This window comes from Bidens hawaiensis, unplaced genomic scaffold, assembly GCF_021521415.1.
Source record: "Bidens hawaiensis isolate Kalapana, Puna unplaced genomic scaffold, B.hawaiensis_p1.1 tig00000055_1, whole genome shotgun sequence".
In the NCBI taxonomy this organism is placed as follows: Eukaryota; Viridiplantae; Streptophyta; class Magnoliopsida; order Asterales; family Asteraceae; genus Bidens; species Bidens hawaiensis.
In genome coordinates this window covers 8,482,679-8,554,192 of record NW_027491016.1, presented here as the reverse complement: position 1 = coordinate 8,554,192, position 71,514 = coordinate 8,482,679, and the positions used below count along the sequence as shown (strand labels likewise).

Here is a 71,514-nt window from a genome sequence, read left to right as displayed (position 1 = left end):
TTACGGGATTCATATATCTCAAGTCCATCCCTGTGGATTAGTGCGCATGACTCATTTTGAGTTCATGTGCAAAGCTCAGCGCGAAGAGCCCACCCCTCGGCGCTTTCAATATTTTTATAAGCCGAAAATCCAAGATTCTTGGTTCTCGTTCACACCGCGCAGTCAGAAGGTTAAGTGCTGCACTGTTACCTTCAAAAGCCTTCATGACTGGGCTGAAAAATTCTTTTATATCAAGGCTGGTGTTATTCCCATTCGTATGACCATGCGCGAGATCACTTCTGCGCCCGCGGATGACAATGTCCTTAAGAACCCAACGGGCACATGGGTTAAGAAGTTATCTGCTGAACCATCCCCCGCCAAGAATATTTGCGAGGAAGCGCTGGTGGGGGTTGGTATGAGCAAGAGGTGGACTGACAGCGAGACTGAGCCTGTCATCCGTGTTGATGGCTCAGGTGGGTTGTTTGTTCATTGCATTAATTCTGCGCGAGTATAATTCGTTTTGCTGATATCACTTGTCTTGTTTTATGAAGACATCAAGGAATACATCCACGCCGCCTATGACGAGCATACGGAGGGTGGATCTGCTGCGCTGAACCCTGGGGAAACCGCCTTTCCTGATCGTTTTGACGATATGTTTATTCCTGTTGACTTAGAGTTTTGCCTTGACAGCGATGTGCCTGGTAAGCCTTTGTATTTGTGCTTAGGCCCTTAGAATACCAAATTTGGTTTTATCATTTCTGTTGCGCGTATTGTAGATGCGCTCGCTAATTATGAGTTAGAGCCTGTGGAAGAGGAAGGGGAGGAGGCAGAAGCTGAAGCGCAAAAACTCAAGCGCAAGGCTAAAGGCAAAACTGGCGCAGGGGCCAGTAAAAAACAGAAAAAAGATGATGCCTCTGTTGCCCAGAATCTTCCTCCTACTCAAGTGAAGGGACTTGAGAAAACCAAGGGTTTTACTTCCAAGTTTTCCTCGTCTTCTTTGCCTCAAGGTGTGGGCAATCCTCCAGTCCACACGAGGTATGGTGCTGCCACCTCAAATGTTTGTAGAGCCGGCAACGTTGGTGGCTCAACCTCAGGTGCAGCAAGGTGCCAAGGCTATGCCGAAGGTTGTTTTGAAGTCCTCTGTTTTGCCCTCAAAAAGGGGGAAAATGGATTTCATGGCGATGCTTAATTCGCGGACTGCGGTGCGCCAAGGTATTTATTGCGCTTTGATTGTCTGATTTTTTCCTTTAGTTCAAGTCATGAATCATTTCTCATTGTTGGTTTTTTCATAGGAATTATAGCTGGCACACAAGCTGCTGGTGGCACTGCTAGCGCTGGCGCCGTTAGTTCTGCTCCTGCTCCAACAAGTACTGAATCTCCCCTCATTGGGATCACTAAGGAGCAGGAGACTATTTTTCGCGCTGCTCTAACAGCGTCAAGACCTCCCTCACCTCCTCCTGCGCGCAGCCCTCCTCGTGAGACTATTTTTTATTCTTCCAAATCGCAGGAGAAGAGACCTGTTATAGAGGATGATGAGGAGGTTAATTTTGAAAATTCTGATGGTGGCCGCGTAAGCCCTATAGCGCCACAAGATTTCGTGGCGCAGCCTTTTTCTCATGGGGCAGGCAGGAGCTCATCAGCTGGCGCTAATCTTTCTGCCGGTTCTCCTCAGGTATAAGTTTATTTTGCTCCGCTGTGCAGACTTCCAAATTAGTGTTTAGATAACTAAAACGTTTCTTTGCGTTGCTTTGTGTTTGTAGGGAGCCGATCACATATACCGCCCGAGCTGGAGTATCACTGAAGAGAGCTCATTCCAATCCTTGGGCGTATGTGAAGACTTTTGGGCTCACTCTGTTCCTCCAGCTGAAAGGAGGTTTCAAGAGGACCGCGCTCGCGTGGATTTGCTTAATGACCACCTTTTTGCTGGGTCTGCGTTTTTTGCTGCCTCCCAAGAGCTTCGCAATGATTATATAAAGGTACGTGATGCCCTTGCGGAGGCCAAGCAAGAGGCTAAGATTTTTGCTTGGAATCTTTCTGATGCCCGAGAGAAAGCTGGGAAACTCCAAGCAGAACTTAGCGAGAACCGGGCAAGTTCCAACGCTGCTTTTGTGAAGCGCGGGCTTGAGCTGCAAGCTGCGCGGGAGAAACTGCAAGTGGCAGAGGCAGATGCGGCCAAGTACGCGCGTCGAGCGCGTGACCTGGAGTTGGCAGTGGAGGCGCATGACCAAACTATTGCGCAGGTTAATACTGAAAAATCTTTATTGGAGAGTGAGGTTGCGCGCCTGAAGAAAGAGCTCGATGCTGCGCGAGCGGAAAAGAATGAAGCCTTGGCGGCAGCAGCGTCTGACAAAGAAGAGCTAAAACAAGCCAAGGAAACTGTTAAGTTGTTAAACTCTCAAATCCCTGCTCTTGAGACGTCTGTTTCTTCCCTCGCGCAGGACCGTCAATGGCTGATTTCACAGGGTGTGACTCGTTGTGCTTATGCCATGAAATACTCAGACGAGTTTCAGACCCTTGTGATGGACTGTAATGCGGCGTCGCGCTTGGTGGGTCGGGCTGAGGGGTTTAAGGATGGTTATGAATATGGCATGCTAAAGAAGAATCCATCCGACTACCCTTATCAGCTCGACGATGTCTGCGCTGACATGGCTGAGGTGGGGGAGAAGTACTTGAATACTCCAATTCCCATCCTTGAGGAAGTATTTTAACCTTAATGAGTTTACTTGACTTATTTTCATAATCTTTTGTACTTATACTGTTCCTTGTGACTTGCAGATAGCCGCGCTTGCTGACCAGCCCGATCTTGGCGCTTTAAATAAATTACTTGATGAATGTGAAGGGACTGGTGGCAATGATGATGGCGCGGGCAACGCTACCTCTGCCAGCGGCTCTGGCGTGGCCAAAGGACCTACTCCTGACGCTATCATGACAGAAGACGACTATATTCAAGACGAACAGCTTGATTATGGTAAGTTTGGAGATGACGAGGAGCGGGCTGCGCCAGATGCTGAGGGAGGAAATAATGATGAGGAAGATGAAGAGGCTGATATTAACATAGAGACTTGAAAAGCCCTTCTTGTTTTTTTTTGTGTTTGTAGTTTTTACCTCATCATTTGTAAATTTGTAAACTTCTGTGTTTCGGAATGAAATTTTGTTTTTCCCTTATTCGCGTCTTGCGCATTCCCTATTCACCTCTTTATATTGCATGTGTGTGCTTGTTGAATATAAGGTATGCTTACACATTGAAACTTGAACAAGGTTGTAAGGAAATTATTTTTACTTAATCCTTAACAGTTGTCATATTTCAAGTTATTTTGCGATATTCTGAATATGCTGACACGTGCCTTGGCATTTCATTATTCCTCTTTTGCGCGACGTTATCGTGCATTTATTATAGGGAATTATGAATGAGTTTTTTAGCCTTTACGTGTCAGTATGTGTTACTCTGCCTATATCCATTATAATCCCATGCGCGGCCCCGACCTGAGACCTTAACAACTATGCTTTGGCATGTGCTTTGCCTTAGTTGTGCTTAGGTATTTTTATGGTCCAGCTGCGCAATACGTAGGATGGATGCTATGAGTAATTTGAGCTAAGGCTCATATTATTGGGCTAAGGCCCTGACGTTTTAGAGTTAAAACTCGTTAACGCGTCTGAGCTTGAAGCTCGCGCATGTATGTTTTACTTCGTTTTATTTTTAGTTTGATGTCAATACAATATTGTCATATTGCTCAAAATTAATAAAGGGAAGTGTGAAACATGTATGCAAAAGGTAATAGAACGCATATTAAGAAAAAATAGAGCGTATCATTATTCATAATGGCTTAAAAAGCCTTTAATACAAACTTGACAACTTTTACATGAAACATTTTCTAAGTTGTGCTGCGTTCCATGTGCGCGGGATCTTCTTTCCATTTAAATCTTTTAAAGCGTATGCGCCTTTTCCCAATTCTTCCGAGACTTGATAAGGTCCCTCCCAGTTGGGAGACATCTTTCCCGGGGGTATTGCGCGACTAGCTTCATTGTTCCGAAGGACAAAATCATTCTTTTTGAAGTGGCATTCTTTCACGCGCTGATTGTAGTATTTTTCTAGCTTTTTCTTGTATTTGGCTTCACTGATGATAGCTGCCTCTCTGCGTCCCTCAAGTAAATTGAGATCCAACCTCCTTTCTTGCTCGTTATCCATCTTACTCATCATAAGCACTCTATAGGATGGGCATCCAATCTCTGCTGGAATCATAGCCTCCGTTCCATATGTTAGGCTGAACGGGGACTCGCCATTGCTGGTTTTGCTTAATGTCCTGTGCGCCCACAGGACATTAGGTAACTCCTCGACCCATGCATGGGACTCTCCCTCCAACCTTTTCTTCAGCCCATTCAGCAAGCTTTGGTTCGCGCGTTCCACTTGGCCATTCCCTTGAGGGTGGTATACTGAAGTGAAGACCTGATTGATGTGCAATTCCTTGAACCAACTGGATATCTTCCTGTCAGTAAATTGTTTGCCATTGTCGCTCACGATTTCCATGGGCAGGCCAAAACGGCATACGATGTGGCTCCAAATAAATTGCTTCATTGACTCGGCTGTGATTTTTGCCAGTGGCTTGGCTTCAACCCATTTTGTGAAATAGTCTACTGCTACTACCAAAAACTTTACTCGCTCTGGCGCTTGTGGTAAGGGACCCACAATATCGATTGCCCACTAATGGAAAGGCCATGCAGAGGTCACCGGAATCAAGTTGTTCTTTGGCCGCATGGTATATGGCGCATAGCTCTGACACACTTTGCATTTTTGGATCTCTTTTAACGCGTCCAAGTACATGCCTGGCCAATAGTAACCTGCGTTCATTGCCTTGGCGATCACCATGCGCGGGCCAGCATGTATTCCACAGATTCCTTCGTGTATCTCTCTAATCACATAGCTTGCTTCCTCAGCGTCTAGGCATTTCATGAGTGGTCCAAGATAAAAGCGTCGATATAACGTACCATCGAGCATTTCGTAGTTCTGCGACTTGTGTCTTATCTTCCTCGCCTGTGCGCGATCGTCTGGTACCTTTCCCTCCTTCAAGAATTACATTATTGGAGTTATCCATGATGAAGGTGTTGTATGAATTACAAGAACAGACTTCGCTCCCACTGACGGGTTGCTCATTACTTCCACCCTGACATCTTTGCCAAAATGATCGAAGCTGGTTGATGCCATCTTGCTTAGCGCGTCGGCAGACTTATTTTCACTGCGCGGAATGTGTATGATTCTGAAAAAGTCAAATTGTTCGGTGAGTTTCTTCGCCTGCTCTAGATACAGAGGCATGGTGTTCTCCTTGGCATCATAAAAGCCATTGACTTGTGCTGCTACCAGGTATGAATCTACATGAGCCTCTAGCTTTTTAACTCCGAACTTGTGCGCGATGCGCAAACCAGCCAGCAGGGCTTCATACTCAGCTTCATTGTTGGTGCTCTTGAAATCCAACCTGATTGCGTAAGTATACTCATGATTTTCTGGATCCACCAGTTTGAGGCCTGCGCCGGACCCTTCGTTGTTTGAAGCTCCATCAGTGAATAATCTCCAAACGTTTTCTTCATTATTGGCTTGCGGAGGGTCTACTTCACGCTGGGCCTCTTCGACTTTTCCTTCAGGGATTTCTGCGATGAAATCAGCTAAGACTTGTCCCTTGATTGCTGGACGAGGCTTATAGGTGATCGTGTGCTCCCCTAATTCCAGCGCCCATTTTGTCAGCCTTCCTGAGAGCGCGGGACGTCGCAAGACTTGCTGGATGTTGTAATCAGTCAGGACTTCAATAGGATGACCATTGAAATATTTGTGAAGCTTGCGCGACGCATGCGTTAGTGATAAAACTAACTTTTCTATGATGGTGTAGCGCGTCTCAGGATCTGTCAGGACCCGACTTACATAATAAATTGGTGTTTGGATTCCCTTGTGATCCAACCAATAATACTGCGCCAATGGCGCGCTCTCCTGCTGACAGGTACAACGTTAAAGTTTCACCAGGTAGTGGAGCTGTGAGCGCAGGCAGATTTATCAGACATTCTTTTATCTCACTAAAAGCTTGCTCGGCCTCAGGCGTCCACTTGAATTGGCTTTTCTTTAAGCAATTTCTCAATGTGTTAATGAATGGGGTAGATTTGCTTGCATGGTTTGCTAGGAACCTGTTAATTGATACCAATCTACCATTCAACTTTTGAACTTCCTTCATGGTGGATGGTGAGGGCATGCCGAGGATAGCCTCCACCTTCTCTGGGTTCACCTTGAAACCATCCTTGGTGACCATTACGCTGAGAAATTTCCCTTCTTCCACGCCGAATGTGCATTTGCTCGGGTTGAGCTTCATGTTTACTTCCTTTAGGCGTCGAAGGGTTTCTTCGATGTCTTTGAGCATTTGTTTTTCCTCCCTGCTTTTAATCACCAAATCATCCACGTAGACTTTTAAGTTTTTTCCAATCTGCTCGTTGAAAATTGCATCCATGAGTCTTTGGTAAGTGGCTCATGCGTTCTTGTTGGTGCATGTCGTGTAACAGATGATCTTTTGTGTTTGTTAGAATTGAGAGCAACGGTCAAAGGGGAGACTGTTGGTGCATTTTGTGACCGTCGCTATGCAATTCTGACCAGCGGAACGCCACAGGCGAAGTTAGCACAACTTCGCCTTAGGCGAAGTTAGAACAACTTCGCCATAGGCGAAGTTAGCACAACTTCGCCTACTGAAGCCCAGGCCCGAGAATTTTTTATATATATATACGTGTGTCTTGTTTAGGTTTAGTAATCCAGAAATTAGTGTGTGTTTTGAGCAGTTTGTTTGTTTAGAGAGAGTAAGAGATAAGGAGAGTCGTGTGAGACGACCCGAGGTAGAGCTCACCTCGGGTCAGTCGTGTTTTCTAGTTTGGTTACGGTATGTAACGTGTTTGTTTGATTATTATATAAGAATCTGCAGATTTGATTATCCTGTTCTTGTATTTGTTCGTGTATTTGTTCGTGTACGTGTTTGTGTTCTTCATCTTTACACCAATAAACGAGTCTAGGAGGATTCCGCACTCCTAGACCTCGTGCGGATCTTGTATCGATCGGCGACGCCCCGGGGGGACCTACATGTTTTTTTTTTAAACAAACACGTTATATTATAACCAAAACACGTGATACAATATCACTATTACAGACACGAACTCTCGTCCTCACGTTACAGCTCTCGTAACTTCGATAATGATCACACCAACTCTTTTTTTAAGCTAAGCCGTAACCTATATAAATACACGACAACTTCGCCTGGCATGTTCAGGCGAAGTTGTCCATAACTTCGCTTGACTAACAAGTTCGCCTAAACAGCGAACTTGTTAGTAACTTCGCTTAAGACATATAAAACATAATTAATCATTACAGACTCGATTACAGACACTAGACTATGAACTACTGACATTATGCACCAACACCTTGCCTTCTTCCTTCAGCTACACAGATTCTTTTGAATTTTTTACTGGCTGAGGCTCCGTCTGATTGTTCGTTCTCTGGTCTTAGATTTTTTACCAGGTGAGCCAACTTGCCTGATTTCACATCTTTTTCGATCGCATCCTTCAAATGATGGCATGCATCGGTGTTGTGTCCTGTGGATTTGTGAAACTCACAATATTTGCCACTGTTCGGTGGTCCCTTATGGAGTAATGGCCTGGGGTTTTTAAACTGGACATTCTCTGTGCTTAACACTTGCGAAGGCGTTTTGGTGAGGGGAGTCCATATTCTTGGTAGAGGTCTGTTAGGCTCTCTGCCGCCTTCCTTCTTGTCACCTTCTCCGCGATTAAGAATGTCCTTTTGGGGTTGGGGTGAACTTTGTTGCGCTTGCTTTTCTGCAGGAGAATAATTGGTTTGTTGCAACCTGGACCATACGGAGTTTTGTTTGCCCCTCCTTTCATTGTTGCGTGGTGCTTCTGTTTGATGCCCTTTATCTCTTGCTCTGTCTTGGGCAATTTGCTTTTCATTTCGCGCGAAGACTCGCGATGCTTCCATAAGCTTAGCCCAAGTGGTTGGCATGCCTTCTCTACTCACGAGAGCTCTGCGGAGTTGATCACTGCGCGCACCTTGTATAAAGGCCACGCGCAAGAGTTGTTCAGTGATGCCTCCAATTGCAAGAGATTCCTGATTGAAACGAGTTATGTAGTCTTCAATGGTTTCATCATTCCTGCGTACGCAATGCATGATGTCATCGGGGTCGTGCGTGTGTCTGCGCTGCTGTACAAAGTGAGCCTGGAACTTTTCCAATAGCTCTTCGAACCCATCGATTTGTCCTGTCGGCAAGCTTTCGAACCAGACACGCGCTGCACCCGTGAGGCAGCGAGCAAACATGTGACACCATGTTGGCATCGTCCAGCTTTCTAAGTTTCCAGTGTTATAAAAACCTTGTAAGAAATCATCTGGATCTGTTGTACCATCGTACTTGCCTAAACCACTTGGCATCTTGGTTTTGTGTTGAATGGGAGCCTTCGCAATGCGCTCAGCGAATTTCGAATGTTTTACCAAGATGGCTGGCCTATATGGTGTGGTTACGTCCACTTGCCCTTTCGCTTGTGGGTTGTATGGTGTGCATAAATCCATATCAGCTTTGGCTCCAGGTGCTATGTGCATGTGTGCGCGAAGCTGTGAACCTCCTGCATGAGTATCTCGCGTCTTATTCATGTTGTGCACCTCTTCCTCATCACTAATATCAGCTTGTTCGGTGTGAACAGAATGACCGTCTTCCAGCGCGCGCGTCTTTTTTGTTGTTCCCTGAATGGTTTGTTTATCAAATGCGAGCTTTTGTGTTAAATCGGCTAACTTTTTGTGTTTTACCAACTCATTGTATTTGTCCATTAAACGCCGTTGTTCGTTTATGAGCCATTCTTTAGGGTCATTGGTTTCAACTTCCGGGCCCATTGGTCCTTTTTGTTTTATACCAGTCAGATTTTGGAACGTGAGATCGTCTGGGGGAGTTTCAGTTTGACTATGAGGTGTTGTGTTGAAGGGATGGTTACTGGTGGTGCGCGCAGTGTCACGCGGCGCCCTCAGAACCTGATGTCCCTCATTAACATCCTCAAGCTCATTATCCTCCAGAACTTGATCGTTATTTCGAACACCGGAAACCATGGTGAAGATTTTCAGAGAGAAAATTGATGAAATAGTGGTTTTGTTGCCGTTGTAACAGGTGATGGCGCCAATGAAGAAGCGTGTATCGACTTACTTGTATATGATCAACGTTCCTCGGGTACGAGTGTGCTATATCACCGATGGTTTTCCGAGATACGAGTTCTTCCACCAACAAAACGAACAGTACCGTGAGCTTACCCCTCAGAAAGGGACAGAGGGGTCCTCTTTGGGGTAACCCTCCGGTGTGAGAATCAGATATTGTAGGAGAGGATAATCAGGATGTGAAAATGAGTAAAGGACTTAGAATATATTTTCTTGCCTGCCTCCAACTGTGGAGGCGGCCTAGTATTTATAGTGCTAGGGTTTCCAATGATTTGGCTCAGACCCAATTAGGGCCTTTTTGGCCTCCTCCTATTGCTTCGCGCCACGTGTACTTAGGACACCTGATGCTTTTTCATTGATTATTCTCTGACCAAGGTATTTCACCTGACCCATGTGCCATCACGTGGTGGCACATGGGCTTTGCTGAGTTGTCCACCCTTCATTGGCAGCTCAACATCAGCACATTCTTTATTCCTTAAAAGATACATTCTGGAAGGTTGTCTGATGAGTACAATCATGGTTGTCCTTATCCTGATTTGGATTAGACTATTGTCTCATTTGTTGTGTGTCACTTACGTGCGGCCTTTATGCGCCTATCCCGGGGATGCGCAGGGTCTTCTCTTTATTCTCACACTAAATGTGTGTGTTGTGTGCATATGTGATATGCGCCACGCGCAGATGTTTCATGCGCTTGCGCATAGGTTTTGGCTTTGTGTCTTCATGACATCCTGATTTCAAGCCTCTTGTCTATATCTTGTGGGTTGACCCGCCCCGCTCGATGTTAAGGCGGGTGCATACCCCTTCAGTTATAATTCCCTTTCCTTCCTCTCCCCTCGTTAAATGAGACTCGGGAACACAGCGTTCTTGTCGCCGGCCACATCCATCGCCGCCGCCGCCACCAGTCACAACCACTACGTGCAGCCTCTGTGTACCGCCGCCCCGCACCATCGCTATTGTTTCTTACCATCTGACGTTTCGCTGTTGCTTCTTACTGTCCGACCGTCACGCATCCGTGTTCGCTTTAGATACGTTCGGTCTCGCGACTATTGAGGTAACAGCCTACTCTTTGATAAATCGTTCGTTTGGTTGAATATGGTTCTTAAAATTTTGATCGATTAGTTTCCGGCGACTAAGATGTTAAATTGGAATTCGATTTTGTTGAAGAAAATGTTTTTTGTCATTCAAGAGTTTTGTCAGTTTCCGTGCTTCACGGCATGCTTGCTTATAAGAATATACAAAATATGTTAAGTGTTTAAAAGTCAAGCTCTTGACGTAGGACTAAATGCTTCATAAATAAAATATAATATTTAAATATAAAAAGTATGAGGAAACTCTATGTTCATGATCAATTTGATAGTCTTTGTATAACCATAAAAGTTTATTATTTAATAACTATAATAAATAAACAAAAAGGAAAGAAAGTCCATGTTGTCGGAAACCTAATAGTCACCCAATCATACAACTGAATTTAGTTATGTATGGTTTATGTGAACCGTAATTAAATTGTAGGTTCTCTTTGCTGTTAAAGACAAATTGAGTTGTTTAGTCTTGCTAAATAAGGTACGGTTTCTGTTTTTGTTTTCTCTTAGTATTAATTATATTCCGTTACTTTATGGTACGGTTTCTGTTTTCGTTTACTCGTAGTATAAATTATATCCCATTTTATATTCGGTGTTCGTCACTTTGTAGTGCGGACTTTTCAGTTTGAGTTCGGTTTACTTATTTGGTATGTTTTATATTTATTTTTGTAGCATGCAATAGATTATATATTTTGTACTCGTTATTGCATGTTCCGTTAGTAGCATTTTTGTTGCATATTTATATGAAATTAGCTTTTGTACTCTGTCACCCGAGCATGTCTGAAATGTCGTATGGGCGTCAACGGCATGCACTTATCGTGACAGTGCGTAATAAAATTTCACGGCGTCTCTAACTTGGCCCCTAGAGGCGGATAGATCGATCTTAGCTCTGAGTTTGCGTTTGTTGTGTGGAGATGAAATAATGGGTGTACGCCACGCTCACCGTCTCATAGGTGCATGGACTAGCTAGCTGTGTACCAGTCTGTTCTGTTTAGGCTCATGGGTGCTTCTGTTTCACGTGACTTGAGTTCTTGATATGTGTAGTCACGTGGTTTGATGTGTGTATATATTTTGATATGTTTCTGTATGTGTTTGATTTTGTTACGACCAAGTGTCGGATTATGCGTCAGTTTATGTTTAGTATTTTTGTCAGTAAAAAGTTGGTTTCGAGTTTGAATCAAAGTTCTTAAACTTACTTTTCCTTCGTATGTCCTTACCTATATTATTGTTCTTTCTGTTACTGGGCAATTTTTGGCTCAGCCGTATTTTCTTTGTTGTGTTTTTCCTGTTTGTTTACAGGTAATCCGAGAAATCAGGGAAGTTAGTGACGAGAGAAATAAAGTTCAAGATTTTATAAGACTATTCATTTTCGGTTATTTGATGAAATTTAATTTAACTTAGGCTTTTATGATTTATGTTTTGATATCTGTAAATGTGACACGTCAGCCTGTTCCGGTTCCGGGTTAGGGTGTTACAAAAGTTCTAAACTATTACACCTGACTGTCCTTCCAAAATTATGCCATGTAGTTTTACGTAGATGTAGGAGCGCGAATACAAAAGAAAACAAAAGAAAAACTGAAACAACAAAGAAACATCCTCCGTAGTCCATATCATGCTCCTATTGGCAATTAAGGATAGCATCTTGATAAGATTACTTTCATTCTCTACGCTTTTGAATGCACTTATTATCTCTATACTACTATTTTTATTTTATACCATAAACTTCTATTTATTTAATATTATTTTGAGCTGGTGGTTGCTGGAAGTAACCTCTACATTCCATTTTTTTCATACCTTATTAATAGCTTTTAACTATTTGTGGGATTTACTAACTATTTGTGGACATGCTTCTAGTTTCTTTTCTTTTTTCTTTTCATACTAATTTTCTAATAATTTTTAATGATTAAGTTTTAAAAAAAATTAAAAAACATAGTCCTGTTCAACTTTTTTTTAAACACACTGGTATAAACTTTATAAAAAACTGGGTTTGTTTAAAAATATACTTTTTAATATAAAATAAATATTAATCATTACCGAACTTTTTTATTTTTTTAAATAATTTCAAATTAAATATATATTGTTTATTTTACATAAATAAATTATTTTTAATATTTATAATCACTTTTAATAAAAAAACAACAATTATAAATTTTATTTATTTAATAAAATGTAGTGAAGGTTGGATTGCTAACGAGTGGAAAAAATTGGCTTCGTTGGGTTAGGGTGATGGAAGAGAGAAAAATTAGTTTTATAATAAAGATTGGTTTGGGTTGATTTGTGAATGATGATGGTCTAAGACCGTTCAACTTTATTAGTGTGGGTCCGTAATGACTAATGTTTTGTCTTCATCATTTTTTCAAGCTTAAAAATGGCAACCTCCATGTTTATCAAATAGAAAAATTTTTAGAAATTGAAAAAATGAAAGTGGTGAAATGGTTTCTAGGATAGAGAATTTTTTATTTTTTTGTTTTCTAGGTGATCCGTCATTTGAAATTGTGAATCCTAGAATTATTGCAGAGTCTGTCTGGGATTGTCTGGTGAGCTGAAGGATTTTCTGGTGTTCTGTCATTTGAAATGGCAGAACCCAACTTTACCTTGGACTGGCGCATCCCTAGCCTACCCATATTTCACTTCCGCCATTTGAAATGACGGAAGTGAACAATAACTGACATTGACACATATGATAAGACTTTTCACCTTTTTTATCATATTGTTCACTCTTGTCATTTCAAATGTAAGACTGAAGTTGGGATTTTTTTTTCAGTTTTACTTTACTATAAATTTTAATAAAATCCTACTATCTTTTATTTGAAAAATACATGTTTTATATTAATCTTTCACATAACTTGAACCCAAGACTCCACATTAAACCTTCGATCTTTGGCGCACTTTATTTTTAACTTTTTTGTTTTAATAAATCATTTTTATTTCATATGTAGTTAAAAAATTATAATTTAAATTGAGTTCCATCAGTTCAAATGACATGACTGAACAGTGTTCTCGTTAGACCAATTTGACTTGATGACGCAGCTTTCACGTAACCACACTATTCACTCTTGCCATTTCAAATGTCTAAGAGTTAGAAATAATTTTGAAGCTGTTGAGTCATAAGCACACCAACTATAAAGTAAACTATTAGTAAAGAAATTGAAAAATTAAAATTATTTCTAACTCATTGTCATTTGAAATGACAAGAGTGTATATTGAGGTCACGCGAAAGATGCATCATCAAGTCAAATTGTTCTGACGAGAACACTATTCAATCATGTCATTTGAGAAGCCGAAACTCAATTTAAATTATAATTTTTTAGTTACCTATGAAATAAAAATTAAGAAAACCTTGGTTTAATTGTTCTCAGAAAAATTAAAATAATACTAGGCTAGGATTTATTAAAACAAAAAATAGTTAAAAATGAAGTGTCAAACTCCAAAGACCGAAGGTTTAACATAGGGTCTTAGCCCTTAAGTTCAAGTCATGTGAAAGATTAATATAAAACATGTATTTTTTAAAATAAAAGTTGGTATGATTTTATTAAAATTTAAAGTAAAATAAAACTAAAAAAAATTCCTAACTCCACTTTTGCCATTTGAAATGCCAATAGCGAACAGTGTGGTCAAAAATGTGAAAAGTCTTGTCAAATGTGTCATTGTCGGTTACTTTTCACTTTCGTCGTTTCAAATGGTAAAAGTGAACAGTTTGGTCAAAAATGTTCTCGTTAGACGTGTCAGGTAGGTTACTGTTCACTAATGTCATTTGAAACGGCGGAAGTGAAACAAATATATAGGGGCAGGCTAGGGATGCACCAGTCCAAGGTAAAGCTGGGTTCCAACATTTCAAATGACGGAATACCTGGTAATTAGGCCACTTTCGCCATCTCAAATGGCAGAACACCAAAAAATCCTCCAGCTCACCAAACAATCGCTGACAGACTCCGCAATAATTCTAGGACCCGCCATTTCAAATGACGGATGACCTAGAACCCCAAAAAAATTTTCTTTCACATATAAACAACTTCACCCTTTCATTTTTCCAATTTCCAAAAAATTTTCTTATGGAACATGACTCATCATTGTTTGGCAGGGGCGGACCCACATAGTGTGGATCGTGGTCCCGGGACACCAATGTTTTTTAAAAATTTATTAGAAGCGGTATATTAAATTTTTTGAGGACCCCATAAGATTTAATACTTGGAACCCATACTATTAATGTTGATGTGGTCTGGTGGAAAGTCCCTTGTTTTATCTTTGAAAGGTCATGGGTTCAAGTCTTACAAAGCTCAGTTTTTGGTTTTTTGTGTTAATTTTTAGTGTTAATCAATCATTTGATTGCTAATGTTGCAATGATAACTTTGAAAACATTCAAACACCTCTAAAATACATATCATTGTTTTCAACTTTATGCATGGTTTTCTTTAGAAACATTCAAACACTTTAAAATATCAGTTTTATTTTTCACTAGTTTAAGTTAATGGTTTTCAACACATGCTTATGAAAGGGTGGATCTAGGTTCTATTTCAAAAATGTTTAAGAAAGGGAAAACAAAGTGTTTATGTGTCAACCCGACCCATTTTGACCCGTTCAGGTAGTGATGATTGAAAAGAAAGTTTTATTATGATATTGTTTTTTATTATGTTCTTCGCCTCGACCCGACCTGAACAACGACCGACCCGAAAAATTTGAACACCGAAAATATGGGACCCCATTGGCAAAAAATCCTGGGTCCGCCACTGTTGTTTGGGTGTGTGGTTTATGGAAAGAGTTGATACGATATTAGGAAGTTTGTTGGAATTAGTTTACACGAGTTGTGCATATCCTGCCGTAGGTGTAGCACATTGATGTGAAAATCTAATTTAAAGGCAACCCGTACTTGGAGTTGGTTTCCACATTCTTGAAGAAGGGAGAAATGGCTAGAGATTTTTTAATTGTTTAGAATAAATTGTATTTGTAGTTATAAAATAAGAGGGTAATTAAATCATTTTGTTAAAGATTAACATAATTTTTAATATTTGTTTACGTTAAGGATAAAATTGTTAAGTTCAAGTGAAAAAAAATATAGAATTTCTCATACCCATAAAACAAAGAATTGCAATTCTTTCTACAACTCTTTACATATTTGACACTTCTTAAAAGGAAATCTGAAAATGACCGTTTAAAATCTTTGGTGGTGCTTGCAATACAAACAAGCTACAACTCTACAACCTTAACATTGACTTCAAGACATGTTCCTTGAAACTTCAAGCTACTCTATTCTCTACTATAAATACCAATCTACAAAATCTCTTTTTTCACATCAAACCAATATCATAATCCTAAAAGACTTGGATCAAACATCAAAGAGTTCAATAATGACCACCATATTCATTGTTTTCATCTCGTTCGGATGTGTATTTGGCCTTGGACTCGTGGCATTTGCTTTGTGTTGCTTGATCAAGAAATGGAAATGCAGCAAAACAACTGAAAAAAATGAAATGGTGCATGTCGACGAGCATTTGAAGGTGCAGAAGAATATCGTGCAAGGTCCAAATGGCACGAAAGCGGTGGCCATTACCATTGATGATGATTTGCATGTTCATGATGAAGAAGAGTGCGTGAAGAATGAGAATCTTGGGGAAGCTTCAACCTCTCAAGCTTGAAATGATGTTGAAACATGTAATATGTTGTACTTTTATAACAATTATCAAATAAATAAGATCCCAATTTTATAATGTTTCATTCAAAATACAAGTACTAATAGCACATTTCAATTGAGAATGGGATTAATCAAGTCCTAAACATAAGTGTCACGTAACACACGAGTATATATAACTTTTGTATGTATTATATAGTAATCTAGTATCTAATATGGTTTATTCACGTATGGTATCACACTAACCTACTGAATATTTTACAAAGTTCTCATTCTATAAAAAAATATTTTGGACATGCTCTCTACTACCTACCCGGGAAGTTTTGTGATTGTAAGTTGTAACTAGCGGTCGAAAAAGCCTCCGTCGCTAATCCATTTTTGCGACTGAAGTCATATAGCCATTGATTTTAGCAACTAAACACCATTTATTTGCAACTGATTTGTGACTTCATATTTGGGACCGCATAGGACCGGAAAGTCACATTTTTACTTTTACTTTTGCCTAGGACCGGAAAGTCCCATTTTTCCTATTGACTTGCGACCGACTTAAATGTGGTCACAACTTTTGTGACAATTTCGAGTTTAGTCGCTAAATACACAACCCGGATAGACGACTATCATGAATGGTGACATAACATAACATAACATAACGCATCATAAAAAAAACTAATCTTTTTTATACTAATACAAGGCCTTACAACGTAAGATGATCTTCTATATTAATAGCTAACATTCCTTGTCAATTTGGAGAGAAGAAACGCCCCTAAAATACATACCAATCTATCATCAAATCAAGCTGTAATCGTAATCACTTTTTCTAGCATGTTCTTAGATCGATATCCCACCCGTTATTTAATCTACTGATTTGGGCTGCTGCTGCTCTATTTGGTGGTTATAACCCACCTGTTGTGGAGGGTAGTTTGCATATCCCGGTGGTGCTGCAGTGGGTGGATTGTACCAGCCAACGCCGGTACCGTATTGAGGGTAGTTTGCATATCCCGGGGACTGATGGTACGCCGGAACCATCCCTTGTTGGTATGTAGTCGCCGGAGGATGAGAACTGGCAGTGGCCGGACAAACTTTATCTCTGAATTGGTGCGAAAATGTGAATGTACCAACGGATTTTCCTCTCAAGGATTGCACCTGTATTATGCATGCCATTCAAAAGATTAAAATCTGCTATTTCATGAAAAACTAGTGTTTAAACCCTGCACGTTGTGGCAAGAATTTGAACAAAACAACTAGACATAAAGACATTGAATCCATGCGAGCGTTAACTCTCAAAAAGCAAACACGTCGTGCGCGTTATAGTGGTAGAACACGAATTAATATATAGAAAGGAAGTACATTAGACAAAAGTACTTATATAAATTATGAATAGTAATAATGTGTGTATAGATAAAGTTGCTATTTAATATATATATATATATATATGTATATAGGGTAAGGATCCTAAGAGAACCATTGGTAAATTGAGAACTTTGAGAATCATTTTGGACCACTAAAAAATTTCTTTAAAAAAATTATAAAACAAACAAAACCGAAAATTTTTAAAAAGTAAAAAAACCAAAATTCTTATATTTCATTCCGGTTTCATTAAAAAAAAACCGATTTTTTTTTTCTTTTAATTCGTATTATACCTATGCACATATGTATACTTTCATTTAATCTCTAGTTACGTAATATACACATATGTATATTATCATTTACCTTAAATTATACATATGTGTATAAGAAAAAACATGTATGTACATATTATACATATATGTATAATAAAAAAAACCGATTTTTTTTTTCTTTTTAATTCGTATTATACCTATACACATATGTATACTTTCATTTAATCTCTAGTTATGTAATGTACACATATGTACATTATCATTTACCTTAAATTATACATATGTGTATAGGAAAAAAAACATATGTGTACATATATGTACATATTATACATATATGTATATGTATAATTTAGCTAAACCGAGAATTTTTTTTTTACGTTTTTTTTAGAAACCGGGATGATAAATAAGAACTTCGGTTTTTTTTACTTTTTTTATTTTTGTGTTTTTTTTTGTTTTATGATTTTTTTTATTTTTGGGTGTTTTTGTGATCCAAAATGGTTCTCATAGTTCTCAATTCTCAAAAAGTTCTCACATGATCCTGATCCTATATATATATATATATATATATATATATATATATATATATATATAATATTAGAATTAACTAGTTTTAGATCCCGTGTAACACACGAGATGATCCAAATAATAAAGTTATAAATAAAGCAAATAAGTACATACTGTATATGAAAAAATGATTACATCTATACTTATATCTATATTATGTGTTCAAAAATTGATTTTATTTATATCAGAAAATGATTTTTTTAAATGAACTTCATAAATAATAATAATAAAGCAGGTGCAAAAACATACCTGAGAATGGTCCATCTATTGGAAATTTGATTCTCAATATCATATATATATAATTGAGAGAATTTTGATTATGAACTAATTTCAAAAAAGACTTTTCATACAATAATAGTTCTAAGCTATACCATGAAAATGATTTTTATAATTTTGAGAGGGCTTCTTGACTTTGCCATAATGACAACACATAAAAATAACACGTTAACCTGTTCAATTTTGTGAATGTTTTGTTTCACTTGAGCATAATTTTGTATAACATGTTTCACATACCACATTTTAATCACCATTAAAGGAAAAGTCAATGCTGATGCAAATGTTTCAAATTTGATAACAGTTAGAAGCATTGATAGGTCTGGAGGTAGCATGTCGCAAGTGTTCACCGTCTTTTCTTAAATTTTAATAGTTGTGGGAAAAATAGTCAATTAGCCAAATCCCAAAATTTTTCATTATTTCAAAAAATGTCATTAAAAACAAATTCGAAACCTAAATCACGTTTAAAAATTCTAACTTTCATTTTTTTGACATTTTCAAGTCAAAACTTTGAGCCCGTAACAAATTTGATGATAAATCTACTTGCATTCTCGACTTTTCAAAATACTCATATAACCCATTTTTGACCTGCAACAAATTTTAAGTTAAATGTAATTAACTTGTACCACACAATCTGTTTACCAACTTTTGACCCTTAAAAATCAAATTTAAGTCCCACAAAAAACCTGAACAATCATTGATAAAAAAGACCGAGAATCTGACTATGATAAACTTTATTATATATGAAAGTGAATGATATATATTGTTACATTTTAACATATATATAGTTTAGTAAAATTAACTAAAAAATAAACAGATAGATTTAAAACATATATTTATAAATTATAAGAATATTTATTTTTATAAAAATGTATATTATATATAATAAAATAGAGTCAAAGTAAAGTAAATAATTTAATAATGTTATATATATATATATATATATATATATATAATATAAATGGAGTGTAAAAATAATTATTGATTCATGACATAATTATTAGTTTGGAGGGAAAAAAATTATGATGCTTAACCACAAACTGACACTTGTCCACAGTTATTTTACTTTATTAGAATAGGTAGATTAGGGCTGAGCACGGGTCGGTTCGGTTTGGTTATTAGGCCAAACCCAAATTGAAACCGAAGTACACGGTTATTTGAATATGCAAACCGTTCGGTTTTCGATTTTCCGGTTAATTTCGGTTTCGGTTCGGTTATGTTCGTTTTTTTTTCAATTATGTGTTGACATTGCAAAAAAAAATGAAAATGCATATTTTAAACTTGTATAAGAACGTGTTAGAGTACCACGTTCCACATATATATTGAATTTAAAAAACAAAAATAGGCATGTGTTATTTGGAACTATACGAATATAAAATTGCTAAATAGAGTTTAAAAATTAAAAAGTATTAAAAGTTTAGTCTCTATCTTCATTCATCATCTTATTCATTTATCTTAAAAATTTAGTCCATTCCTAATCATCTTGATAATCTTTATCATCATCAATCGGTTCGGTTCGGGATTTTTTCGGTTATTTAAAAATGGATAACCGAATCGAAACCAAAATTTCGGTTTTTCTAAAAAACAAAAAATTAACCGTCGGTTAATCCTTTGGTTTAGATTTTTCGGTTAATTCGGTTTTGATTCGGTTAATTCGGTTTTCTGCTCACCCCTAGAATTGATATATGATTAGTTTTTATCTAATAATATTTAATATTTTAAAGTAACCTAAGTATATTATTTGGTTTACTTTGGTCTTACTAACCTAAGTTGATTATTTTTCACTTTGGAGCTATATTTCGATATAATTTTTTTTAAACGAGTGCTAGCTTAGAAAAATAAAAAAGTTTTTAATGTTAGAATGCCAAAAAAATATTTTATTTTTGAAATAAATCTATTTTATATAATAAATATATCATAGATAATAAAAAAAAGAATTTGGTATATATTTAGTTTTTTTTAATATTAAATATTGAGAAAACGAGTTGTATCTGAGGTTAGTTAGTAGAACAAAAAAATACTTTATTTTAACTAAACTGGCTTTTAATGAAAAAAAATATATCTTGAAACAAAAAAAATATTAAATTATCATATAGATATTCTTTTAAAGTTATATATATATATATATATATATATATATCATGTTATTAGAAAGACTAAATAATATGTTAAATAAAAACTAAAAAATAAACTAATTATAACTCACATTATAGGCAGCTCAGCTATTCTTATTTCATAAAAAAAAGACTAATAATAATAATAACAATAACCTGGTAGTCGACCACATGTTCGGAACCACTAGAGTTTGTCTCAAGAAGTTCAGAGACCGGAATAGACACCTCACCAATGTCTTTATCACCACACATGCGTTGTTGCCGGAGAACAAAGAGGAGGGTGGTGGTATGAATAGCTGACTCCTCAATCGGGAACTTGATCCGGTGGTTCCATTTAGGGTTCTGCCCTTGCGATGAATGCGTCCTTTTTTCAACCACCGAGTTACCATTTAACAACGAAACGACCACGTACACTCTCATCCTGAACGAAAACAAGAAATTGTCTAGACCACTGGCGGAGATCACCGTGATATCCAATGGCCGGTAATTATCCATGGTTTTGTGGTGTTGTTTTCTTGATCTTTTTCATACAACCCGAACCTTACGATCAAATGTAGGTTCCGAGGCATGAAAAAAATCAAGAAAGATAGGGTGTGTGTGTGGGGGGGGGGGGGGGGGATGAGGGGATAATTAAGTTAATTTCAAGAAATAATTAATATGGTTATTAGATATGGCAGAAGTGGCGGTGGCAGGGTGGATAACTGCAACGGAGTTGGTGACCCTACGGTGGCTAGGATTAAGGAGGACTTGTAACATATTACCGGAAAAAGGATATGGAGTTATAGGAGAGATGATATGAAGGATGGAGGAGAGAGATTGGTGGGTTGCCATTGTTTTTCTAATTTGCATGCATGCATGCAAATTCATGAAAATATTAGAATTTATAGAAGCTTCAAGTTTTAGTATATGATTTTCAAAATCATTTTATAGTAAACCTTATAACTTATAAGTCCCTTACAAAAGGTACACATAGTATTTATAATATTTTGTTCACTTTTGTAGGCGTAAACGAGTCGAGTTGGTATGAGCCAACTGCAAGTCATTTGGTGATATAAAACAAGCCATAGAAGTTGAATTTTATTCGCCTAGAAAATTAGTCAGTGGCAAACCCTAAAGTAAATAACATTGGTGCATGTGTAAACGAGGTGCTCTACAACCTGAGATACAACCCTTAGTGGTTGTAATACATATTTTATTACGTAATGTAGATAATTTCTTGTCAAGATAGATATTCTTAAGACGACTATTCCATGATCGAAGATCATGTTGATCGGTATTACTTATAAGTAATATGAAATTTAATTATAATCCATCAATAGGAAGAGTTCCTTTTAGTTTTTCTGTATGAGAATAAGTGACCTACTTAACTCAACAGTTCAAGTATTGCTTTCATACAACAATACTCATTGGTTCAAATCTAATAGCGATAGAACTTATTATATACTAGAATCAATGCTATAATAAGTTTTACTCATTGACAAACCTTGAGGCTATGGCAACTTGGACCTTTAACGTCCACACTTAGGTGACCACAAAAAATTCTTTGGAAATTCTTGTGCCACATCACGTGCACTATCATTTTGGAATTTAGGACTTCATATCTGGACCAGGCTCAAACATCGGCGGTCGTTTGAAACCTTTGATTTTGGAAATTCTGGACGAGCTCCACGTAAGAGCATTGTGAAAGCTTTTAGAGGAAAGTTCTCTAGTTTTTTCAACCACCCCATTTAAAAAAATAACTCAAAAAAAGTAAATGCTTTTTCTGGTTTAGTGTTGCAGCTATCTATACAAAGTATATGTAGGAAATAAACTCACATTTTAATTAATAATTAAATAATAACGATACTCTCATTATCTACATTGGAAAATAAATAGTAATGAATACCGTAATACAAAATAAAACAAATATGTAAACTATGAAATAAATGTTACATATATGGATTGATTCAAATAAAAATCCTCAAAGGGAGAGTCTTCAACTTTGATCTTTAACAATGCCTCCTTGCTTGAGTGTAGATTGATTCAGTCCGTTGTCTTCTTAAAGTGGAGTCAATTGGTTTGGTTCTTCGCTGCAACAATATATGAACTAACTAAATTCGGTTAACGTTGGTTGAGGATTTATGTTCAACACGGATCTCTTGATACAGATTTCGCGCCTCCTTAGACGAATGCATCTGTCTCCCTGTGTACAATACCCGAAACCGTAGGTGTACTGTCGGAGATAGCTCTCGCACCCGTGAAAGCACCAAGCTTCTTGGTGTTCTTGATTCATGGAAAAAAATGCCACTTCCCAACTTATGGCATAGGAGTGTGGCCAATAGTTATTACATTCTTTGTAAATATATTAGAGTTTAAGGTTGTACAGCGGAAGTCTTAGATTAAAATATTGTTGTATTCAAAAGTCGGGAATTAAACATCCGATGATTAGTACAAAGTGTTTTACTTATAAAACCATAGTTTACATCATACTAAAAATTAAAACTATCTGAGCCATCAGATCGTCCAATGGCTAATCATCATCTTCCATCATCTATTCCTGATTACCTGTAAAATAGCTTTATAAAATGCGTTAACAACACATGCTGGTGAGCATGCTGACTCTAAAACATTTATGAAAATTTTTAGCTCATACAAGAAACAATTAGCGACACTCTAGACGGAAGTACCAATTATATCACATTAGTCCAGCTATCACAGCCCTGTAGACTGGCTTAATGAGACGGGAACCTAGTACCACACGTGGTGGATATGCCTACCCTCTGCCCACATATAAGGATCCAAACACAAGTATGACTAGGCTGAATGCCACCAGATACTAAAGTTTTAGGGATATATTATCCCATGTAAACTTTAGTTTCTGGGTAAATTACTCGATTAAAGAGTTTTATAGATATGAGCGTATTCACCTTTGTTTTGAATAAGCGGTTTCACTTATTTATGTGTTGGAGTTACCTCGGACCTATAGTACGAAAATAACATTGTATAAATATTTAGATCAAAATATCTAACTTCAGACCTTTAGTCTGTTTTGCAATCTTTACCTGGATAAATCATTTGTTTATATAAAGCATTTGGACCTTTAGTTCTTTTTATTTTATCATTTAAGTGCTATGTTTCTTTTTCATGAAAATATGTATATGCTAGTTTTCTTCTTCAAGAAGAAACATTAATTTAACTATATCTTTTGCATATAAAACTTTGTGTTTCTAAATTATAAAGAAACAATATTTTAACTATACCCTTGGCTTATAAAAATCTATTTTTAACTTATGTTAGATCAAAGTATGGGCTATACTCTCGACTAGGATCTAAGCCAATAAAATAAAATACTTAAGTAGAACCCCTACCTTATACTAGTATTTTAAATTAAATGCCAAAGCTTAATGCAGGCATCACTTCTAGATAAGTTTACACGTCCATTAAGGTTTCCTTTTAGGTCACACCCGGATAATTATCAGGGATCCACTAAGTTATCTAAGGGTGTCGTATTTTAAGATCACTATTCCATCATAGATTCCATAGCCGAGAGAGATTCAAGATTCACAGGTAGGATTATAAACCTAAGTATTGCTTCTCCCATCTTTGAGTTCGTCTAGGTCATAGTGTTGAAGTCTGTTAGTGCCGGTTTTAGTTTAATTAGTCAATTGTTTAATCAGTAAAATCATTAAGTTCTTAGTCAGAATCTAGTCTAGGTTTCGCTAGTGTCCTTTGGGTTTGATATCCAAATTTCATTAGGCTTTACTACAGTCCATAGGTACATTTGCCTATCTAGTGGTCTAGCATTAAGAGAGTCTAGGCTTATAAATTTAAAACTAGAGTTTCTGGGTTAGGTTGTTTTTATAGACCGCTTTCAGCACGTCAGGGAACAACTCCAGTATAAGGCGGAAAATCGATTGGTGTCGGAACATCACTGTCTTGAGAACTGTCATGTAAAGGCATATGGAATGATGGTCCATGTGGGCTAAAATCTCCATAACATCAACATTCCATATTATTTATCACATATGGACATTCATCATCATTATCATCACTTTATTCTTCAAGTGTTTTCATGTGGGAATATCCAGATGGATCTACTGAAATTCCTTCTGATGATTCTTCTTCTGGATCTTCCTTCGAAGTTGTTTCTACGTCATCTATGTTTACTTCCATCTAGAAAGTAAATCTTTCCTGAGGTTGCATCACTCTCATTTTTGGTCTTATTGATGGAATTGCTATTGAGTCCGTGTTGGATACGGTGGGGTTATATGTTGGTGTTTCAACACGTAATCTGATTTAATCTTAATGGCATTGCATCCAACTAGATATATCTGGTTCTGGCTTGATCGGGTTGTCAACTTCCATTTCATTGGATGGATGATAATATGGAATTTCTGAAGGATGATATTAGGGAGTTGATGGATCACTTGGTATAATGATCAGCATCTGCTTTTTGCCCGGAAATGAACTGGTTGGCTTCCGTATGGTATCACTGGCTCACTTGTCGATCTTGACTAAAGAAGTCGGTGTAGTACCTGTCGCTACCTTTTCTATTAACTTCTGGAATGGCTGGTTCTGAGTGACTTGTCATTCCACGCTCTTGGCTAAAGGCGTCGAGATATTTATTGAACGACATCTTTCAGGATTAGAATGGCAAGGGAAAGGAAACAGTACCAACCCATTTTATCCCTATAATATAATATAATATTAAAGCTTATTCCTCATCAAAGCTTAGGTACATTTAAATACCTAATTCGCTAAGATCGATGGCTCTCATACCAACATGTCACACCCCAACTTAGGCCCAGGGGAGTGACCAATATTTGATGCATGTTTTGTGTATATAGTTTAAGGTTTTAAAACAAAAGTTTTTTATTAAAATATTTGTATATTCAAAATTCGGGAATTAAACATCCGATGATTAGTATGAAACTGCTTAACTTATAAAACTATAATTTACATCATTTTAAAAATAAAAACTTCATCTGAGCCATCCAGATCGTTTAATGGCTAATCATCATCTCCCATCACCTATTCTTGATTACTTGTTAAATAGTTTGATAAAATACGCCAACAACATATGCTGGTGAACATGGTAACTCTAAAACATTTATGAAAACCTTTAGTTCATACTCAAAACAATCAGGAGCCCTCTATACTGAGGTACCAATTATATCACATTAGTCAAGACCTATAAACAGGCTCATTGAGACGGGGACCTGGTACCATACGTGGTGGGTATGCCTACCCTCTGCCCACATATGTAAGGATCCAAACACAAGTATAACTAGCATGAATGCCACCAGATACTAAAGTTTTAGGGATATATTATCCTACGTAAACTTTGGTTTCTGGGTAAAATACTCGATTAAAGAGTTTTATAGATATGAGCGTATTCAACTTTGTTTTGAATCAACGCTTTCACTGATTTATTTCCTGGAGTTACCTCGGACCTATAGTACGAGAATAGCCTTGTATAAACATCTAGATCAAAAGATCTAGTTTCAGACCTTTAGTCTGTTTTGCATAACCTTTACATGGATAAATCATTTGTTTATATAAAGCATTTGGACCCTTAGTCCTATCTGATTCTTTACCATTTATTTGCTATGTTTCTTCTTCATGAAGAAATATATATGCTATGTTTCTTCTTTAAGAAGAAACGTTAATTTAACTATGTCTTTAACATATAAAACTTTATGTTTCTAAAACTATAAAGAAACAATATTTTAACTATACCATTGGCTTATGAAAAGCTATTTTTAACTTATGTTTGATCAATGTATAGGCTATACCCCTTACTAGGGTCTAAGCCAATATAATAAAATACTTAGGCAGAACCCTACCTTATACGTGTACTTTGAATGAAATGCATAAGCTTACTGCGGGCAGTACTCCTACTTATCGTCGGGTATTTAAGAGAAACAACGCCAACATTTGCACGTACTTCGAGAAAACGAACACGTTAGAAAGTCAGGATCAGGCACGCACTTCGAGACTAACTATGTGACTATAAGGGCATTATCTGGGATACATAATGCAGAGTCCGATCTACCTATTTATAGGATAATTTTTTGGGTTTAATCGTGTATCGCGATGGAGTTTGAGAAGCTCCGTCACATAGCGCTAGGGGTGTTCAAAAGAATCTGAATCCGAATTCTTATCTGAACTATCCGAAATTTTTTATTCGGATAGTACTTTTGGGATTTTTCGGATAGTTCGGATATCCGAACTATCCGAAATATTAAAATTAATATTTTTTTTAATTTTATTTTATATACCATAATAAGAGCTGAAACCCTAGCTTTGTAAACATCTGCACGCCTCTTCCTGCTGGTCTACATCTACTGCATTCTCCAACTCTCCATCTTTGCTCTCTCTTTCAATCTTTCTAGACTCCCACCGGCCACTACGAGACACCGCCGCTGAGACGCAACCACCGCAAGACACCATCGTCCTTACCACATCCATTGTCTAATAAGACAGCGTCGTTCGTGCCATCACCACGACCATCGTCTGTCAATCCTTCACCATAAGTTGTTTTAAATTCTCAATATGTTTGTTTAAGAAGATTGTTTAGTTTAAAACAATAGGTTGTGTTTATTTTGAACAATTTTTGTTAGTTTGTTGTATTGAAAAACTTGGATTCTTGAAATGTTATAAGTTAAAAAGAGGTTTTGTTTTGTTTTGTTTTTTTTGTTTGGATATCCGATTTACTATCTGTCGGATATCCGAAACTTTGGATTCGGATAGCGAAATCTACTATCCGAAAGGTCCGGATATCCAAAACTTCGAATATCTGGTTTTGAACACCCATACATAGCGCGATGAGATCATTAGTCGCTTCTGAATATTTTAATCTATCGCGTATCGCGACGGATGAAATTGTGGGTTGTCGCATATCGCGACGCCCTCCACTATGGTTGCATCGTCTACACTAGACCAGCCGCGATTCGCCACTTGGATTGTCACGTGATGCCATGTGTCCACATGTGGTTTGACACGTGTAACGATTAGTTAACCTAGTCATCGCGTATCGCGAAGACTTAAGGGTTTAGGGTGGTCGCGTAGTGTGACACCACCCTTTCTGGGATTTTGTGAGATCCCCATCACGTATCGCGATGGGTTGATTCCTAATCTATCTCGTAGCGCAATGGGTCTTAAATTTCAGAATTTTCATTTTTGATCCTTTAACTTTTGTATTTGTCAATTTTTGCCCGAACGTTTTGGAATGTTACAACAAAGAAGAAGATGATAATAGACATTGAGAGTTCTCGTCTCTTAGGTTGTAGAAGAGTAGTAATTCACACACCTTGTGACCTTTTTTATATACATCAAAGGAAACCTAAACATCTTATTGAGTAGAATAATTAATCTTGTATTAAACAAGATTAAATTTCATTAATAATGGTTTGTGTCAACCATGCATGGCTTCGCCAACTAAGACCGACATGCATACCACGCAAGCATCGAGATGCCCGCGTCATGCAGCTTGCGCTTTGGTTGACGTGCACCATGTGTTTGCAACACATGAACCCATGACACCCATGTATTGGACCACGCGAACGAGGTTAAAATACAAAGGCGGGTTACCTTTAAGTTGTCCACTTGTATAAGGAGTACTCATCATTTGTTGTTTAACAACATATCTTCAAGCATCGATATTCATTCATCATAGCTCCGTTTTAGATTTGGTTTGGTTCGTTGTGATGCTCTCATCAGGTTGAACACAAATTATTTATATAACGCATATGTAAATGTATTTATTAATATCAAAAAATAGTGAAACTCATTTTCATTATAAATGTTTCCAACAGTATATGCCTCTGTTCCACCATTCATGATTGGTAAGTGTTAGGCTTGATCTACATAGGAAATTATATGCTAAATGGTACTCAGATCATATTTATTTGAACATTCGATAATATTTATAAAAAGTGAAAAATTAAAACTATTAATATGATCACATGATTCAACTCCATGTTAAGCTTGAGACGCTGAAGCATTCCCAATCTTTTCATTTTTGACGCACTCTTCTTCATCATGAACATGCAAATCATCATCAATGGTGATGGCCACGGCTTTCATGCCATTTGGACCCTGCACGATGTTCTTGTGCACCTTCAAATGCTCGTCAACATGAACCATTTCATTTTTTTCAGTCGCTTTTCTGCATTTCCATTTCTTCATGAAGCAACATAAAGCAATTGTTGCAAGTCCAAGAACAAATACACTTCCAAACGAGATAAAAACAATGAATATGGTGGTCATAATTAGCGAATTTTCTTGTTGTGAATGATCAAATATTGTGGGACTTAATTTGAGATATGGGTTTGAAGTGAAATAAGAAATTTAGTAGATTAGAATTTATAGTACAGAATAGAGTGGCACCATGTCTTTTAAGTTTCAAGAAACTTGTCTTGAAGTCAATGTTAAACTTGTAGAGTTGTAGATTGTGTTGTTGTAAAGCATCTAAAGATTTTTAAAGGTCATTTCCAGCTGTTTTTAATAAGGTTTGTAAATCTAACAAAAATCATCCTCCAAATAATATATAAAAGATTTGTAAAGAAGCTCTTATGATCAAGAGTGATTTGTGTGTGCACCACTAATATGTGGGTGAGTAGAAAAACTTATTGTAACCAAGAAAACCAGTTTGAAAATAACATAAGTAGATGCAAAACGATGGCTCGGTTTTAATGTTTCTGAAATTTTGATAGCTGACTGTATATTGTTTTAGTTTCAATAACATAAATTTGCAAAACAAATTGAATGAACTTCAAATGCATGTAGCGTAAATCATATCCAAGGTCCTGCTAATAGATTACACATAACTAAGACCTTTAAAACATATGCTGTATACTATAAACATGCCCTTATAGTCATGTTAGTGGTGTTTACAAATTATACTCCTAATTATTGGCCTGTATACTACATTTATTTCATCACTTTATTTCAAATTTAGTGTAATACTATTCATTACCTCAAATTTTGATCACAAGTAACATATATTTACTAAATATCCAAGATATAAGTTAATATATTATATGTACAGCAACATCATATGGATACCTTTCATATAACCACCATCTTGAATAAAGTTCTGTTATTATTTTATTAAGTAATTAAATTATTGTAAAATCAAAGTTTGTCCAATATACTAATTCAGACATTCTCCATTTTTCACTAATAGAGTAACACCATATGTTGAGAATTAAAAACAAAAATAAGATAAAATATAATTGCCCCTTTCATAAAAAAAATTATAAAATAATTAGGGGTGTGAAATTTTGAGAAGTGTTTTACAATACAATCAAACTTGCTAGCTTAATATGAGAGTCAAGTCAAGACAAGTTTCTTGAAGCTTATAAGTCATGCATTATCCTCTATACTATAAATAATCATACTTCAAACTACTTTTTGCACATCAAACTCATCTAAAAAGCCACAAAGTTTAATCAAATTCATCAGATAAATCAAGAAAATTCAACAATGATTACCATATATGTTGTTTTTGTCTCATTTGGCGGCGTTTTGTGTCTCGCGCTTGGTCTATTTGCTTTGTGGTTCTTTGCTAATAAGTTGAAATGCAGCAAGACAGCTCAGAAACAAGAGATGGCTCATGTTGATGAGCATAGAAAAGTGAGAGAGAATATTGTGCAAGCCCCAAATGGCATGAAAGCTGTTTCAATTACAGTTGATGATGATTTACTTGTTGATGTAGAAGCAGAGTGCAAGAAGAATGAGAGGATTGGAAAGAACTTGCATCATGATGACATTCATGCAACTTCTCAAGCTTGAATTATGTATTTGGTGCTGCAAATAAAGTTGTGCATGTTAATTTATGATGCAATATGACTGCATATTATTTTATTGACTAAATTATCGTTTCAATATCATTGTGCTTATTCAATATTTTTAAATTCACAATATAGCACTTTTAACCTTTATGTTCATCGTGTATGGGTGTTCATGGTCCGGTTAGCTTGGTTGATACTAAGTTATGAGTCAAACACTCAAACCGCTAACTATGGTATTAAAAAATGGCAAACCAAACCGTCCAGGTTGGTTGGATTGGCCAGACCAACCTAAATGGTTACCAAAAGGCTTTTACTTTAGTTGTATCAAGATGATAGATTGTGAAAGAATAATTATTTTCCCTTGAATCATCTGAAGGATTCTCTTTCCTTTTTATAGGTGTAATTTACAAGTATATCAATTATATACTAACACAAATTTCTAATCATAAACCAATTACAAATATGATATATATAGAAAACTATATCCGATCTATTACACCCCCGCAGTCGAAGCGAGAGGAGGCCGTATGCTGAGACTGGAGCGGAAATCATCAAACAAAATCTTTGGAAGGCCTTTAGTGAAGATGTCTGCAATTTGGTACCGGGATGGGACATGAAGAATCCGAACATTACCACGTTGAACGTGTTCGCGAACAAAATGAATATCTAATTCAATATGTTTAGTGCGTTGGTGTTGAACAGGATTACCTGAGAGATAAATAGCACTAACATTGTCACAGTAGATCAACGTGGCGTGGGATAATGGTTTGCGAAGCTCTAACAGCAAGTTACGCAACCAGCAAATTTCGGCCACAACATTAGCAACACCTCTGTATTCAGCCTCAGTACTGGAACGAGATACAGTAGACTGGCGTTTCGAGGACCAAGAGATAAGGTTATCCCCAAGATAAACACAATAACCTGATGTTGAACTCCTCGTATCGGGGCACCCAGCCCAGTTGGCATCCGTGTAGGCACACAGGGATATAGTGTTAAGCGGCCCAAGTGTAATGCCATATGATGATGTCCCATGGAGATATCGGAGTATACGTTGTAAAGCATGCCAATGTGTCATCTTTGGGGAGTGCATGTGTATACAAATCTGCTGAACCGAATAAGAGATATCCGGACGTGTAAACGTAAGATATTGTAACGCTCCTACTAAAATGCGGAAAAGAGTTGGATCCTCAAAAACAATGCCATCCGATTTGCTTAATTTAGACTTCGTATCGACCGGAGTAGATACAGATTTGCAAGATTCCATCCCGGCCCGTTTAATAATATCAAGTGCATACGCTTTTTGAGATAAAAAAACATCTCATTGCCTTGGCGAGAGACTGTGAGCTCGAGAAAATAACTTAGAGGACCAAGATCCTTCATAGCGAATTCATCTGAGAGGCTTTCCATGAGTGCAACTCGTAAGGTATCAGAAGACGTGGTGAGGATGATGTCATCCACATAAATGAGCAGATAAGCAACGTTATGACCATGATGATACACAAATAAGGAGTTATAACATGTACTTTGAGTAAAACCCAGTGTTGTCACAAAATCGGTGAACCTTTGGTACCATACCCTCAGGGCTTGCTTAAGTCCATAAAGCGAGTTTTTGAGAAGACACACGTGGTTCGGGTAATTTTGATGTCGAAACCCCATGGGTTGATACATGTACACCGTTTCGTTGAGTGTGCCATGTAAGAAAGCATTAGTGACATCCAGTTGATGTATTTGCCATGATTGAGCCAAAGCAAGTGATAAAACTGTTCGTATGGTAGCCGGTTTAACAACCGGGTTGAATGTTTCACCGCAATCCACGCCAAATTGCTGGTTTCGACCATCGTATACCAACCGAGCGTTGTAGCGTTCCAATGTACCGTCTGATTTGAACTTGTGATGAAACAGCCACATGCTACGTATAACATGCATATGTGGTTGGCGTGGAACTAACTCCCACGTCTGATTTTTACTAAGGGCATTAAACTCAACCGTCATGGCATCGTGCCATTCCGGAGAAGACAGGGCAACCGTAGGGTTTTTAGGAATGGGAACGATGGTGGAGGTAGAAAGATTAAATGGTTGGCGAAGTTTAGTGATGTCATCCATTGAACGAGTGCGAATAGTACGAGTAGAATGGGTCGTATTAGATGTTGGAGCAGGCTTAGGAGGGAAAGTATGGGGTTGTGCCGTTGAGCTCGGTTGTAGTGGAGGAGGAATGTTGTGGGACGGGTTTGGTTGGGTCGATGTAGCGGAAGATGTAGGCCCAATGAAGGAGGGAATATCATTTGGCTGGCCTGTAGGCTTTGGTCTACGTGTGTAGACCTGACGAAAAGATTGTTGGGGTGGGCGAGCTTGGGTTCGGGTCGAGGGTTGAGTTTGGGCTGGTGTAGTTGTGGTAGCAGGTGGTATGGGTGTGGAAGATGAGTCGTGAAGACTGTCTACGTGAGGCCAATGGAGTGGGTGAAGATTGTTTGTTAGGAAGTCATAGGAGGTAGGAGAGGGTTTGTGTAGATTTGCAAACGGGAAGATGGTTTCATCAAACTTTACGCGACGACAAATAATGATCTTATGAGTAGATAGATCAAGACATTTATATCCTCGATGTTGATTTGGATAGCCGAGGAAGACACAAGGTTTGGAACGGGGTTGCAATTTGTGAATGGTGGTGTGAGGGAGAAGCGGGTAGCACAAGCAACCGAACACACGAAGCGGGTATTGTTCCTTCCTGTCAATGTGAGTGTTCCGAGTCCCATAGTGGACATGGAAATAGATTTAGGAGTAGAATTAGTGGGTCTATTAGTTAGTCATTCTAAAAAGAACCCGAAATAGTTTTGTTTGTTAGTATGAACACTTTTTTTATTATTTTTTTGAATCATTGTTTTGTATTATTAAACATTATAAAGATGGCTCTTGATCAAATTATAATACACATTCCGAAAATCGGAAAAGAATTTAAATACTAAAGGTAAACATTAGTTCGGTTTACGCGACTAGTCCCATGTTCCAAACCGTGAACCGAATCGTTAAGTCTGGTTTTTCAAACCGTAAACCGTATAAAACCTAAAATCGAACAATTTTCTTCTACTTGAGCAGGTTGGTCAGTGACCGGAAAAAGAAAAAGAGAAAAGGGATAAACATTCTCTCATTTGCACAAAAATAGAACTTGTATTACATCATATTCATGAATGTTACCCAACAAAAACAACTCATCTATGTAAATTTGTTACAACAATTATATTGTATACAAAACTTGTACAACAACAATTTAATTGAATTTGTATCGGATTATAACCCTGACCCGGACCTGTTATCTCCATCTCTCTTGCACTCAACCAAAATAATCCAAAGCCTGCAAAAAAACACCGGAATTTCAGAGTAAACAACCAAATTTCAGATTCGAAATTGATGCAAATTTTAAATTACAAAGATATAAAACAATTTAAAACTAACATCAAGCTATTGTATTCCATAAAGAAAGTTCATAAATTTATAAAATACCATATCTAATATGGATTTTAAATCAACTAAGTTTGACCTCACAGAGAGTCAACTTACCATTTCACAAATAAGAAAACAGGATTTCATTCCATGCATCAGGGACTCCGGGTAAGCACCAATGACTGCAATCAGGAACCGTTGGATTATCACTCCAAATACCAACATGAGCATCACTACGATATGAACCCATAGGGGTCACATGCATTGTCGTTACAGGAACCGACATACTATTCACCACTTTTTTTATAGCATCTGAAAATTGACTTCTATATTCTCTCTTACTTCTAACCAAGGGCTTTTTTGTAACTTTGCAAGTGTGACCATTTGAACCGCTGATACACATAAATAAGTGTTACTGGTAACATTTACGTTCAAGATAAAAAGTAATGGTTTGACTTTTGAGGTCAGAGTCAAACCAATCGATTCAACTTCAATATTATAAGTTAACATGATTTTTAGAAAATGATTTTGATAAGCAGATCAACGTTTATAGCAAGTAGTAAGAAAAAATGTTATTGGCAAGATTTACTACTTAGATTAAAAAAAAGCAATGGTTTGACTTTTGAGGTCAAAGACAAACCAATCTATTCAACTTTCAGTATTGATAAGAGTTAACAAGACTCCTAAAACTGATTTCGGTAAGTAGATGAATGTTTATAGCTAGTAGGAAAATAAGCTTTTAGTTGATGAGTTACAATGGAATTTATATAAAATTCAATTTTTGAAAAGTAGTCGGTTTGACCTTAAAAGTCAAAATGTACCATCCGTTTGATAACCACAGGAAAACCAAGAACGACCTTAAAAGTCAACATGTACGCTTTTCTTAGTAGTCAACATGTACCTCCAATGACTGCCCTCAAAGGTCCTAAAAAACACGCGGGTCCGATTTGTATTAACCGTATTTTCAACCCAAGAAGCCCAAGTGTTTAAAGCGGTTGTATAAGCAGCCATGGTTGACATTCCAAGTTTTAGCCTTCCACTGACCTTAAAATAACAACCACTGTCCAAAAACTGATTTAGACATAGCTCGTAATAAAATTTACAAAACAAAAAAACATCATGTTAGTTAGAGGTGGCAGATGAGCGGGTCAAGTAACAGCAAACAACGGTCGGTCAGGCCAACATGTGTAGATTTTTGCTTGGGCCGAATTGGGTTGGTCCCAAACAATCTTTTCCCAGAACTTTTTAAAAACACAGTTAGTGTCTCTATTTTACTAGAATGATTTAAAAGTTTTTATGTTTTTAAGATGCGGTTTTGGTGAGCTTTTGATCTGTTTAATTTATTTTCTTTTTTGGCTAAATTTTGTTAAAAAAATATGTTTGACCCTTCAGAAATAAAACATAATCCACACGGAACAGTTCAAAAGTAAAATAGGTTACAACTGCCACCTCTGGTGTTAATCAAAAAATAACTTTTAAATGTTCTTTCACTTATTTATCACTTAAATCACACTTCACACATGAAAGTACACACAAGCTATTTTAAATAACACGAATAAATAAACGCAATTTTAAATGCATAAAAACTCCTAAATCATTTTATAGAATAATTAGATTATTAAGGACATAATTTGAATTAAGTATATACATCCTTAAAGCTTGTCAAAAGACGCAAATAAGAATATCATAGAAGAGATGGTTTAAGTAAGAAACTGACAAATTCATACATTTTGTCCTATTAACATTCTGAACCAACCAAAAAACAATATAAATCAAAGATAAGAGAGTAAAATTCATCAATAAAACAACAAAAAAATCACACTAAAACAAATAAAAACTTACATCTCAAAAAGCTTTGCGTGATTCCACCAATGGCCCGTATTAAACACAAGAATATCCGAATCAACCCACTTCGAGCTAATATTATCCAACTCATCAAGCTTAATCGTCGACTTAACCCTCTTCGGTGCACGTTTAGGAACCGAGCCAATTTGCACCAAAAACACCGACCGGTAAAACTCAACCGTAAAATTATGCGAACTAAACCGAACACCCAAATACCTAATCTTTTTACTAATCTTATTCCCATTAACCTCATAAACACTTGCCTTATCCTCGACACCGTTCATAAGCAAACATATCATGCTCTCCCACTGCGTCCGACCCAACGAGTCACCAACAAACACAACCCGTTTCCCACGAAGCCTTTCCAAAATCCCACCAACACTAAACCTGAAAACATCACAATTCTTCGGTTTCCATCGCCATTTAAGATACCCGTTATCTTTCCTCCCGTTAGCTAAACAATTAAAGCCTTTTTCGGCAAATGGGCATTGAGACGCATTGTATAACGGGTAGGTTTCGGTTTCATCAAGAACCCAAGCTCCATCATAATAATCGCACACTCTGGTTCCATTTGAATTGTTGGAATTGATAATTGGGGTTTGTTCAGCAATTGCAGGTGGAAGTGGAACAGCTTTGTGTAAGTATATATACCCGAAAACTAAAGATAGTGTGATGAAGAAACAAGATGTGATGAAATTGAATCTGGTGATTGATTTAAAAGGGTATCTTTTAAGATACACCCAGTTGGAAATTGAAGTCAAATCTATTGGGTTAATAATTAGATTACCCACAAATTTCATAAACCTGAATCTTGGAGCAGGCATTGAATGAAGAAAGTTGGCGTGTTTGTGAACTGGGGTTGTGGTTGTGGTTGTGGTTGTGGTGAATGATTGTTTGAGTGGAAATGAAGTTTAGAATGAAAGAGTTGGATTGTTTGATCGATGATGGTGATGTGTAAACTAAAGTTTGGTGAAGCTAAGGCTGAGGGGTGTGGGGGGCGCGAGAGGGGGCGTGAGTGGGGGCGCCATCCAATAATATTGTGACGTGTGGCAGAGAGAGAAACTTGATTAGATGGGTATTGGTAGTGGTGATAGCGCCCCGGGGCATGGTGTGGAGGGGCGCGAGAGGGGGCGCGAGAGGGGGCGCGAGCGGTTTATTTTTTAATTTTTTTATAAATGTATTAAAAAAACGTATTATTAAAAAAACTAGTAATTATTTAAACAAACACACATTAATTAAAAAAACACATTAATATATAAAAAAAAATTGTATGTTGGATGGTTGAAAGCCGGATGATTGTTGCGACCCCGAATAAAATATCGGTTGGTCCGGTGCCGACCATAAATCGTCGTAACTGTAATCTGAATCTAGGTTTCGAATATAGGGTGATTTTGGGTTTTGGGTGTGGTGTGTGAGAATGGTTTTGGGTGTGCTATGTATTAGTGAGTATATATTTTTGATATATGTAAGTGATATATATAGAGATTGATAATTGGTGAAAATTTTTTCTTCATCATCTTTCTTATTATTATTCTCCATAATAACTGGACCACCAGCATTACCAGTTCCATGATCTTCACCTCTTTCTTGTAAAATGGGTTCACTCTCATTACTATTATTATTATTATTATTTGACTCCGGTCCAATTTCAGACTCATTTGCAACCCTCGGCTGCACTGAACCACCACCACCGTGAACGGAGCTTGAAGAGCCAACTTCACCGGAAAAGATGGAAACAAAGCCGGTTCGTTTAGCCCAGAAAACTTCACCGGAAAATATGATTACAATAACAAACAACAATATGTTATATGCCCAGAAGAAAATTTTTTTTTTTTTTATTTATCCAAGAGCCCAACGGCTCAATTCACTCTTCCCAAAGCCGGTCACGAGCGCTACCTCCCTTGCGCCTGCCTCGTTTTCCGCTCTCGCGCCCCTCTCGCGCCCCTCTCGCGCCCCGGTGGTGTGGCTCTCGCGCCCCGGGGCGCTATCGAACGCCTTCTCGCGCCCCTCCTAGCGCTCCGCACCCCTCGGCCTAATAAGTTATGTGTCGGTGGGGAGACTTGAAACAACCAAAATATAATAAGCATTTCTTTCTATATAACAAAATGTATAAGGGTGATGGACCCTATAGATCTAGCAATATTTAGAGTGTGAGTGTGAGTGTGAGTGTGAGTGTGAGTGTGAGTGTGAGTGTGAGTGTGGTGGAGTATCGTCTTTGATTTAAGTGAGTTTAGGCATAAAATTGAGAGTCTTCCTTTTCATCTTTTTGAACAATCTGATAGTTAGTAGTACCTAGCCAGTTAAGTTCTGTGTACTGATTTTCCTTGATACTGGGTCTCCACCTCCTGGAGCCCAAGCATCATAGGAAGGGGGTGAGGTTGTCAAATTTCAAAAGGGCTCTTGCTAAGACTGCTTTTCTCTCTACCGTATGTGAAATTGAGTGTCAGCAAGTTGAATAAGCTATGACCCTCTTTAGTTCGTCATTTAGTAGACAACGAGCGAGCAGCAACCAGCTACTCCTATCAAAATGCATTTATCCGTTATATTTCGCGTTTCCTTTTGGCCAAATGTGCAGGTCATTGGTACCCCTAAGCTATCTTAGGTTAGTCGATTTCTTCAGAAAAGAAACGAGAGATGAGGTGAAATTACGGGATTGGTGGGTATTGGGATAGTTTAGTGGAGCACCATTCTCCCCCTTATAACCTATAACTTACACGAGTCGTACAGGATTATGTCCATCTTTTTACAACACGAGTTTAACCAGAATAATATAGGAGTCGTATAACCTATACGACTTGATATTTATTTATACAAGTAGCAAGGCTATATACGAGAGTTCGTGAAGTAGCCCGTGCAAGTAAAAGAAAAAAAACAGGCCTCTAGTATAAACTTTTATCTACATGTATATCAGTGATAAAAGGAAAAGTACGATAACATTAAATCAAAAAAATATTATTGTAGCAAATTAATTTACTTTAAATAGTTGCACGAATTGTGAGGCTCTTTTAGCCTTTCTTTCAGCAATCAACTCTTCATATTTATACTCTTTAATATCTTGTTTTCAATAGTTATCAATGTCAATCAATTAAGTTTTTCTTCATATTTTATACTCTTTTAGTTAGATTCTTTTTAAATAATAGTATGGTTAATAGCCTTTTAACTTTTCGCTTTAAAGCAGTTTTTGTTGGACTTTTGTTAAAAAACAATTTATTTATAAAATACATATATATTCTTTTGAAAATTATGGCCCCTCATATTAGTGGGCCTTGTGCTGCTACACACCTGACGAGTAGTATAGAGTCATACGGCTCTATAATACTCAGACATCTTTTATACGACTCGTTTAGGTATTCCATATAGCAAGAGCATACCGGCTTTTTAGAACACGTGTTTGACCATACTCATATACGAGTTATGGTTATACGAGCAGTATAGAGTCATACGGCTCGTATAAACAGGGTAGGTGATTGTTTGATCTGTACCGAGATTCTCACGTGTTAGCTTGATGGACATATTTGAAAGCAAAATATATAAAACCGGCCAATTAGACAAATTTTGATGACGATTTTGAAATAGATCTCGATAAAGGCTACAACTATGGCTTACGCATATAGTGGCATTGTAAAGAACATTGACATACAACAGTGAAAAGAGTCGACGAGACACAAAAGGTTTGGCGATTAGGATAGTGGGAATGGTTTTACCATCCGGGGTGGTGTTCCCACTCCTCCCATCCCAAAATTCATCATCCATCCCAAAAGTCCACCTGACACCCACTCCATTTCTTCTTTGATCTTCATAGATATCGGAGTGGGTGCAGGGTGGTTAAAAGTAACCATCGGGATTGTCAGGAACACCACCCCAACCTCTTCAGTACCGACTCAAAAGCATCCCACTTGGGATAGCCACCCTGATATCTATGAGAAAAAAAAAGAGAAATGGACATATTCGGGAATGATTTTCGGAATGGAGATAAATTTTGGGATGGGAACGCCACCCCACCCTCCACTGAGTTCGAAGCAAGACCAAGACGGTGGCACCACTCCCACAACCCTAAGGAAAAGCTCGATAGAGATCTCCAACTATGCGATCCGATCCTTTAATTGCATCAAATCAAGGTATTTGATTTCTTTGGCATAGTTGGAATGTATACAATTTCATAGAAATTCAAGAGTTTTGACAATCACATTAACAAGTTAAGGACCTCGCGCATTACAGCGGCTCAAACTTGACTTGCTGTCAAAAGCTACATAAGTGAGGTTGTATGGTATTCTATTAAAAAGAAAAAACAAAATAAAACAATTTAAGAGATTATACAATTTAAAAATCTGCATGAATTCTTACTATAAGCAAAGAGTCGAACGGAGTGGTTATTCGCCACTCCCTTTGCTTTTTGCTGAGGGGTCTTCCTTTACCCGCCTTCTCTCTATTAACCTTAACATCTGCTAAACCCCAAGTACAACATTTCGTATCCAAGTCAAATGATTCGAGTCTCAAAACACCGTCATTCTCACATGATGACTTGGCATCCTCATCGCTTGTTGTGTATTTTACATACATGGGGCGATCTTTGAATCTTCCAAGATCTTGTGGGACCCTAACTACCCTTTCGAGCCCGGGTGAAGATACCTATCAAAAGAACAAAGAAAGTGTTAAAAAGACTTTTATTTGTTAAAAATGATCTTGTGGATCCTTTCTTTATTCGTATTCAAGTTGGGTAAATGAGATCCACATTCACCAAAAATTAGGGGTGTTCATCGAATAGAATAACGAATTTTCAAGTTAAATCGAATCGAATAATCCGAATAATTGTTCTTTTTGCCGGTATTAGTATTCGGTTAAAAGTTGAACTATTCGATTCGTATTCGTATTATATGCCCAATTCGAAATTCGATTCGAATTCGTATTTGAAATTCAAATTCGAATCGAATTCAAATAAATTCGATTTTAATTCGAATAAATACAATCTAACTCAAGTTTACCTATGCCAAAAATTTGAAAACAATAATCATAATTGCAAAAGAAACATATAAATTTAAAGTAGCTACAATACCATATGATAATAAATTCAAAACTAAACTACAAATAGTATAAATTCAAAATATTCAAAACGAGAAGTAACACCCATATTAGTATAGGCTAGGAAACAATAATATGGCATATTGGGTTTAATAATTTGTGATGGACATTTATTATTTATGGATTTGACACAAATAAAAAAACTACTATATATGTATATATAATTTGAATTCGAATTTCGAATCGAATAATAAATCATAAATTCGTATTCGATTAATATACTCGAATACGAATCGAATCGAATTCTAATTTTTTAAAACCGAATTCGAATCTTAATAATCGAATTCGAATCGAATTTCGAATGTTTCGAATGCGAATCTGAACACCCCTACCAAAAATGTGGACAAGCAAAATGGGTTGGTTAAAATGTTAAACCCACCGGTTAGTGGGAAACAATATGATAAAAAGTTTGAATAAGCAAAATCCCATACAGCCTCAAACAAGCTTAAAGTTTGTATTGAAAAAAAGAAATAAAAAGTAAATCTTTTAGCACAACCAGTTTAACACTTTAACCCATTAGAGACATAACATGACGTAAATCAACCTATTTATAAATAAACGACAGGGCAATTCCAATCATATATGTAAAAACGATTCAACCGATGAAACATGTAAAGTTTCACCCTTAGCCAAAAAAGTAGATGATACTTCTCTTTCATTTAATCGCCTATCAAAAGCCTTGCATGCTCTCGGATTCATAGGGTCTAAGACAGATACTTCTCTTTTCATTTACTCACCAAGGTGCACACTATTACGCACACACGCATTAAATTTATTAAAATTCAGGACACAATAGAACTAAAAGCATTGGCTGGTCAACCCATCCCATTTAGATGTGACTCGATAATATACCCGTTGTTACCTCGAGTGATACAACAGGAATAGATCCAGCAGCCTCAGCCTGGTCTAACCGCTCTCTATACGCATTTGAGAAAGCCTCAATATCCTCCATTGTGGGAGAACCTGACCTGCAAAACATATTTTTTTACTAATATTCTGAAAAACTCATGTTTTACTAACATTTGCAATCATTTCTAGTGATAAATATGATATTTTGTGTTTTGAAACAATAAATTTGATATCATGAATCACACATCCAAATGATACAAACACTTACTTGTTAGAAAGCCTCTCAATACGCACTCGAATTGCAGCATTCAGTAACGTCTTAAACGCATATATTCCCAACTCTCCGTTAAAAGATAAAGAAACATCTTCAGCAATCGTTAAAACTTCTTTGTCCCACGTGGTCCCTGCCAAAAAAATCCCACCTCCTCCGCCTCCATCCCCAAACTAAAAATAATAATTTAAGAAGCGTATAATTAGTCAATCACCACTTGATAACCATCTTCGTCCATATTATTAACTTGCTAATAAGTTGTGAATATAAATCTAGACCAATACTATTGGTCAACTTACTCTAGGTTCGGCATCTTCGTCCATATAATCATCTTGGAAGTCGTCAACTTCATCAAATCCCTCTATAAAAACATCCAATTTGTCACAAAGTCAATAACACACAAATAAATAACAGAGTGTAAAGTACAATTTAAGTTATCTCATATCAAAGAACAGTACAGTATAATATCAAAACTCAAAAGACTCCATATTTAGGAAACAACTAATGTTAATACACTTTGTAACTCACTGGTTTATTTTCATATATATATATATATGATAGTAATTCAGGTAGGAGAATGGCTGGGAAAATTGAAATCGAATGAAACGGATACTAACGGATCAATCGAGATACAGAAAACACCACTCAATCAAATCCGTCGGCCAAACCTAATCAGAGATAGGATACAGAGACACCACCTGGCTTTGATTAGGGTCCAAAGAACACCACCCAAGTGGCCAAACTTGGATTAGCAATGGAAATCTGGTTACTCTCGAACATAGAGAAACAGAGAGAAAATTAATTAAATACCAAAAAAGACCACCTTTCAGAAAATCAATACATAAAATCAATACATAAAAAGACCACCTTTCATTCATCCAGAAAATCAATACATAAAGACCTAGTTAGTAGTTACTCACGTTCCTAAACTTCAACCAACTGTTAAGACTACTTACTATCTAATAAGTTAAGAGTACAAGTAAACAAAGCTCGAAGTAAATTGCAACAAAATTAAATAAAACATGATAAATAAAAGAAACTGCTTGGTGGTAAAAAAACGTGGGGTAATGCTTGACCAGTTAGCTTAACCAGTTAACCGTTTCCATACTTTGCGGACCACCAACGGATTACGCCCGACCCGTTTCTTACGGCTAGTGTTCGTTGGCTGGACCGGGGTCTATCAATATATTAGATAGATAGATAGATAGATAGATAGAATACAATAATCCTTTATCGTACATCACGTATGCGACACTTCTAACCGTTGATTTTCAGAAACCCGAAATCACAATTACATGAATCTGTCCGTCCCTCTCCCTCAATCCGTCTCCACCACCCCTCACCGACATCAGCACACCTCCTTCACCTCAGCTCGCCGGCGCCATCAACACTCTTCGTCACCATCAACACCGTCGACAACAAACTCATCGGAAAAACGCAAAACTCGTCACAGGTTTGTTTAGTTGAATTGAAATTGAAATTGAAGCCAATTGACCGGTTAATCTTTAAAATCGATTCAATTAATCATCAATTTGAAGCTTCAATCGATCAATTTTGAGTTCTAAATGACGGGTTTTAAAGTTGTCTGATAAAAGAACGTATTAGCAAAGCGGAACGTATAATAGGAACGTATAAGAGTGTTGATGAATTTTGACATTTTTAAACTGAACGTATAATAGGAACGTATAAGTGGAATGTATTAGAAGAAATCAAATTTGGAGTGTTGAAGAATTTCAACTAATACATTCAACTAATACTTTCAACTAATACTTTCAACTAATACGTTCAAGTAATACGTTCAAGTAATACGTTTTATAGCTTCTGGATGGTCTTCTTCGTCGGCGGTGTCTTCGTAATCGGAATTGTCGTCGGTGAAGTTGTGGTTGGAACCGAGGGGGTGGAGCATGCAGGAGCCGGACTGTTGATTGACCTCCATTTGTAAGCAATTGGTGGTTTGATTGCCGTTTGGAATGCGGTTAACGGATTTCGGGGAATTTTGAAGAACAGGGATTTGGGGAAATTGAAGAATAGAATTGGGGAGTATAGTTGGACGGAAAATCTTTGGACGAAAATACCCTTCTGATAACTGGCGTATAGCGGGGTAGTTGTATTTAAAAAATTTAATCGTGTATAATCAGAAGTTCAGGATACTCGCGTACGTAATGTAAGATAATGTATTAGTGTACGTTAACCGCCCCCTATATATGTGTGTGTGTGTGTGTGTGTGTGTGTGTGTTTAAGTGGAAACATCATAACTGTGTGTGTATTTATAAGAGTATCACCTTCCTGTAGATAAATTTTGAGTTTAAAAGTCAAGCAGTTATGATATTAATAATATTTAGAGTATGCAATTGTGGTAATATCATCTGTAATAAATGAAAATGAATTGACATTTGACTATCTTATTATCTCCATTTCTTCTTCGTTTAACCCTAATTCCCAACCACCAACACGAGCAATTATTCTATTGCAAACAGCATAAACAAGTTCAATTTGAATTAGTACCATCATTGAACTCATCGTCGTCAAATTCTTGGAATTCGTCATCCTCTGATACATCGTCAACGATGGAAGGACTGAGAACCGGTTCGGGTGAACGGTTCTTCTTTCTGGCGAGTACGAGACATCGATGGGATGTTGCAGACGCTGAATTACACAATGGGATTTGGGGGAAACTGATAGTGATGAATTGAGGGTTTATGGGATTGGATTGTGTATATGATGGTAGTATTGTGAGATGATGGTAACAGATTGAACTCATTTCAATGGTTTGGTTTGGTTTGGTTGTGAGCCTGTCTGTTCATCACTCGTCCGGGTTTTAAACAGTCAGTGGTGCACCAACCGAACTGGTTTGGAAACTGGTTTAAATTATGATTTCGGCTCCTTTCAACCATTGTTGTAAAATTCGTTAGTCGAGCGGTGGGGTAGGTCTAGCAATTAATTACTTGAATCGAACTTTAATGTATATAGACAAACATTTTCATATGTTTTATTTTTATATATACACATATAGATTTTGGCCGAAAATTGGCCGGAATCTCATTGAATATTTGCTAAATTTGGCCGGAATACCATCAGAAACAGTCGATTTTGGCCGGAACCTCCCTAGAAAATGCTGACTAAGTCCGATTAATCACGATTTTGGCCGGATTTGACCATTGACTGATTAATTTGCCGACTAGCCCAAAATTAATCAGTATGGCGAGGACTAGCAATTAATCGGGCATTAATTGGTGCATAGTCGGGATTTTTGCAGCACTTATTCAACTACTCTTTTTCTAAAGCTCAGGTTCGGTTTGTGAGATGTTTTTTCAAGCTCAGGCTCTGTTCGTTTATTATTTATTAATTGATTTATTATGTTTTTGATTATTTTTATATATATTAATAAAAAACTTAAATGAACCTAAGCTCAGCTCGAGCTCAGCTGTGCAATGTAAAATTAATACACAAGATTCGTTAAAGCTTGGGCTCGGCTCATTTCATGCTTTTTATTGATCAAAGCTTGAGTAACTCGCGAACAACTTAGCTCGTTTCACTGATGAGAATATTGCAAGAGCATGGTTGGTTTTCTTGGTTTATTTGTTAGAATGATGCAGAAACCTCTTTTGAGGTTTTCTTGTCATACGCTATCAAAATGTAACATTATGGTCACGGAACACGCTCTATGAGGTCTTTTCCTTGTATATTTTGGTTGTCGTTTGATTATTTATTTGTTACATGTAGACAAGGTTTTTTCTTATTAACAAATAACAATGCTTCATTTGTTGGAAACTTGGAATGACGCAGAAACCTATTTGGTTATTTGGTTTGGGCCAAGGGTGTTAATACAAGCAAATGGTCTTTTAAATTAATGCAAATACAAGACATTACAATTAACAATAACAATAGCAAACAAACAAACAAACTGACTCTTCTCTTGCATCAAGACACCAACTATAATAAAACTACTAGCTCAACCTTAGTAATTAATCATAATACCACATCATAACCACATGTTAACCCTTCGCAAGCCTTCCAACATATGCCTGCACCAACAAACACGTTTTTACTATTATCATCCGCTAAAAACATAACCAATTTACAATAAGTAAAAACTGACCTCAACAAGCTTAGTAATTTTGGATTTAGAAAACGCCAAATACAGATCCGTTTTCTCTTGCGTTCGGGGGATATTAACTCCTTCAATTGTACCCATAACTTTCTCAACCACTTTCTTCACAATCGTTTTATAAACGTCTCGACTCATCTTACCTTCTTTCCATGTCGGCTTTAAAATCTCTTTAACAAACTCCACAAGCGAGACCTTGAAAGCCCGCGTCGCCTTTTCATCGTTTCCCATATTGCTCTCATCTACCTCACTTTTTCCAACATTCATCTTGGATTTTTCAGCTACTTTGTTCTCACTGGCTTCCACTTTTCCAACTGGTTCCGGTTCCTTTGACTTTTGACTCTCCATTGGTGCACTAGCTTTGACCGGCTCGTTGACCACTGTAGAGTAAAGCAACCCGAGGGCGGCGAAATCTAGGTTTTGTGATACCTGAGGGAGACTACTTGCTTGTGGGATATCGTTTCTGGAAGCTGCTAGATGTTTTCCTTTTTCATCAACCGAACCATTTAACTTGTGATTAGTTCCATTCCCGTTCATATTAATATTGCCACTATTGTTGTCGGGAATAAATCGGGTTTCTTGATAATCATCATGATCCTGTGACCTACCGTCATAGACCTCTGATTTTGAAACATCGTGCGAAAACCTGCAATCATCATCGCGGTTGCATCTACCCATAATAAAGAACTTGCATGGTCGCTTGATATCTTGGTTTGATTGCCGCCTGTTATCTTGATCATTATAACCACCTTTATTGGTTCTATTGTGCTGGGACCCACCTGAGTAATCAGGTCTATTATTGAATCGGTTAGAACCGCCTCTAGATGGGCTTGTAGCCCTACCCTGTTCCCTGCCTCTACTCCTACTCCGGCTCCGGCTCCTGCTCCTGGCTAGCCCCGTAGTCCTGCCACGGTCCCGGTCTCGATCCTGGTCCCAAGGCTGGGTTCGATCCTGATCCTGGTCCCAGACTTGGTCTCGGTTCCTGGTTCGGTGTGGGCTCCCACTACGGGCTCTCTCTCTGCCACCTACTGCTCGACTTCCGCCCCTACATGTAGCATCAAACAGCAGGAAAAACATAAAAAAAAATATATAATAAAAATTACCACTGTGATAACAAGTCAATTTATTAGGAGGCGATCTATTTGGACTGTGTTTTATTGATAACTAAAATCCACATGTAGCATCAACAGAAGGCACAAAAAAATGAAAATAGAAAAACTCCATGTCTAGCAACTGATTTGGGTTAATGTTGTATTGGTATTTGCTAACGGGTCAAAATTAGCTAAAACCGATGTTGAAAGCTAATAATAATAATAATAATAATAATAATAATAATAATAATAATAATAATAATAATAATAATAAATAATAATAATAATAATAAAAAGAAGTTAAAATAAAAATACCTGTTATATTGTATTGGTCAAATGTAGATAGTTGGCTAGAAACTAACATGGAAAACTAAAGTTTAAAAAAAACCATGTCTGGTAACTGATTTGGGTTATATTGTATTGGTAACAGGTCAAACGGGTCAAATGTAGATAGTTAGATTGCATTAACAAAAGGCAAAAGATTAAGAAAAAGTAAAAATAGAAAAAACACGTCTGGCAACTGATTTGGGTTATATTGTATTGGTAGCGGGTCAAAGTTAGCTAAAAACCCACATGGAAGGCTAAAGATTAAAAAAGTTAAAATAGAAAAACTCATACTGTATTGATAACGGGTCAAATGTAGATAGTTAGCTAGAAACTAACATGGAAGACAAAAGATTAAAAAAGAAGTAAAAAATAGAAAAATTCCATGTCTGGTAACTGATTTGGGTTATATTGTATTGGTAGCAGGTCAAATGCAGATTGTTAGCTAAAGACACATGTGTAGCACTAACATAAGGCAAAAGATTAAGAAAAAGTAAAAATAGAAAACATCCATGTCTGCAACCGATTTGGGTTATATTGTATTGGCAATGGTCAAACGGGCCAAATGTAGAAAGTTGGCTAAAAACCCACATGTAGCACTAACAGAACGCAAAAGTTAAGAAAAGGTATAAATAGAAAAATCCCATGTCTGGAAATCGACTTGGGTTGTATTGTATTGGTAACGGGTCAAATGTAGATAGTAAAAGATTCATGTGTAGCATCAACAAAAGGAAATAGATTTAAAAAATTGAAAATAGAAAAAACCCATGTCCTGGCAACTGATTTGGGTTGTATTGTAGTGGTAAAGGGTCCAATTTGGACAGTTGGCCGAGAAGTAAACAGTTTGTATGCCTTAAAACTGCTTTATTGAAGAAAGTAGGATAATAATAATGGTAGCAAAAAATAGTTTTAACTAATCATACGTAATATGTTGATAATTGTGAAATTACAAAGATATGGATAATAGAAGTGTTGACGAGACAAAATTATCTTTATAGCTTTTAATTGATTTTTAATGAGAAAAAGAAACGCAAACCTATTGGGTTGACCGTATTGACCTTCCCAGTCATCAAAAGCACGATCTGCCATCATTCTATGCTTGTCATTGATGTTATCATTATCCATTAACATGTTTTCATTTCCTTGAGTAGAGAAATCATCAGACATTAAAACATCATTGATGTCTGAATTTGACCGTTTCGGTGAATTATCGTTTGAGTTAAACTCTTTGGTCTCATTTTGAGATTCTTTACTATCCCATAAAGATTCGGATTTTCTACGTCTACCACTCATAATCCCGGCTGTTAAACAATGATACTGCAGGTTTTATACCTTCTCTAATCAAAATACAGCATAATCTGCAGATGCAAAAAAAATATATTAATACTTAAATGATAAAAGGATAAATCACTACAGTATTGATGCAAATTGAACGCCGAATTATCCACCATTTTGGTGTTTTAGTGCATTTTGATACAGTGACTAATTATATAGCTGGTGTTAATAATCAGAAACTGATATGTTCAATTGTTCATAAGCATATACTTTTAAAGCTACTTGATAAGACGTAGGAACATAAACCAAACATTCGGAAAGCTAAATTTTGACAATAAATATGACGAATAAACAAATAAATCAACATCAAAGAATAACCTTTTAACTTCAATAACTATTACAACTATATGAGCAAAAATAGAAGATATACGAACCCGAAGCAAAGTGTGGCCTGTCGCTACCTTGTTTCAAGATAACTATTAAGAAAATATGTGTGTGTGTGTGCACGTGCACTAAAAGCAAAGGAAGCCCCTAGATAATTAGCATCAAAGAATCCATTTGGTATCACATTCTTTTCACCAAAATAAAACGTTAAAACTGACATGCCTTCAAGAGGCTCGTCAGCCCTTTGATAACTTCCCAATGTACATCCAAGCAAGGTTTTAAAAAGCGAAAAGCACGCCGAGGTGACAAGGTCTACAACCAAAGCGCAAAAGCACACACTTTTCGCACGTGCGGTGCTTGTGCAATTTTTTTATATATCTCAAAGGTCTTTATTATTACCCTAAATTTAGCTATAAATAAGCTTTATATACGATTTAATATACTAATCAGATAGATACATATACGACCTAAAAAGCCTGCAGTACAACATCGTGATGCTCAAAAACTACAAATGTACAAGAGGAGCGTGCCTCTGAATGTGGATCGACGTCTAAAGCTGCACCTCGCCCGCCTCTTAAAACCAAGCATTCAACTTGGACATGAGCATGCACACAATTCGCGTGGTGTACTATGAAGATTGGTTTGGTGGATGGAGCGGTATGATTATAAATTGGTTTCAACTTTCAAGTCAAAATAAACTCCACATCCAACAAATTCAAGCTTCAACATATACTAGATCTGTATATGGTTTCATACCCTCGTTCTTCATAGACTTGTTAGCCCTCTTTATGCAATGAAATAGTTCAAAACCATTCATTTTCTAAATCTATTCAATTGTTATTCTACCTTGAAGGAGAGAGCAAAGAGATTATGTAATCACTCAAGACTTTAGACTTCAAAGAAAGGTGGCGGCTATATGAACCGAGGGTTTCACTAGGAGCAGCTTCTCTATCTCTTGGGATAGAGGTAAGCTTTGCCCTCATCCCACCCTCCCAATAGCATACTTTTTGAATGGGATTTTTTACTAGGTGCATTTGTTTGTTTTGTTTATTCAATCCTTTGACCTAGGAAAGATGACTATGGGGCTGTTTGGGATTCCTTATTTTCACCTCCTTATAACTTATAAGGAGAAGTCATAAGTTACAAATGTGTAACTTATCAACATTTCCTCTCACATAATAAGGAAACCCAAACACTTTTTTTTTAACTTATCATAAGTCATAAGTTATAAGGAGGTAAAAATAAGGAATCCCAAACACCCCCTATGCCTTGAGAGTTGAGATTTGGAAGTTAATGGAACAATCCCCTTCTAGACTTGTTGCATCTATCAAGTATCAACTTCAACCTTTGACTTCAATGACTTGATCACCCAATATGAGATCTTATATAAGGGTTCGTCAACACATCTCCAACTATTGATTATTGAATGCTCATTGCAAGCCATTGAATCTCCAACTGATGTTCTTTATACCAATGGACACGCATTAATGCGCCCCACCCATAATAACGAATCAATTCCAAGGTGTATGCATTTTTCTCTTTAGTAAAACACTTGTTTACATGCTGATGATGTGTTAATGTGTTGAACTTATCACCGCTCATCTATCAACCTATGGCATTCATCAACCTATTGAAGCAAACTTATGTTGTGTCATTTACGTAGTGCCATGTGAAAAAAAATTCCTTAGATTGTAAAGCTTTGAGCTTTAGTTACGCATCATAGCTTATATGAAATTTATAGCTTTTGCGGTATCAAAATATGACGGTTAAAACCTTATATGAAATTCATTGCTAGCCTCTGTATATTTTTCAGAATATGCTCATCATTATCCTTTTATTTTTCACTATTTTCGCATCATTAGCTTCATATTTTTTTCACAACGTAGCACATGGAGAAGGCGTATGGCCATGTATGTTTTCAAAGACTGTTGCAAGCAATTTGACGACAATTCCAAAACAATCGACGACTAAACAATGTCATGTAAAAGAGCTCTTTAAAACCGTTACGTGCTAAAAAACGATAGCTTGAAAATGTTGAAATGTGGTTTCTTATTATATAGATGGACTAGATGAACATGCTTGGTTGAGTAAACATATTGCCTATGTGTTGCCCATGATCAAGAAAGGTTGTCAATAAAGAGCAACGTGGAATTCCACAATTTGAATATGTGGAACCACAAGACGAGGATATGACTTTTGAAGATAATATCACGTGGACGAGAAAATACACAGCCATCTACACATGTAAAGATCACAAAAAAACAAAGGAATCAAGAACATATCCCATGCCAGCGATATACAAGGCGCCTAGATTTACACATAAAGCTAAAACGAACAAGTAAGAGTAACCTTTTGGATATACTATTTGTTGCATTATTGTAGATTATTGTAGAATTAATCACTATCTATAACCAGCATAAGATATAATTTGATCAAGTGCACTGTGCACAAAAAAATAAACAAACTAACACAAAAATAAAAATACACTTATACCAAAATTCCAATAATTTAAACAAGTTAAGGCATTTATGTGCTATGAAAGCTGCAAATTAGGTGAGGTCTAGTGATCCACCAACTATATAAAGACTTGCTTTATGTAGTTTGCACATTATTAGCATCTGTCTGTCCACTGATCTTAACGGTTAAGCAAGATTCTTTGTTAAAATCCCTATACCTAAGAAATCTGAAATCAGAGACCTCGAGGACACGCCAAAATCATATCAATTTTCTAAAAGTTTCTTAAGGTGTCTACACAACCTATTTGCTTATAATAGAACAACTTCATTGGCTTCTATTGCAAGTTGCTTAACCTATAAAGCTATCCTAATACTACATGTTTACCCTGATATTCGCCTACTGCTGTTACATAAAGTAAGCTAAAATAAGAAACTGAAGAGACAAAAGGTAAAACACATAATATACATACACACATATAAGCACTTGCGTACTACACTGAAAACTGGATTAGCATCGATCATTTCCTAATTTGAATTAACAGACACAATAAACACTAATCACTTCAGTCTACGAACAGTTTGACGGATAAAAGCAAAACCTAATCACAAGATCTAACGTCTAATTAATCCTCTAGGGTTAACGATGACACTGAATTATAATAAGCTGTGTAATTGATAAAGGAATCTATAAACCCTAAATGAACAGTGCGAGAGAATGAAGAATACCTGTAATTGAAGAAAGAACCCTAGAATTCGTTGTGATTGCGTTTCCATGATATCATTGTTGAAAGAAAGGATCTTCGTTTCGGTGAGTGGATTTTGGGTGGGTGATTTAATTGTACGAGTCAACCGGTGATTTGGAGATATATGGAATTGGGGGTTGGAACTGAACACCTTGAAATTACAGGGACCCTGCTGCAAATAAATGGTTTTCAAATTAGTCCTTATGGTTAGAAAATGCTGCTTTTCTTGGACAATAAGTTTGTAGTAAGTAGCACAAAATGTCAAAATCTCACTTTTAGGGTATGTTTGGTCGGAGGTAATGAAATGAAGAGGGGAATAAAATGAGAGAAGGAATGGAATAAACAAAGAAATGAAATGGATAATTACATTCCTTTGTCTTGTTTGGTTAACCTATATGAATAAAATAAATTATTACTTTATGCTGTTTGGTATCTGAAAAAACTGTAGGAATGAAATAGAAATAATAAAAACATTCCTGTCTCAAAATATTTTTTTTTACCAAAATAAAAAAAAAACTACATTAGCGACGGTGGTTGTGGTAGCTCTGGTGACGAAACTGGTGGTGGCGGTGGCAATGGTGGTGGTGGCGGTCAGACAACACGGGCGATGGTTGTGGTGGTAGCGGTGGTGGGGGGTGGCGGTGGTCAAGCGGTGGTAACATTAATAGTGATGGCGATGGTAGGGTGGCGGCAACGGTGATGGTAGGCAGGTGGTAGTCAGGCAGCGACAGGGTGGTGGTGGTGATAACCAAGCGGAGACGATGACAATTGTTGCGGGATGACAATGATGTGGTGATTACCGCAACGACGATGACGGCGGTGGTAACGTTGATTGTAAGGTGGCGGTGGTGGCGATGGTGGCGGCAGCGGCGATAGTAGTGCTGGTGGTGGTGGTGGCGGCGACGGCCAGGTGATGGTAGTGGCAGTGGTAGTGGTGGTTATTATTGTTGTTAAATGGTGGTGTATGTTGTTGAAAAAGTAGGGTGAAAGATGAATGAAATGAAAAAAAAAGACAGGGGTGAGAATGAATAGTTTTGATGGAATATGATTCTATGTGTAATGGATTAGTCAATTCCATTGAACAATCAAACATCACTTTTTCCATTCCCAGGCGATGAATCATTTCATTCTCCCGGTCACTGCTTTACATCCCAAACGTTACCTTAGTGTTTACTTTTCAAAAATTACAAAATAGTTAAATACGTTACTCATCATAGTTTCTTGTGCGATACAGCAAAAAAACATATACAAGATGATACATATGTATAAAGTGAAAACAAAAACTCATAAAATGCTAAAATACTGCTAAAGGTCTCACCCAAATCATTTTTTTAATTTTTCAAAACAATGAAAACGAGTAAACATAAATTAATATTGTACCGATTACAACGATACGGTACTAATTTGACACCGATGATGCAAAAACACCAAAACAACTCATACCGAAACCAAAACCGAAACCATATAAAACTGAATGCCGGTAACAGTATCAATTTTCGAATACCACTTAGTTTTCATTACTCATTGTTTAAAAAAAAAATAAATACAAATTATGTAAACAATTGAAAACAATTACCAAACAAAAACTATTTAAATACAAAAAGATTAAGTATTCAGTTTTTATCATCGTCTACTAGTTGAAGTACGTAATTATATTCCGTCGGTTCAAAAATATATTGTATACAACTTCGAGATCTATATCATATCATAATACCGTAAAAACACAAACCAAAAACAATATGGTTCAAAAGAGTACCAATATGGAGAAGGGATCCTTATCCGTTGTATTAACATTTGATTCAGTTCCGTTAGTTGCTTTACCCCCTAATCGCATCATCCGTAAGTTAGTTGAAATATCCACGTCACCGTACGAATACGATCACCCCAATAACGCTACACATATCCCCAAGCCTCACACTTTTCACCCAACCGCCAACGCTTGCGATCATACTCAAAACTCTATAAAAACTTTCACTCAATTCTATACATTTATATATTTCTGCAATAATTTGCAGCTTGTCATATTGTACAGGAGTCTTCAACTATCTGCACACAGTTACATTGGGAGTCGCAAAAGCGATCAGTTCATATTGTAAGTTAACCTTCTCTAGGGTTTAACGATAGTGAATTTGTGTAATGTGTTTCTGTTGTGGATTGATTTTCTGTGCATGCTTTCAATTACGTGTTGAATCGTCTCTGGTGCTTTTAGGCTGGTCGACAGGGTTTATCAGAGGATGTCATTTTTTTATTTTATTTTGGTTCGGGTTTGTAGAAAGAATTTGTGTTAATCTGATCCTCATTGTTTGCATATTACTGGACTTGAATTTATGAAGAATGAAATTTAGAAGATAGCATTGGTTGCCTAGAATACCTAGCCCTAAGTACTCTGAGCATCTACATAGCAGATTTATAGCAGTTTATTATCTAACCACAGCTAATGTGGAAAAATTTCGACTGATATTTGAGATATCCGTTATTACGGTGGGATATCGGTAATTTTAATATCATGCAAAATTCATATATATAGCAATTTTACACTAACAATTCAGTATACTCTGCTACCATTAACAAATTATCATTTTGCAACTTGCAAAACACCAACAATTGTAGCAAGTAGGAACTGATTAAGACTTAAAACACGAGCAATTGACATTTAAGACTTAAAACACTGATAGGTATCGATATTCTGACAGATATTTGGATTGATATTTCACTTGAGGACCGATAACTGATATCCCACCAATATTGACTGCATAGTTTATATCTAGTTCTTATGCATTTGATTATCATTGCATATGTAAACAACTGTTTATGATCTATGCATAAGATTATGCATATGCAAGTCAATCAAAACTATGAAATTACAAGTGATCCTATAGATACACCAGACACCAAGTGACGTCATCATTCGTATCGTATGACATGACAAAAATTGTCACACAGGCCGTATGACTTTTTCAATGACTTTGTCACGTACCGCATTATGGTGCGTATCATGTACCAGTTTAACACGTTATATTACCCCGTATGACATGTCAATGGTGTCTGTATAGTGTGTTAGTGGTGTTCTTTTAGACAGCCAATTACAACATATTATAAAGTTGTTTTACTAATCCATTTTATGTCATTGTAGTGGAAGTGTTATTGGCGTATGTTTCATTGTTTCTAATGGGATGGAGAGAAGTGTTACATTCTCTATCTTTCACTCTCACTCTGGCAGAATCTTCTAGCAGATCATTATCAATGTGGTCAACAAAACTTGATGACAGTCATTCTTTTCTCTACAACTGGACAATCTTCAGTTCAAGCTTTTGTGCACTCGTTGTGCTGATCCTCTCAATGTATCTAATCTTTGAGCACTTATCTTCTTACAATCAAGCTGAGGTATTTCATTTTCTGTTATGTAACATTAGATTTTGCCTTTATTTAACATCAACTGGGTCAAGCCTTGATCGCAGTTGGCGATAATTGGATCTTAGCTAGCTATTTGTATTATCTTAAACTGATGGAAGTGATAATTAATTTAATTTCAGGAGCAGAAGTTTCTAATTGGGCTCATTTTGATGGTTCCTGTTTATGCACTGGAATCGGTATGAAAAATCCATTTTGTAATTTTCTTTTTTCATCCCTACTTGTTTCTAATTTTGACTTTTTGGAATGTGGACAGTTTTTGTCACTGTTGGATTCAGATGCTGCATTTAATTATGAAAGAATCAGGGATTGTTATGAAGCATTTGCTTTGTATTGCTTTGAGAGATATCTGATAGCCTGTTTAGGTATGTTCTTGTTGATAATAACCTTCTCATTGATAATTTATTTCAATAAACTTAGATTATTATTGTATCAACATTTTACCTTTTTACCTAATCATATATAAATAGAGTAAGTTACACCATATGAGTGACTTTTAGAAGAACAAATAAACTGTGAGTGACTTTGGTGGAACACTTGGGAAACTTGATTACGATTGATACTTTTTAAAATGACCAGTTTTGACCCACTCAGTTTTGCCAGCCTTACTATGTATTATACTTTGCTTTGATATTGTGTTCTATGTGTCTGTATATGCACTAATGCAATACTTTGGCATATTCTGGTACTCAAATATTCTGTTAATTAATATATTTGACAAATTTTGTTATCTTATTGAAGGTGGAGAGGATAATACTATTAAATTCATGGAAAGTAAAAGCCTAATCACCTCTAGCATTCCTCTTATAGAAGAATCATATACTTATGGAGTTGTGGAACATCCGTTCCCATTGAATTTAGTGCTGCGGGAATGGTATCTTGGTCCTAATTTTTACCAAGCTGTAAAAATTGGGATTGTGCAATATGTATGTACACTCTTTTATTTATTTATTTATTTATCATTGTGCCAATTAAATGTTTTAAAATTTCCACCTCATCATGAAAAGTTTTTGTTTGCAGATGATACTGAAGCTCATATGCGGGCTGTTGGCAATGTTGTTTCAGTTTCTTGGTGTTTATGGTGAAGGACAGTTTGAATGGGGATGCGCGTAAGATGCTTTTGAAATATCATGTAGTGGTTGTTAGGGGTGTGCATAAAACCAAATTAATTGACCCATAACCGAATTAATCGATATAACCGAACTGAACCGAACCAAAAACCGGTGGGCCGGTTTAGAGTTTTCTGAAAACTGAAATTGGTGGGCCAGTTATGGGTTACTCATATTTCCATCCCTGACAAACCCGAACTGACCTAAGATACCATGGCTAACTGAACCAACCTACTATGTAATATATACAAATGCCAAATGATAAAGCTCAAGATATTTAAGCCCAAATCTCTAACCGTAAATTATTAAGTGCTTATTTTAAGCCTAAACTTTTAGTCATGGCCAAATCTAGTTCACGGTTAACCAGCCTATAACCGAACCGAATCAACATGTAAAGCCGATTAACCATAGCTGACTTCAACATAGCCGATCGATTATCATTCTCCGGTTAAGTTATTGTTACGGTTTTGTACCAAATCCGACCCATGCACACCCGTAGTGGTCGTAAAATGGGTTGGTGCCAAAATTGGTTATTTATTGTTTGGCTTTAAACGGGTTCGGTGGCGTTGGCCCGGAACACTTTTTGTCAGAAAATATTGTAACTTTTCAATAAATTGGTTTGTAAATATGACTAAACAAATTTATCAAATGATATGATTTACGTATTAATGTTTGACAATTGACTGTATCAATATAATTTTTTTTAATAAAGCGATTTCTAAAATACATTTTACCTGTTTGATTTTGTGACACAGGTTTTTTCTTTTCTTTCTTTCTTTGTTTTTTTTTTGCAGCTATCCGTACTTAGCACTGGTTCTTAATTTCAGCCAAAGCTGGGCGTTATATTGTCTCGTGCAGTTTTACTCAGTAATCAAAGATAAATTAGCACCAATTAAACCATTGGCTAAGTTTTTAACATTTAAATCAATAGTATTCTTAACATGGTGGCAAGGTGTAATTATTGCATTTCTTTTCTCTATGGGAGCTCTTCGAGGCTCGTTAGCTCAGGAGTTAAAAACTCGCATCCAAGATTATATGATATGCATCGAGGTGAGTTATGAATTCTTAAAATTTCTGTTTTTCTTGTAAATTAGGCCTGGAAACGAACCAAACAAACACGAATGGAGCATGTTTGTGTTCGTTCTTTTAACTTTAAATGATTGAATGTGAACAACTAATTGTATGAAGTTTTCTTGTTTATGTACGTCTTCGTGTTCGTTTATGTTCGCTTGCTAACAGTATAATAAAGGGTTCATGAATGCGAACAAGCATAACTGAACACAGAAGAACAAACACAAACGGACATAATTGAGCGAACACCAAATAAAAGTAAACTAGAATATCAAATTCTCGAACCTAAAATTTAATAAAACTACACTGAATTGTAATGGGTGATATTTTATTTTCATATAATTAGACTAAATTGTAATGGACCTTAAAAATATAAACGAAAATATACACCAAGTCACTAACGAACTTAAAACAAATGTAATGAATGAACATAAACGAACATTCATGAACATAAATGAAAGACGAGACCTCTGTTCATGTTCGTTCGTTTAACTAAATGATCAAAAAAATGTCCGTGTTCATTCATTTAATAAATAAACGAGCATAAACTTTCTGCGGAACGGTTCACTGAACGTACTGTTCATTTACAGGCCTAATGACGGCCTCGTGGGCTGAAACCATTAATAATAATGACTCGTAAATAACTATATTTAACATTGTTGAATAGATGGCGGTTGCTGCAGTGGTGCATTTATATGTATTTCCTGCGGTGCCTTATAAACGGGGAGAAAGATGTGTTAGAAATGTTGCGGTCATGGCTGACTATGCATCATTGGGAACCGAACCGGCTCCAGATGAGGTTCGGGACTGTGAGAGGACCACAAAGGTGCGGTTCGGTCATCATGATGACATGGTGCAACGTATGAAGTTGCATCAGAGTGTTCGTGATGTGGTTGTTGGAAGTGGTGAAATTGTGAGTTTATTAACTTTTTACTCTTTTTATTTAGTTTGAATGTTTTTGTTTTCTTATTATTAGAGGATGCTAGTTGACGGGACGAGAAATGGGTCGGGTCGGTTTGATTTTTGTTGGGTAACAATGTTTATTTACTCAAAAACTGTTTTGAACTTTTTTATAAAGACCCATGCATTAAAAACTTTTTTGTAAGGGCAAACTGGTGACGTGGCATATGATGTCTCTGTTAGTTTAATTTACAGAGACCTCAAGCTCGGTCCGCCAGTAGTTTTCTACGCTTGGCCTCGGCTCGTTTATTATTTATTAATTAATTGTGTACATTTATAATTATTTAAATGTATATTAATTATAGGTTTTATTTAGGCATATTGGTTTTAAATAATCCCAACTATGCCCTATTGGTAAATAATGGTCCCAACTTCACACTTGCCTGGTGGCGCTCCCAACTAAAGAGGTATTTGTTTTTAACAGACCGCGACTAACGGATGTCAACTCCGTTAGTCTGATGATGACATGGCTATCCCAGCTGTAAAAAAAACTCTTATGTGGCACGATTACGTGGCGCTGGACCCTTTAGTAAGATTTTTATGTATTATTATTTATTCAAACAAAAAATTCATCTCCATCCTCCATCTCTTTTAAGCCCCACCATCCATCTCTCACCATTGATAGCCTGCAACTACCACCACCACCAACCAGTAACCACCGCCACCTTCTTCTTCACCATCCCAAATGTTACACATTTTCACCATCTTCAGATTCATTTTGCCATTTCCTTTTCTTCCTCAAATATTGAAAAGAAGCCCCTCACAAAGGCTCTATCAAGACCAATCTTTTTCTAATCCTCTCAACAATTTCAAGACCTATTGGTAATTTCATCACCAAACCTTCAAACATTATATACTCCAGCCTCATATCTCAATCCAATATCACCAATTTTAACAACGCCATGCCGGAAACGACCTTTCTCCGGTGACTGCGAACAAGATCTAACCACCACCATGTCCATTCCCTACAACCACCTGTGGAACCCACAAGCCCCACCATTATCTTATTTGTCGGCCACCGGCGGTGGAGATCCAAACAGAAATTATCGGCGACCACCATGTTCTCCGGCCACCACCTGCAACTTTTGCTCTGCTTCTGTACCTGCAACTTCCGCTCAATCTCTGTACCGCCACCACGTTGGCACACTGTCGCCACCGCCTCGTCTGCAACCGTCACCGGAAACACCACCCTTTCAATCAATCCACAGCACTCGCATTTCCCCTCACTGCCACGATGTAAATCGTCGTCCACCTTATCATTCACCGTTATCTCCGTCACGATATAATCAAGCCAGATCCCCAATTTTCTAGCTATATAAACCTAACCCCTGAAAAAGAAACAGATGATGAAGGTGAATAGGACTAGGGTTTAATGAAGGTGATGGTAGGTGTTGGTATGGTAGTGGCAGGTGGTGGTGGAGGACCGATGATGATGGAGTAGAGAGAGAGAGAGAGAGAGAGAGGTGTTGGTAGTGATTGTGTAATATGCCACATAAGCTTGATCTTGTCACGTATCTGCCATATAAGGACGTTTCTGACACGTATGCATGCCACATCATCATCAAACTAACGGAGTTAGTAATTCGTTAGTCGTGGTCTGTTAAAATGGAAAAAGCCTAGACTAATTTTTCACTTCATCAACAAAGTTAAGAGATAATCGGGGGCTATGCATAGACGCTTCATAGATCCACCATTGGATACGCTGCTCTCCAAGTTGTCCAAATTAACAAGTAAAAATATGGCTTAATTTAAATCGACTCAAAATAAAAATACTTGGGTATAATTTGTCACTTCTTCAAAACGTTAGATATCATTTGCTATCAATTAAATCCTTTAAATATCTAATATCTTAAATCTTAAATATATATATACGAAATTTTTAAAAGTTCTCTGGTTACTTCGTAAATTCTTTCAAGCCACCAGATTGCTTTATTTGTAAATGGAGGTTTTTCATACATTTGACCCGAATTCACGGGTATGGGTCTCACCAAACCCAGATAGCCCTTAAACGGCTTATAACATCTCAATAAATTAAAAATTAATCTCATCAAATATTTGATATAAAAAATCTTATAAAATAGGGATATACTAAAATTTTAATATCCGATGTTTTTTTAAAAAATATTTTTTATAATTAAGAAGCAATTTTATAGTAAAAAAGAATAAGCAGGTCATGGGTCTCACCAAACCCAGATAGCTTTTAAACCAGATTATAATATCTCATTTATTTGTGAAACCCTTTCATCATCAAATCGTAAGTATATTATTAACTTCTATTAAAATCCAAAAAAACATATAAATATTAGAAATGAATAATGTAAAATAACCCCGTAATACGCAGGGGCTGATTTATATAGAAAGGGGGTGGTTCCCCGGAACTACCCGAGTTTCGAAATAATAGTGTACTTTTATATACAAAATATTATAGGAACCACCTTATAAATTAGGAAGGAACCACCCTAATCTCAACTATAAGCGCTGGTCTGCTGGTAAAAACTTGGTTTTGTAAGGGTGATGTCGCGGATTTGATCCAGTCATGATGCGTTATTTTTGAACTGTTTTTTTAATTAAGACTTATATGTTATATCAATTAAGGGTTTTAAGTTTTACCACATATCTAACAACCGCTGCCTCTCAAGACTCACGCACACACAAAGCTGACTCTCCGACCACCGCCCACCATCGCTGCCCGTTGGCCTGGCTTGTTCTCCGACCACCGCCGCTGCCCGCTGGCCCTCTCTTTTTCCTGCCAGCCACACGTCCACACTCCACACCTGCTTTCAGCCTTCTGCTCTTCCTCAAAGCTCGAATCCTCCCACTTTGAAGGTATGTTCACATTCATTTGTTAAATGCTAATTACTTGTTCTTGTTAATTGTTTTTTTTATGTTGTTAGTTGTTAAGTTATTTATTAAATTTAGTTTTAATTTGTTAGTTTCTTAGTTTTTAATTTGTTAGCTTGTAATTGTTGATTTGTAGGTATTATGAACATCACGAGATATTTCCAAAGAGAACCATCGAACCTTGGATCATCATCTTCAAGTAGTAAACCGTCAAAAATAAATTTGGATGATCTTCCATGGGATCTTTCCGAAAGGCAACCAATTTCATCTTATCACCTAAGTCAAAAAGATGAAATTAGACGGGCATATCTACTTAGAGGTCCGTGTCAATCAACCGGGCATGATTTTCCTCTAACAAATTTTAGTGGTAAATTAAGGCGTTTAATGAGGAATGGTACACTACTGAATATGGAAATTGGTTGGAATATAGTGTCAAAGCGGATAAAGTGTATTGTTTGTATTGTTACTTGTTTAAGGAAAGTGGAAAAAATGATGCATTTCTAAGTGAAGGATTGCGATGTTGGAATAGGTGTCGGGAGAATTTTAGCAACCATGTTGGTAAGTGCAATAGTTTTCACAACAAAGTGCGTAAAAAGGGGGAAGACTTACCTAACCAAGCTCAATCTATACATGTGGCCATTGACAATGGAACAAATATACATAAAAAACAATATAGAATCCGATTACATGCTTCAGCTAGACTTACTAAAGCATTGTTGAATGGTTTGTTAGCTTTTATCGAGTTCTTAAAAATGTTTGGAGAACTAAATGAAGAAATTGGTAAGGTTATATTAGGTAATGCTCCCAGGAATAACCAAATGACGTCTCCATCAATCCAAAAAGAACTTTGTAATTGTTTTGCCGAAGAAGTATTAAAGAGGATAATTGAAGAACTTGGTGATGATGTCTTTTCCATATTAGTTGATGAATCGAGAGATAATTCTAGAAAGGAATAAATGACCGTGGTTTTAAGATATGCTGACAAATTAGGATTTGTGAAGGAGCGATTTATTGGCCTTGTTCATGTTATGGAAACTATTGGACTCGGTCTGACCAAGACACATATTATTATTGATGTGGCTAGTACGTTATGATCCAAGTCAGGTCATACCCAATAACAAGCTAGACAAACACCAATTATATTTGTTTATATATGATATGATCATAAGTAAATAAATATTGATACTTATGTTATTTGGAAAGGGTTTCTCAATACAATGTACTTGTGAAATGAATAAATCATACGGATGATTTATATTTCGAGAGAGGACATTACATAATGTTACTTAAGATGGTTAAATAACAATGTGTAACACTTATCAATTTGCATGTTGTTTGAAATGTGTTATGTTACAATTTTATAAAAATGGAATTACATAACATAAGAAGTTATATATTATAAAACTTGTATAAAAATTTGAAGTGGGTGAGAGGGTGGCCGCCCCCCTCCCTCTCTTTCTCTCTTCATTTTTATATTATTATTATCTCATAGTGGAGACATGCAAGCTTGGTGAGTGGTGGACTTGTGAGGTGGTTTTGAAAGACAACCAAAAATCCCTTTCTTTCTCTCATAATTTTCTCAAGTAACAAAAACAAACTCTCCTCCTCTCCTTTCCTTCTTATTTTCGGCCAAAAAAAAAGGAAAATAAGGAGGCGAATTTCAAGTGTAAAGAATCCTAGCTAAGAGGTGTTTTGTCGGGAGCTTGGGGTATGAAAGCTTGAGGAACTCCCATTGAAGTTCTTGCATACTATTTCACCATCTCTTTCATCTTCTTTTGGGTTTACATGAAAGGTAGTTTAACATGCATGAACTTATAGTGACATGCATGTACTTGTTAGTATGTTTTTCGTATTTGGATCCGGGTTTGGGTTTTGCATGTGTAAATTGGTTTTACATTCAACAAATTAACAAGATTTAAATCTAATTTCCGCTGCATTTTCATAAAAGTAAGGTTTTATGACTTTGATAATCCTGTTAAAACCCAACAGAAACAACCGCGTTATCTCTTAAAGCTGCAATCTATAAATTATTTGCTCGCCACAGCTTGAGTATTGATAGGGTTAGAGGCTAAGGATATGACGGTTCAAGAAATATGTCCGGTGAGGTTAATGGTTTGAAAGCTTTAATTTTGAAAGAAAATTCTTCAGCAAATTATGCTCATTGTTTTGCTCACCAATTTCAACTTGTTGTGGGCCTTGCAACCAAACATCATGAGATTTTCAAATTTTTTAAAGAATTATCAAATTTAATAAATGTTGTTGTTGCATCTTGTAAAAGAATAGATTTGATAAGAGAGAGTCGAAGAGAAATATTGAGATTGAATCCGGAAGTGGAAAAAATCAAGAATTGTCACTTGTAAGAGTTGGGGATACACATTGGAGTTCTCATGAAAAAACAATTATTCGTTTAGTTACTTTATATTCTAGTGTTATTGACGTGCTTGAATATATTGAAAATTCAGGAGAGTTTTCAGATCACAAAAGTAAAGCACATGGACTTCAATTATACATGAAAATTTTTAGTTTTGTATTTTATTTACATTTGATGAAATACATCGATCTTGGGTGTTACTAACACATTGTGTCAAGCACTTCAAAGAAAAGATCAAGATATATTGAATGCAGTTAAGCTAGTTAAGTTAACTGATGAAGCACTAAAAGGTTATCGGCTTGAAGGTTTTGACTCGCTTTTGGAAGATGCCACATCCTTTTGTGATAAATATGATATTGAAGTGGTTGATATGGAAGCCGAGTATGTTGATCTGAAATATCGAAGAAAGAAGACCGGTATCACCAATCGTCACCATTATGTGGTTAGTAATTTTAACACGGTTCTCGATATTCAAATTCAAGAGCTTGGAAACCACTTTAATGAGGTAACCACTAAATTGCTTACTAGTATGAGTTCTTTGAGCCCGTCTTGTAATTTTAGTGCCTTTAGTAAAGCAAACTTGTTAATGTTGGCCGATATGTATCCATGTGATTTTGATTTTGATGAAAAGGAGAAGCTTGTATATGAACTTGGCTACTACATTACTAATGTGATAGAAGATAAGCAGTTTGCCAAATTGAGTAGGTTAGGTGATCTTGCCAAATTGATGGTGAAAACAAGATTACACGCTGATTATCCGTTAGTCTATTGTTTAACCAAGTTATCATTAGTTTAGCCGGTTGCAACGACAAGCGTTGAAAGATGCTTTTCTTTAATGAAGAATGTGAAAACGGATTTGTGTAATAGGATGTGGGATGGATACATGAATGATTCTTGCATTTGTTACATTGAAAGAGAATTCCTCTAACAAGTGTCGGTTGAAGAAGTAATGCAACAATTTCAAAAGATGAAGACTCGTAGAGAACAACTATAATTGTTTTTTTATAATTCGTAAGACTATTATATTTCTATTATGTGTTTTTTAATTTCTAATGGCGGTGTCTCTTTTATTATTTTATCGTATTTTTATTGTGTAATGAACTTTGCCCGAACCATCGAACCGACCCGGAATTTTTTTACACCCGACTCTATGAAATTGAAGCATCTATAATTCGTGCACCAACTGAAAAAAATTCTTGGATCCGTCACTGGTAATACGAGAGATAAAAGCTATTAACATATAAATTGATAATTTGCAACTTCGACTAATATTATATTAAGCAAAACAATATTATTGAAGTTTTATAACAACTTGAGGGTTGAATCTATCCACATTTTAGAAAAATATACATTAGTCAGGTTTAATTATTGAAATATTTGGTGGAAACTGATTTTGCGTATAAAGATAGTTTCTTGACTTCTAGACACTAAAAAGGCATCTTTCTGGATCTAAATCACTATATTTGTTTGATTAAAAAATCTTTCCATGCATATGAATCAATAAAATTTTAATGAGTTGAGCCAAACTCGAATTCGTTTAAGCTTATCGTTAACTTTTGAATTATATATCTAAAACTAGAGCTTGTTTCATCTAAAAATTTTCAAGCTTATGTTCGGCTTATTTATGGACTTCTTAATAATTATTGACTATTTAATAATTTCACACATGTACATTTTAGTTACCTTTTACTGTAACTATATATGTAATCATACTTGTATTGTATATTTTTTCATATTGAATAAAGGTTATAGGTTATCACACTTTCATAAATTATAGACCTTTTTACTTAGGGCTTGCTAATCCTGTCAAGCTCTATACGTGAAAACTGGTCTAGAACAGCTCATTGTTTAAATGAGCCTCAACTTAAGCTTAAGCTTATTTAACGAAGCAGTTTTGAAGGGTTAGGCTAAATGCCTAAATATACGTTAACAAAATATTGCTGTAATAATAATAATAATTATTATTATTATTATTATTATTATAAAAAACAGAAAAAAAAAACAAATAAAAGAAACAAAAGGTTTAATTTGTATTTATCTGAAAACTGGATATGAGAGAGAGAACAAATAACAAAAGTGTAAAGAGGTAGCTAGTGCAACCAATATAGTAATTGCATAGAATACGTGCTAATAAAAATGAGTTTGAACATACTGTAATAAAGATATGAAATATACATAAATATACACATGTGCATATAGAATTTGTAGTATATATTGAAATTTACTGGTATAGTAGTATTTGTAGAAAACTTAAGTTTTTTTAAAAGATTTTATTAAAATTTTAATTTCTGGAGTTTTTTTTTTCTCTCAAATTGAAATTATATTCAGTTAAAAGAAAAATAATATCCACGCCTTTCTTAAAAGCCAGTTGTTGAATGAACGTGGACTTAGTTTGGTTCACATTCATTAGTTAAGCTAACAAGACTTATCTTCAAGTGAACGGATTCGATTCTTTTTATATAGTGAAATCATTTTCTTTAAACGGCGCATTTAATTTTAATTATTGTCATACGTGGAAATTGAACTCAAAACATCTCTAAACCCTCCTAATTCTAGATGTGTAAAGGCTTTGCCTTGTCAACCGATACTAAGCAAATTCGTGTTGTTTTTTATTGTAAGTTGTATTTGTGCCATAATATTGTGTTGGGAGTCTACAGCTTTATCTTTTTTAATTTAGTGGCAATGTTGTGACGAACTTAAAGTCTTAATTGATACCGAACAAACTTGTGCCGCAGCGACACCGCGTTTGTTAGCTAGTCATTTGTTATTTCTCCGATGATTGTGCGAGAGACCAAATAAGCACTAGTTATCGTTAAGAGGCTACATCTTCATGATTCGTAGCTTCTTAATGGTTAAAAGATGACCTTAAGTCTGAACGGTTAAGAGGCGACCTTAAGAGGCTATCTCTTAACCATTTAGACTTAAAGGTTGCATCTTAACAATTAAAACACTATGCATCATTAAGATATATCCTCTTAACGACCATTTGCAAGTATACTCATGCTATAGTTTAAAAGAAAATTTTAATTGTAGAGTTGCCAACTAACTAAATTTGAATACGAGTTAAAGTTGTAGACTTGTAGCTCAGATGGACAAACTTAGTTCGGTTTATATTGTTAGGGGTTGAATCTGGGTTAACATTAAATCAAATTAGCTCTTTAATTAACCTACTTTACTATAATAAACGAGTTAAAGCGTGGGTCGCGTTTTATCATTTGGTTACTGATGTAACACAAAGTGCACATCTTATTGCATCGAATTATCCTCATATTTATGCCGAACTCCATGCAAATTCATTGTTTTAGGTACTTATTTGAGTTATTTGTGAATTTGCAGGTCCGGGCGCCCGCCCGACAAAGAAAACATGAAAAGATGGCGTTTCGGAGGCAAAAACAGCAATCTGCCAGACCTGCACGACCATGCCAGCACGTGTATGGGACCGTGCCAACTAGGAAATGTGCCAGTGCAAGCCAGTGCATGATCTAATACTGAGAAAAGTCAAAATAACCAGCCAGTGCCAGCCCGTGCCAGAACAGAGAAATCTGACTTTTTGGTCAGATTAAAGCCAATGGTTGACTTTCCACAAATAGGCACGGTCGTGCGTGCCCGTGCACCTGCCCGTGCCAGACGTCCAGAATGCATAAATACACCTCCATTATCCTCATTTCAAGGGTGGAGCCTTAGGGGAATTCTCTAAAATTGCTGGAAATTTATTGTGTGTGTTCTAAAGAGAATTCAAGACTTCCATCTTGTGTGATCATCTTTGCAAGTAGCAATCATCATTCATCTTAGTTTGAAATTTCTTATTCTTAACAATGCTTTGTAAGACTACTTTGATTTTGTTTGTTGTATCAAGCCTTATGGGCTAATACTTTTGTTACTTAGATTATGTTGAAACTTTTACTTATGTGATATTTATCTATGCATGATTTTGGCAAATTGGTGTTCTTCAAGTTTATGACATGTTCTTGAATAGAGTTTAATGGTTGAATGCTTGTTTTAGTTCCTAGTCTTGTTAGTTTGGTAGATTGTTAGCCATAATATGTTGGAAAACTATGTGTTAAGTATTTGTTTATGAACTTAGTTTGTGTATGCATACTTTGTTTATATCACTAAGTTAGGAATGACTAGTGGAAATTAACTTGGTTATGAATTTTAACAAGCATGAAACCTATCACTTGATATTGGAAAATTGTATGATGATAACATGATTCTTTGAGTTGGTTGATGTTTGCTAGAGATTAAGGCCATAATCCTTAGTTTATATTTTGCTAATTTACAAGATTCATGTGTTTGACTAGTGTTCTTGAGCTTGTCTATTTTACATGATTTTAGGTGGTTAGTTTGTTGTTTTCATGCTAGCTTTCCTTTAATTATGAGATTAGGTAGTTTTGACAAACTTACTAATCTATGGTTATTATCTTGAAAAACACCCCTCATGATGCTTGTTATTAGTGTTTGGTTGCCTTGATTGGAATTTGATATTGATGCTTGCTTATGATGTTTGCCATTATCATTGTCATTTTGTCACTAAGTTTAAGTGGATGCTTAGTCTAAGTAGCTTTGTTTGGATTGATTGTTAGTTGTATTCTATTTGCTTTGTTATTGTTATATGTTAGTTAGTAATTTGAAAAACCAATTTGATTGCTTGTTTGGTTAAATTAATTACAAAGATTTATTATCAAAAGTTCACCGTGTCCATGGATTGACACTCGGTTCTTACCGATACTTTGCTACAAACGATAGGTACACTTGTCTTTCGTGTGTGGTTTGGTTGTTGGTGAAAACCATTTTTAAAACCCGATTTGTGTGAAACTTTTATTTAAATTTTTATATATATATATTCGCACACGTCAAGTTTTTGGCGCCGTTACCGGGGACACGGTGTTTTACTTTTGAAAACGATACGAGTAATTGATTTGCCTTGTGGATATTTTTGCTCTATTTTATTTTTATCTATTTCATTTTTATTCATCTTGTTTTATTTTATTAGTTATATTTTTAGGGAGTTCTCCGTGTCTTGTTTGTTTCCATTCCGCGTTTCTTTCGGGTGATGCATGTCCACCACACCCGGTCCTGATCTTGTTTCCCCCCTTTCTGAACCCGAGCGACATCTTCAAGAAGGTTTGAGGAGGAGAGCACGCGAGATTGTCGAGGTCTTTGAAAACGAAGTTGTAGAGGAGGACGCGAATCCCGAGGTTGAAGAGATGGCGGATCCGAACAATCAAGGTCGCATGGATGACTTTGCCACGCCGTCCCTCAATGGCTATGGCAGCAGTGTTAGGGAGCCCGAGATTACCGTGAGTTTCGAGATTAAGTCGAGTATTATTCATATGGTTGAAAATTCCGTTTCTTTCCATGGCCTCTCGAATGAGGACCCTCATTCTCATGTTGCGCATTTCCTTCGATTATGTGCGACATTCAAAATTCAGGGGTGTACGGACGATGCCGTGAGACTCTGACTTTTTCCATTCTCATTTCGCGGGGCTGCCTTGGAGTGGTTAGAGGCACTCCCTTCCGGTTCCATCACCACTTGGAACCAATTGGTTGAGCAGTTTCTTCTTCAGTACTTTTCACGCGATAAAACTGCAAGATACTGGGCAAAAATCACTGGTTTTCGTGTTGATGATGACGAGTCACTTCATGCTGCATGGGAGAGGTTCAAGGGCTTGTTGAGAAAATGCCCTCATCACGGTTTGAGTCGCGGTCTTCAGTGTCGTACGTTCTTTGATGCTTTATCCGGAGCATAGAAGCAGGCCGTTGATCAGGTTGCGAGAGGAGATTTCGTAGGTGTACTCCCAATGAGCCATTGGATGTCTTGGAGCGAGCTGCTAAGAAGAGTTTTGCATATAATCCGCCTCATAGTATTCCTTCCACTAAGGGCGTTCTTCATGTCGATTCTAATACCCTTGTTTCCGCTCAGTTAGAAGCCTTGACCAAAAGATTAGACTAGATGCAATCCGATCTGTCCAAATCTAGCTCTCGTTGTGGGGCGTGTGACGGGAAACACCAGACAAGTCAGTGCCAGCAGGCCATGGTGGTGGAGGATGTTGACTTTGTAGGCCGCCAAAACAATGCCTACAGAAACTCCTATAACCCGGGATGGAGAAACCACCCAAATTTCAGCTGGAAAGATGGTGGTGGCAGTCAAAATCAGAATCAAAAGCCACCGGGGTTTGACCGAAATCCAAATTACCAAAGTCAACCCCAGAACCAATCTTACCAGCAAAAGCCTCAGTTTCAGGGTTCCAGCAGTAGTGGTCAGTCTAGTGGGGGATCTAGTGTTGAAAATCTTTTGACTCAGCTTTTGGCTAAAACCGAGACCTCAAACAAACTGGCCGAACAGAGGAACCTGAAGATTGATGAGACTCTCCAGAGACACGATCTCGAGTTGAGGAATCAGAAAGCGTCCATTCAAAACATCGAGAATCAGGTTGGACAGATTGCTCAGCTCCTCTCTACGAGGCCATAGGGTATCCTTCCGAGTAACACTGAGATTAATCCAAATGCCGAGGCTAAGGCGATTACCCTGAGGAGTGGTAGATCCACCATTCCTGTTGATGCATCGGTTTCCACACCAAAACCGATTGTCGATGAGATCGAGACTGAGACTCCTGGTGAGGTGCACCAGAGGTTAACCCCAGAAAGTACCGCACAAACCAGTGAGCCAGTCAGGACTTATGTTCCTCCTTTTCCATACCCAGGTCGTTTGAAGAAGCAGAAGATGAAAGAGCAGTACGGGAAATTCTTAGAGCTTTTTAAGCAGCTTCACATTTATCTTTCGTTTCTCGGTGCGTTGAAAGAAATGCCTAAGTATGCTAAGTTTCTGAAAGAGGTCCTCTCGAATAAGAAGAAATTAGAGGAGCTTTCTTGTGTGACTTTGAATGAGGAGTGTTCTGCCGTCCTTCAAAATAAATTACCCAAAAAAATGATCGATCCGGGCATTTTTACCATTCCATGCTTGATCGGTAGTTTGTCTGTTAGTAACGCTTTAGCCGACCTAGGTGCTAGCATAAACTTGATGCCTTATTCTGTTTTTGCAAAGCTAGATCTAGGTGAGCTTAAGCCTACTCGCATGAGCATTCAGCTTGCCGACCGCTCGGTAAAATACCCGAGAGGTATAGTTGAGAATATGCTTGTGAAAATTGACAAATTTGTGTTTCTTGTCGACTTTGTGATCTTGGACATGGATAAGGATAAAAATGTACCACTCATCTTGGGTCGTCCTTTCCTAGCCACTGCTAGAGCTCTCATTGATGTCTGTACCGGCAGACTCACTCTTAGAGTTGGAGACGAGGAGGTGACCTTTGATATTGGAAGATCCATGCGCCACCCACATGATCATGATGACGTGCTCTACATTGATACTATCGATTCTTGCGTTTGTGAGCACATACAGGACACGTGTGAGGAGGATCCGCTGGATACTCAGTTGTGTGTTGGAGGGATTTCTAACTTGGTCACTGGACCTCTATTTGAGGAGTTGGTCTGTGGTGTGGACCACGAGCCTCCTGAGTGTTTAGAAAGGATTGAGGATGTTGATCGCGTTACCGAGCCTAAGGCAAAACCTTCTGTTGTGGACCCACCATCTATCGAGCTTAAGGAACTCCCGTCCCATTTGGAGTCTGCCTTTTTGGA

The 71,514-nt window shown here is 36.8% G+C and overlaps 6 protein-coding genes and 1 non-coding gene across 7 annotated transcripts; 2 read left to right on the top strand and 5 right to left on the bottom strand.

Annotated features, from left to right (window-relative positions):
• Window positions 1-16,759: 16,759 nt before the first annotated feature.
• On the bottom strand, window positions 16,760-20,972 carry LOC143545170 (protein SRC2 homolog). The gene is made up of 2 exons (XM_077037126.1): window positions 20,634-20,972; window positions 16,760-17,050 (listed from the first exon to the last, which is right to left on the bottom strand). Exons 1-2 carry the CDS (start codon window positions 20,970-20,972, stop codon window positions 16,760-16,762), a joined length of 630 nt encoding a protein of 209 aa, XP_076893241.1.
• Window positions 20,973-33,540: 12,568 nt separating this feature from the next.
• On the bottom strand, window positions 33,541-36,333 carry LOC143537024 (protein trichome berefringence-like 7). The gene is made up of 4 exons (XM_077030916.1): window positions 35,531-36,333; window positions 34,590-34,748; window positions 33,806-34,080; window positions 33,541-33,599 (listed from the first exon to the last, which is right to left on the bottom strand). Exons 1-3 carry the CDS (start codon window positions 36,331-36,333, stop codon window positions 33,810-33,812), a joined length of 1,233 nt encoding a protein of 410 aa, XP_076887031.1. The 3' UTR covers window positions 33,541-33,599; window positions 33,806-33,809.
• Window positions 36,334-39,853: 3,520 nt separating this feature from the next.
• Window positions 39,854-42,219, bottom strand: LOC143544881 (uncharacterized). The gene is made up of 4 exons (XM_077036889.1): window positions 42,032-42,219; window positions 41,730-41,905; window positions 41,475-41,580; window positions 39,854-40,162 (listed from the first exon to the last, which is right to left on the bottom strand). The coding sequence occupies exons 1-4, from the start codon at window positions 42,053-42,055 to the stop codon at window positions 39,854-39,856; spliced, it is 615 nt and encodes a 204-aa protein (XP_076893004.1). The 5' UTR covers window positions 42,056-42,219.
• Window positions 42,220-45,693: 3,474 nt separating this feature from the next.
• Window positions 45,694-48,784, bottom strand: LOC143555853 (uncharacterized). Its single transcript, XM_077045351.1, has 3 exons — window positions 48,292-48,784; window positions 45,832-46,885; window positions 45,694-45,757 (listed from the first exon to the last, which is right to left on the bottom strand). Exons 1-3 carry the CDS (start codon window positions 48,546-48,548, stop codon window positions 45,728-45,730), a joined length of 1,341 nt encoding a protein of 446 aa, XP_076901466.1. The 5' UTR covers window positions 48,549-48,784; the 3' UTR covers window positions 45,694-45,727.
• A 6,495-nt stretch (window positions 48,785-55,279) lies between these two features.
• LOC143536934 (protein LAZ1 homolog 1-like) lies at window positions 55,280-57,999 on the top strand. The gene is made up of 6 exons (XM_077030831.1): window positions 55,280-55,497; window positions 55,647-55,703; window positions 55,781-55,889; window positions 56,266-56,450; window positions 56,545-56,633; window positions 57,428-57,999. Exons 1-6 carry the CDS (start codon window positions 55,282-55,284, stop codon window positions 57,720-57,722), a joined length of 951 nt encoding a protein of 316 aa, XP_076886946.1. The 5' UTR covers window positions 55,280-55,281; the 3' UTR covers window positions 57,723-57,999.
• Window positions 58,000-58,371: 372 nt separating this feature from the next.
• LOC143544782 (uncharacterized) lies at window positions 58,372-64,672 on the top strand. Its single transcript, XM_077036816.1, has 4 exons — window positions 58,372-58,617; window positions 58,681-58,734; window positions 63,784-63,988; window positions 64,095-64,672. Exons 1-4 carry the CDS (start codon window positions 58,372-58,374, stop codon window positions 64,670-64,672), a joined length of 1,083 nt encoding a protein of 360 aa, XP_076892931.1.
• A 4,797-nt stretch (window positions 64,673-69,469) lies between these two features.
• LOC143556899 (small nucleolar RNA R71) lies at window positions 69,470-69,574 on the bottom strand. Its single transcript, XR_013139469.1, has one exon. It is a non-coding gene; the product is annotated as a small nucleolar RNA R71 (small nucleolar RNA).
• Window positions 69,575-71,514: the final 1,940 nt, after the last annotated feature.

What these genes read in the sequence shown, in the direction of transcription:
- LOC143545170 (XM_077037126.1), bottom strand. Translation starts at nt 20,972, where the DNA reads ATGGATAATTACCGGCCATTGGATATCACGGTGATCTCCGCCAGTGGT. An exon ending in AACATGTGGTCGACTACCAG is followed by an intron (nt 17,051 to 20,633) that starts GTTATTGTTATT and finishes TGCATAATACAG; the next exon opens with GTGCAATCCTTGAGAGGAAA.
- LOC143537024 (XM_077030916.1), bottom strand. Translation starts at nt 36,333, where the DNA reads ATGAAATTTGTGGGTAATCTAATTATTAACCCAATAGATTTGACTTCA. An exon ending in CACGCAAAGCTTTTTGAGAT is followed by an intron (nt 34,749 to 35,530) that starts GTAAGTTTTTAT and finishes GTTTTTGGACAG; the next exon opens with TGGTTGTTATTTTAAGGTCA. An exon ending in TTTGAGGGCAGTCATTGGAG is followed by an intron (nt 34,081 to 34,589) that starts GTACATGTTGAC and finishes TATGTGTATCAG; the next exon opens with CGGTTCAAATGGTCACACTT.
- LOC143544881 (XM_077036889.1), bottom strand. Translation starts at nt 42,055, where the DNA reads ATGGACGAAGATGCCGAACCTAGA. An exon ending in ACGAAGATGCCGAACCTAGA is followed by an intron (nt 41,906 to 42,031) that starts GTAAGTTGACCA and finishes TATTATTTTTAG; the next exon opens with TTTGGGGATGGAGGCGGAGG. An exon ending in TTCCTGTTGTATCACTCGAG is followed by an intron (nt 40,163 to 41,474) that starts GTAACAACGGGT and finishes TTCTTTTGATAG; the next exon opens with GTATCTTCACCCGGGCTCGA.
- LOC143555853 (XM_077045351.1), bottom strand. Translation starts at nt 48,548, where the DNA reads ATGAGTGGTAGACGTAGAAAATCCGAATCTTTATGGGATAGTAAAGAA. An exon ending in CAATACGGTCAACCCAATAG is followed by an intron (nt 46,886 to 48,291) that starts GTTTGCGTTTCT and finishes TGCTACATGTAG; the next exon opens with GGGCGGAAGTCGAGCAGTAG. An exon ending in AAATTACTAAGCTTGTTGAG is followed by an intron (nt 45,758 to 45,831) that starts GTCAGTTTTTAC and finishes TTGTTGGTGCAG; the next exon opens with GCATATGTTGGAAGGCTTGC.
- LOC143536934 (XM_077030831.1), top strand. Translation starts at nt 55,282, where the DNA reads ATGGGATGGAGAGAAGTGTTACATTCTCTATCTTTCACTCTCACTCTG. An exon ending in CTGTTTATGCACTGGAATCG is followed by an intron (nt 55,704 to 55,780) that starts GTATGAAAAATC and finishes GAATGTGGACAG; the next exon opens with TTTTTGTCACTGTTGGATTC. An exon ending in CAGTTTGAATGGGGATGCGC is followed by an intron (nt 56,634 to 57,427) that starts GTAAGATGCTTT and finishes TTTTTTTTGCAG; the next exon opens with CTATCCGTACTTAGCACTGG.
- LOC143544782 (XM_077036816.1), top strand. Translation starts at nt 58,372, where the DNA reads ATGGCGGTTGCTGCAGTGGTGCATTTATATGTATTTCCTGCGGTGCCT. An exon ending in TTGTTGGAAGTGGTGAAATT is followed by an intron (nt 58,618 to 58,680) that starts GTGAGTTTATTA and finishes TCTTATTATTAG; the next exon opens with AGGATGCTAGTTGACGGGAC. An exon ending in AGAGTTTTCAGATCACAAAA is followed by an intron (nt 63,989 to 64,094) that starts GTAAAGCACATG and finishes CATTGTGTCAAG; the next exon opens with CACTTCAAAGAAAAGATCAA.